General features: G+C 31.3%; 10 protein-coding genes, 1 long non-coding RNA gene and 1 other non-coding gene across 18 annotated transcripts in view; 7 read left to right on the top strand and 5 right to left on the bottom strand.

The window, feature by feature from the left end:
- The window catches only part of LOC105120641 (uncharacterized), a 4,352-nt gene extending 3,395 nt beyond the window's left edge, over positions 1–957 (bottom strand). Inside the window, exons 1-4 of one of the 3 annotated variants that reach the window (XM_011018921.1) lie at positions 850–957; positions 556–767; positions 355–443; positions 109–247 (exon numbers count right to left, since the gene is read on the bottom strand). In XM_011018921.1, coding sequence (XP_011017223.1) covers positions 109–247; positions 355–443; positions 556–697 — 370 coding nt within the window. In that variant the 5' untranslated portion in view covers positions 698–767; positions 850–957. Of the gene's footprint in view, positions 1–108; positions 248–354; positions 444–555 lie in introns of all 3 variants that reach the window. The other 2 variants (XM_011018922.1, XM_011018920.1) reach the window with 2 other exon arrangements.
- A 4,221-nt stretch (positions 958–5,178) lies between these two features.
- On the top strand, positions 5,179–9,126 carry LOC105120639 (uncharacterized). Of its 2 annotated transcripts, XR_841399.1 has the most exons (8): positions 5,179–5,472; positions 6,263–6,320; positions 6,592–6,672; positions 6,789–6,824; positions 6,981–7,220; positions 7,311–7,452; positions 7,929–8,516; positions 8,565–9,126. XR_841399.1 is itself a non-coding variant. In XM_011018919.1 (7 exons), exons 1-7 carry the CDS (start codon positions 5,300–5,302, stop codon positions 8,420–8,422), a joined length of 1,224 nt encoding a protein of 407 aa, XP_011017221.1. In that variant the 5' UTR covers positions 5,179–5,299; the 3' UTR covers positions 8,423–9,126. The 2 variants fall into 2 exon arrangements, 1 of the variants encoding a protein (XP_011017221.1); XM_011018919.1 differs by having other exon boundaries at positions 7,929–9,126.
- Positions 9,127–12,078: 2,952 nt separating this feature from the next.
- Positions 12,079–14,689, top strand: LOC105120638 (anthocyanidin reductase-like). Its single transcript, XM_011018918.1, has 5 exons — positions 12,079–12,433; positions 12,500–12,628; positions 12,709–12,873; positions 13,886–14,191; positions 14,332–14,689. Exons 1-5 carry the CDS (start codon positions 12,161–12,163, stop codon positions 14,470–14,472), a joined length of 1,014 nt encoding a protein of 337 aa, XP_011017220.1. The 5' UTR covers positions 12,079–12,160; the 3' UTR covers positions 14,473–14,689.
- On the bottom strand, positions 12,895–13,930 carry LOC105120637 (uncharacterized). Its single transcript, XR_841398.1, has 2 exons — positions 13,863–13,930; positions 12,895–13,694 (listed from the first exon to the last, which is right to left on the bottom strand). It is a non-coding gene; the product is annotated as an uncharacterized LOC105120637 (long non-coding RNA).
- A 1,860-nt stretch (positions 14,690–16,549) lies between the features above and the next one.
- Positions 16,550–22,803, top strand: LOC105120636 (dihydroflavonol-4-reductase-like). Its single transcript, XM_011018917.1, has 5 exons — positions 16,550–17,305; positions 17,406–17,534; positions 17,718–17,882; positions 22,044–22,349; positions 22,467–22,803. Exons 1-5 carry the CDS (start codon positions 17,030–17,032, stop codon positions 22,605–22,607), a joined length of 1,017 nt encoding a protein of 338 aa, XP_011017219.1. The 5' UTR covers positions 16,550–17,029; the 3' UTR covers positions 22,608–22,803.
- Positions 22,804–27,366: 4,563 nt separating this feature from the next.
- On the top strand, positions 27,367–32,281 carry LOC105120635 (probable protein phosphatase 2C 12). Of its 3 annotated transcripts, none has more exons than XM_011018916.1 (10): positions 27,367–27,615; positions 27,828–28,058; positions 28,207–28,378; positions 29,245–29,398; positions 29,477–29,540; positions 29,880–29,987; positions 30,509–30,634; positions 30,769–31,004; positions 31,232–31,434; positions 31,537–32,281. In XM_011018916.1, exons 2-10 carry the CDS (start codon positions 27,858–27,860, stop codon positions 31,560–31,562), a joined length of 1,290 nt encoding a protein of 429 aa, XP_011017218.1. In that variant the 5' UTR covers positions 27,367–27,615; positions 27,828–27,857; the 3' UTR covers positions 31,563–32,281. The 3 variants fall into 3 exon arrangements, with proteins under 3 accessions (XP_011017218.1, XP_011017217.1, XP_011017216.1); XM_011018915.1 differs by having other exon boundaries at positions 27,368–27,615; positions 27,752–28,058; XM_011018914.1 differs by having other exon boundaries at positions 27,370–27,615; positions 27,765–28,058.
- A 4,290-nt stretch (positions 32,282–36,571) lies between these two features.
- On the top strand, positions 36,572–37,992 carry LOC105120634 (BRI1 kinase inhibitor 1-like). Its single transcript, XM_011018913.1, has one exon. The coding sequence runs from the start codon at positions 36,855–36,857 to the stop codon at positions 37,803–37,805; it is 951 nt and encodes a 316-aa protein (XP_011017215.1). The 5' UTR covers positions 36,572–36,854; the 3' UTR covers positions 37,806–37,992.
- A 6,499-nt stretch (positions 37,993–44,491) lies between these two features.
- LOC105120633 (phosphatidylserine decarboxylase proenzyme 3-like) lies at positions 44,492–45,040 on the bottom strand. The gene has a single exon (XM_011018911.1). It carries the CDS (start codon positions 44,917–44,919, stop codon positions 44,638–44,640), a length of 282 nt encoding a protein of 93 aa, XP_011017213.1. The 5' UTR covers positions 44,920–45,040; the 3' UTR covers positions 44,492–44,637.
- Positions 45,041–54,624: 9,584 nt separating this feature from the next.
- Positions 54,625–58,253, top strand: LOC105120632 (protein TIC 22, chloroplastic-like). The gene is given in 9 exon segments (XM_011018910.1): positions 54,625–54,813; positions 54,816–55,078; positions 55,175–55,237; positions 55,468–55,542; positions 56,106–56,156; positions 57,256–57,315; positions 57,433–57,504; positions 57,641–57,676; positions 57,753–58,253. Coding segments are annotated over 9 exon segments (819 nt in total). The 5' UTR covers positions 54,625–54,707; the 3' UTR covers positions 57,846–58,253.
- Positions 58,254–59,748: 1,495 nt separating this feature from the next.
- TRNAR-CCU (transfer RNA arginine (anticodon CCU)) lies at positions 59,749–59,819 on the bottom strand. Its single transcript has one exon. It is a non-coding gene; the product is annotated as a tRNA-Arg (tRNA).
- Positions 59,820–61,954: 2,135 nt separating this feature from the next.
- Positions 61,955–66,898, top strand: LOC105120631 (protein WEAK CHLOROPLAST MOVEMENT UNDER BLUE LIGHT 1-like). The gene is made up of 3 exons (XM_011018909.1): positions 61,955–62,201; positions 62,837–63,586; positions 64,750–66,898. The coding sequence occupies exons 2-3, from the start codon at positions 62,873–62,875 to the stop codon at positions 66,616–66,618; spliced, it is 2,583 nt and encodes an 860-aa protein (XP_011017211.1). The 5' UTR covers positions 61,955–62,201; positions 62,837–62,872; the 3' UTR covers positions 66,619–66,898.
- Positions 66,899–68,678: 1,780 nt separating this feature from the next.
- LOC105120626 (protein CYPRO4-like) overlaps positions 68,679–69,959 on the bottom strand; it is a 4,569-nt gene continuing 3,288 nt past the window's right edge. Inside the window, exons 2-3 of one of the 2 annotated variants that reach the window (XR_841396.1) lie at positions 69,039–69,959; positions 68,679–68,937 (exon numbers count right to left, since the gene is read on the bottom strand). The exon at positions 69,039–69,959 is cut by the window's right edge and continues 29 nt beyond it. Coding sequence is in view for 1 of the 2 variants with exons in the window: in XM_011018902.1 (XP_011017204.1) it covers positions 69,707–69,959 (253 nt within the window). In the remaining variant the exon portion in view is untranslated. The other variant, XM_011018902.1, reaches the window with a different exon arrangement.

Here is a 69,959-nt window from a genome sequence, read left to right as displayed (position 1 = left end):
AGACTCGAACAAAGCAAGTGTTCAAACCTATCCTAATTCCATGAATCAATTTCAAATAGTATAGGCAGCTGCAAAACAAAACGACGTGGGATTGAAAGATGAACCTACTTCTCTGCTCACTGATATTCGCATTCGCATTCAAGCTTCTCAATCTCTCCAGAATCTCATCAGTTATTTTATTTTTAACCTCTTTTGGCAATTCAATCACCGTTTCTTCTCTGTTAAACTCTTCCTTAAGTTCCTTCACCTTTCCAAAAACAGAAAACACTGAATTAAACTACCAACATCCAATGAAGGAATCCAGAGCTCAAATCAATCACACAATAACTGAAAAACCCAAAAGGAAATGCTTACAATTTTAACAAGCTCTAAAGGTTCTTTCGCTCTTCGAATCCGAATTGATTCCTCCATTTTCCTAATCTGATCTGGTGTGTACTTTACAACTACAACATAATAATAATAATAATAATAATAATAAAGACAAACGAAAGCTCGAAAATCAACTAAACCGCTTCGATTAAAAAAAGGGACCTAAAAACTTGGAGAGTTAGTTACCTCTGTTAAAATCATTATTGGAGTAGAGATAAAGGGAAGCATATAGAGAGCGAAGAACATAAAGAGCAACAAAAATGTTGATAGAGCAAACAAAGAGAGTGGTTCTCTTGTACGAACATCCCCATTTCACTCCTCTCGCCATTTCCTCCTCCTCCTCATCCCGCCATAATATCCAATTATTCCTCTTTTATTAGATCAACCGATAGATCGCTCTGCAACCAACTCGAGTTTTTTTAATTAAAAAAATGCAGTAATGAGTTCTTTTTGTGCTTTTTTTAATAAAAAAATAAAGACCGTTTTGGAGGGCGCCGATGAGTGGTGTGGATCGGGCTTTGATTATAAGAAATTAATACAAGTGACTATTGTTTTCCTTCTTTTGCATTTTAATGACGGGTTAAGAGCTAGCTTTATAAATGAACTTTGTTTTGCTGACTCTGGAGCCTGGGCTAACGTGCGCCCTCGTGGTTAGGTTAGCGGCTACAAGATAGGAGGATGCATTTGTGTTGATCAATGCGTGCTGTCGCCGTTTAAAATTTAAATATTCTTATCGTATGATTGATTGATGGATGGATTTATGAATTTGGTGTGTTTCGAGGGATGGCAATTGGGTGGGTTTGTTCCTCCGTTGTTTCTCTCTTTTTCATCTTCTTCTTCTTCTTCTTTTAAAAATAAATTGTCAACCATTTTTTTAAACCAGAAAACTTAATCAGTATTGTGTGATACTGTGATATGACAAATAATGATCATTTTATACATTCTACATCAAGTAAGTTATTTTATATTTATTTTTTATAGTAAAATATAATTAAATTTAAGCTTAAATTTAATTATATATATAAGCTTAAACATAATTTTATATACGTGTGTGTGTGTGTTGTCACCATAAATCACTTCGTTTCTTGAAGGTAATTGCTTGGATAACTGAATAATAGCTTGGAAGGATATTGCTAGGGTTATTTTTTATTTATAAATAAAAGGTCATGTATTAATTATTTTTATTATCCATTAGACAACATCCTAAAATAACACCCAAAACACAATTAAGCATAGATGTGTTAAGAATTTTAGCTTTTGTTAATATAAATAGTGATGTGATTATTTAATTATTAAAACTATGATATTATATTAAAAAAAATACTTCTTAACTATTGTGCCAAGAGGTTGCAGGCATTTTCTTTCTGCACTGATCTTGCCACGTACCATTATCGATAACAAATGTTCTCGAAGGACAGAAAATAAAAGTATAAAAAAGAAAAAGAAAATATCAACGTGAACGTTGTCTGTCTCCAGATTTCGCACTTCAAGCATTAAACAAATAAGTCAAACCACTTGCTTTAAAATCTTGAATATCTGATTTTCATGAATTTTAAGAATAAAAAAATATTTAATATAAACTTCTTTAATTAAAAAAACCTATTTAATATAAATATTATTTGTTTTGATAATTTAAATTGGTATCAAATTGGTATCAGTAATATTTTTTTTCTTTGTTCCTTAAATCTGATGATTTTTTTCATTTCTTAACTAGAAATTAAAAACTAATAAAATAAATTTGTATAATAAAATCAAATTAAGAAATATATTTTTTATAAAATTTATTGCATGTTTGTATAATAAAATCAAATTAAGAAATATTAAGATACTCAAATTATATCATTTTAGTAATTTAAAAATTTTAAATTAAAATATATTTTTTATAAAATTTATTGCATGTTATTCATGTTTGATATCTTTTTTATTTTAATTCATTTTCTTTTAATTCTATATTTTTATAAAAAAAAACTTAAAGTATGAGGATAAAGGTATATAGTTTTACAAATTTTATTGCATGTGAATGTAATCCATGTTTGGTTTCTTTTTCATTTCAATTTCTTTTCTTTTAATTCTATATTTTTAAAAAATAAAAAATAGTTAGTTTTTAATAAAAATTAAATAATTAAAAAAATAAATTTTAGTAACCAATTTAAAAAAATATGAAATTTTAAACAATCCATAATAACAGTAAATTAATGTGAAACACATGATTTGTATAGTAACTAGATGTCATTCATACCTGATATTGCGGGCTTATAACATATTTGTACATTGTTGTAGGTTTATAAAAAAAAAAAAAAATTTGTACATTGTTGTAGGTTTATAAAAAAAATAAAATAAAAAATTATTTAGAAAAAAACTATTGTAATTCATAATATTTTTAAGAAAACAGAGCTAAATTATTAACCAGTATAATATTTAAAAAATAAAATTAACAAAATTTTTTTTAAAAAAAATCATAATAAAAAAATCACGTGGAGGAACACTATAGCAATGCACGGTCTTTTAGAAAAAAAACTTCAAAACTAAATTCTTAACTAGCTCAATATAAAAAAAAATATAATTAACAAGAACATGAGGAAAAAAATTATGCAGGGAAATATTATAGTAATTTATAGTGTTTCATGAGGAAATCTACAGTTATAATTCCAAACCAGTGTAATATTAAAAATAATAAAAATAATTTAAAAAATGATAACAAAAAAATCATATGGAGAAACACTATAGCAATTTACAGTGTTTTTTTAAAAAAACTATAAAGATAAATTCTCAGTCAGCTCAATATAAAAAAAAATAGACAAAGATAATTTTAGAAAAAAAATCACAAAAAAACATGTGGGGAGTTTTTCAAAGAAAAAAATTACAAAGTTAAATTCTTAACCAGTTTATATTAAAAAAATAAAATAAACAAAAATAATTTTTTAAAAACATCACAAAAAATGGAAAAAATGATTTATATTAAAAAAATAAAATAAACAAAAACAATTTTTTAAAAACATCACAAAAAATGAAAAAAATAAGGAGAAGAAGAAGACAATTTTGCAAAAAAAAAAAAGAAAAAAAAAACACATGGAGAAAATTAGAGTTGAATTTTCAATTGACTCAGTGTAAAAAAAATAAATTGAAAAAGATAATTTTGAAGAAGAAGACAATTTTGCAAAAAAAAAAAGAAAAAAAAAACATATGGAGAAAATTAGAGTTGAATTCTCAATTGACTCAATGTAAAAAAAAAATGAAAAAGATAATTTTGAAAAACATGTGAAAAAATATTGTAGCAAAATAAAAATCATGTGGGAAGATGTTGTAATAATCCACAGTGTTTTAAAAAAAAACTATGAAGCAAAATTCTTAACAAACTCGATATAAAAAAAATAAAATCGACAAATATCATTTTGAAAAAAGATATGTAGAGGAACATTGTAGTAATCCATGATATTTTAAAGAAAAAAACTATATAACTAAATTTTTACTCAGTTTAATATAAAAAAAATCAATAAAGATAATTTTGATAAAAAAACATATATATAAAAAAGAATAAAAAGAAGAAGAAGAAGAAGACAATATTGGGAAAAAAAGAAAACAAAGAGAAAAAACATGTTAACCCAAAAAAAGGAGAAAAAAAGAAAAAAAAGAAGAAGAAGAAGAAGAAAATATTGGGAAAAAAATAAAACAAAGAGAAAAAACATGTAAAACCCAAAAAAAGGAGAAAAAAAGAAAAAAAATATAAGGAAAAAAAAAAACACAGAGAGAAAGTTAAAGATGAATCCTTAATTAGCTCAATATAAAAAAAATAACAAAAATAATTAAAAAAAATATATAGGGAAACACTATAACAAAACAAAAACCATGTGGAGATATATTGTAACAATCTACAGTATTTTAAAGAAAAAATCACAAAGTAAAATTTTCAACCAGCTCGATATGAAAAAAATAAAATTAACAAAGACCATTTAAAAAATTCATAAAAAAACTATGCAAGAGAATATTATAGTAATTTATAATTTTTTAAACAAAAAACTATATAAATAATTTTTTAATCAATTTAATATTTAAAAAATTAACAAATATAATTTTTTTTAAAAAAGAAGAAGACAATATTGGGAAAAACATAAAAAAACATGTAAAATCCTAAAAAAGAGAAAAAAAAATATGGGAGAAAAACAAAGAAAGACACAAAAAAATAAATAAACAGACAAAATAGCATAAAAAAACATGAAAAAAGTAGAGTTGAATGTTTAACCAACTCAATATTAAAAAAAATTAAAAAAAATAATTTTAAAAAGGAAATATTATAGTAAAACAAAAATAATGTGGAAAAATATTGCAATAATCTATAGTATTTTAAAAAAAAAAACTATGAAGTAAAATTTTTAATCAATTTGATATGAAAAAAATAAAATCAACAAAAATTATTTAAAAAAAATCATAAAAAACCCATGCATGAGAAATCAAGAAAAATTATTTAAAAAAAATCATAAAAAACCCATGCACGAGAACATTATAATAATTCATAATGTTTTTTTTTAAATTATAGAATTAAATTTTCAACCAGTTTAATATTAAAAAAATTAATAAAAATAATTTTTTTAAAAAATATATAAAAAAAGAAAAAAAAAGAAAATCTTGAAGAAAAAAATGTAAAAAAAATAATAAGAAAACAAGAAAATACGAGTAAAAAAAAACACAACACATGAAAAAAAAACAAACAGAAAAAAAAAAAAACATGTAACGTGGGGAAAGTTACAGTACTTCCCCCCCCCCACCCGCCTTTTAAAGTGTTAGTTAATACTCAATGATTACATTTGCTTTTATTTCTTTAAACTGAGTCTTAGTTGTCTTTAATCCCCATAAGTTAATCAGCAAGGCACGCTAATCATCGAAGTCCATTGATAGAGAACTGAAAGCTGTTTTCGAAGGGGACAAGAGGGAAATGTGGGGGTTTGGAGGTAGATATTACTGGGGGAGAAGGGAAATGGAAAGAGAAGGGATAGTGGTAGTTTTTGCTTGGATGTCTAGTAAAAAAAGACATGTGAAAAGCTATGTTGACCTTTATGGGTCTCTTGGTTGGAATTCCCTTGTCTGTCACTCTCAATTTCTCAATATGTAAGTTCGGTTTTTTCCTCTGAATTGGCTGTTTTTCGGTTGGTTAATCATATTGGTTTCTGGGTTTGACCGGGTTTATAAGAATTCGATGTTTTGTTTTTGTTGAATTTTGGTTTCTGGGTTTGACTGGGTAGGTGCTCATTTGTTTTTAGATGATGCTGAACTGTAGTTTTTGTTGAATTTTGGTACGTTATATAGTGAAGCATGAGGTTAAAATGGAACCTTAACTAGATAGGTGGAGCTGGATCTTCTGGTTCCCTTTAATGGTCCTAATATTTCTGATAACGGATGATAGCTTTCTCTGAAAGTGCTAAATGGGATCTGGTAGTTGAGACAAATCAAGATATAAGCCTGTTTGTTTCACATGCTAGGATTGAATATATTTTTTTTCATAAGAATTGAATTCAGTGTGTATTTAACATGAGAAGATGATGGGAGTAATTTAGAAGTGCAGGCTTAGGCAACCAGGCTAAAAGAATGTTCTTATTGCGCTGATCACTTCATGGTATTATTTACTCTTGCTCTAACAGGGAATTATGTTCATTTCTTGCATTTACCTGCTGGTTTCATGACTGTGACACTAGTTACTGTGTTTTATTAGTGGGCTTGACTTCTGCATGCTCTCTGTAAAATTTTGTGTTTTCCTATATGAATGACATGTAACATCTGAGATAATATTCCTTGATCAAAAATATCTTTACGGCAGTAAAGCTTTGTATTCACACCTACACGTGCACAATCAGTTATAATTTTAAACTTTGGGGTGTAATGTCTTTAACAATCTGTTCAGGTTCTTTCCTGAGAAGGCTGAAACTTTAGCATTTGACATCCTTAATGAACTTCTTGAGGTCAGTACTATTCTACGTCAAATCCTCTGATGCATTCAGTTCATTTTGCTGGTTATATTTTATGTGGCTACAATCTGGTGCAACTTCACCTGCCACAACAGTTTTAAACGAGATCTAGTGTTTCCTTTGTACTCCACATATCTGCTTTGCTTGAAATATGACACTCTCCCTGAGGAATAAGCCGCTGATTTTGTACTGCTCTAACTTGAAACCTGCGGAGTTTAACTGTTGGTTATCTTGTAATTTGCTTGAATCATTTTTAAAATTGCAGGAGCTAAAGATAAGGTCATACCCTATAGTCTTTGTGCCCTTTTCTGGTGGTCCCAAAGCTTGCTTGTACAAGGTTCTCCAGGTAACTGCCTCATATGCCCCTGGGTAATTATCAATGATGAATTTTAACCCCTCTTTGAGTAAGAAGCAACCCCAGTTCCTTTGGATGAGTGAACACATTGTATTTTCCCATTGCAGATCATTGAGGGAAAGTGTGAAGTACAACTGAATCCGGTATGTCAGTCTTTAGCATGAGTTTGACTTCCTCTTTGTATATGTGGTGAAAGCCATATGCTCTTATATTTTCCACTGCTCAGTTTATGCATTTGACGCTCATTTCTGTTTCTGTTTTGTTTAATTCCTTCTTCTTTTTTTGTTGTCTATCTATAGGATGACAGTCAGCTGGTCAGAGACTGTATTTCAGGCCACATCTATGATTCTAGTCCAGTGGATTTTACGAGTGATCTGGGGAGACAATTTGTTGTTCACCCATCTGTTCTTAAAATGTCTCGTCCTCCAAGAATACTATCTTGGATGGCAAATGGAATTAGTAGCAGTCTTGATACTCTCTTCCTGAACAGATTTGAATCACAGCGTGCTGAGTATTGGCAGACTCTGTATTCCTCTGTTGTAAGTACATAATAGCATATTTCTATAAATTATGTTGCGCTGCTTCTTCTTTTTTTGGCATCTATTTAATTTAGTGTCACTTTATTGCAGAGCATGGGAGGGCCATATCTAATTTTGTGTTCAGAGAATGATGGTCTTGCTCCGTATCAAGTCATTTGCAATTTTGCTCATAGACTAAAAGAACTGGGTGGTGATGTAAAGCTTGTGAAAATGAATGGCTCACCTCATGTAGGTCTGTTTCTAACTACAGATATATGTTCAACCAGAACATACTACAAGCCATGTTGCTTGCAAAAACTATTTTGGTGGGTTGCTTTGAATATCAGTTGTATAATAAAACCAAATGGAGTTGTTTGATTTTTTTAATTTCTGGTTTGAGGTACCCATGCATTAGGATGCAAAATTTAGTTCAAGCATTTGTAGCTTGGTGCTTTGAGTGATGCCGCCGGTATCTTTTTCACTTGTGGTTTAATTCTTGAAAATCCCTTAGATTCCCATTACAGTCAATGTTGTGATGGCCACGCCTCTTTTTCTACTACACAATCAACATATTATTTTGAGACAGCAAATGGATATTCTTTAATTGCAACAAGTGCTGTCTTTTCACATAATTGCATAATTGCCTTTTTAGAGTTCTTAGATTGTCTCTATGCTTCTTCTCTTCTTTGTACTAACATATTGAAGTTCTCTCTGTATGAATTGTTGTAGGTCATTATCGACTTTATCCTGTTGACTACAAGGCTTCTGTGACTGAGCTCCTTTGTAAGGCAGCTGCAATTTTTTCCCAGAGAATTCAACGACTTGAAGGAGAAAAGATGGGTTTCGAAGGGACACATGATCAGATCTCTGAGCCAATTAGGGACCTGAGGAAAGCAGCTGTCAATCCTCACCATAGTTTTCATGGAGTTACTATTGCACCAAGTGATCATTTCTTTATGCCAAGCTCAGTTGAGTATTACGAGGGTAGAGATTTTGAGTCCTTGCAAGATGAACAAGAGGAAAGATTAGTTCATTTGCGAAGCTCTCCAACTATCAATCCAAATGGAGTTCTTAGTCAAATCCTTTTCGATGCGTGTGTTCCCAAGAATGTTGAAGGTTGGGATTTCAGGTCATCAGCTTCCTTGAACGGGCACCCACTTAATCCCTCGCGAAGGCATGCTCCATTTAATCCAATGAAATGTATACGCCGTTCAAGACTGTAACAGTCATCACTGACAACCTGGAGGCAAGATCATTCGTGTGAGCATGCGAGATTCAAATTTGCTGTGAAGCCTTGGCTTTGAGGTTTCCTAAGAGGCAACACTTCATCCAAAGAGAATAAACGTGAGAGCCAGGGGGTGTGAGCTTGAAAGTGTAGCATCTGTGGAATTTCCCTGTCACCTGACGAAGTGTACAGTAATTTTACTTGCTGCGCTTAAATTTAATACTAAGCTCTTTAGTTACAGCTTGGTCCACCAACTCATGCCATGTCAGCAAAAAGATTTTCTTCCTTCTCTTTTCATCCTTCTTGTAAAGGAAAAAATCCTCCAGAAAGCACAACCCACAGCCATCCCTCCCTCTCTCTTTACAAAACAGTTCATCTCCCTCTCTAAAAAAGAGACCCAGAAAAATCACAGCCCACACAGCACCACCCTCCTCCCTCTCCAAGACTGCTGGGAATTTTAAAGGAAAATCTGCAAGTCTATTGGTAGTATTTCTCCTGAAAATCCAAACCAAAACTCCAAAATCTAAGATTGCTGGAAGTTTTAAGGGAAAATCCGGAGACCAAGTTTCATGGAACAAATTTATGTCTTCAATTTGTAGTGAAGCACTTTTTCTAGTTATCTCCATCTTGTAATTTGCTTGACATTGACGCTACCTCATTCTTCGTTTTCAATGAAATTCAAGAATCCTGCGTTGGTTACAATGCTTTGCAGAAACAAGTTGTTTTCTAGTATGAAACAAATTGTACTTTCTACAGGTCGATGGAGTAGCTTAACTCTTAAATGCTCTATTGTTTCAAGTGATAAAATTCGTAATCCCCCTGATGGAAGTGAAATTCCATCTCGTTTCATTTGGAAAATTATTGGACAGAGTAGGCTTTTTTTGGAACCATGATTGATTTGTGCAATGAACTTTGATATTAGTAGAGAAGTGTTTTAATTTCTTGTTTGTCATTTGATTTTCTTTTTTCTTGAGAAAATTGATACTTGGTTTTTCTTCTTAACAAGAGAGAACAGGAGCTTCAGTCTAAATAAACATAAAATCATAAGGAGCATGGTCAAGGGATAACTATCGTAATTCCATCTTGCCTTTCATAATATTTATAATATCTAGTTCTGCTTTGGAGTATTTTAGAATTTGGAGTATTTTAGAATAGTTATGATTGTTTTTTAAATTATTTTTTATATTAAAATAATATTTTTTATATTTTTTAAAAAATATTTTTAATATCAGCATATTAAAATAATTAAAAATATATAAAAAATTAATTTTTAATAAAAATAATTAAATTTTTTAAAACATGAGCTGACCTGTTCCAAACTCTTCCTAAATAAACTCTAAACCACTTGGGAGGGGTCGCTGTTTTTTTCCATTTTGCCCCTCTCAACACGAAAATAAATACTATCTATAGGGCACTATAATCTTTTCATAAGGACACATTTGCATTTCAAACATTTAATAGGAGCACAAAGATTTTTTGCATTTTATTTGAATAACAGTTATCAAAATAACCTTTTAGGCAAAAAATAAAAAATGGTCAAGAGATTTTATGGTCATTTTCTTATATAAATAGTAAAAAAAACTTCAATGCTATTGGGATTAAATAATTATAAAAATTTCTCGCAGAGGCATTTTTGTCTTTATATCTATTTTTTATATATATAATTTTTCAATGGGCTCATGAGCGTCTCGGTCTTTCACTAATATAAAATATTAAAAAAAAATTGTTTTCACCAGTCAAATCCCCAAATTACAGTTACTAAAGAAATAACAATACCAAATGGGATAGATCAAGGCCTGCAACACCCAGATTGGATATGGGCATCGAAGAAATCAGTGGTTTGGAGATATTTACATAAAGATTGAGGTTTTTCAAGGGATTTTATGTGAGAATAGCAAGCGGAGGCAGAGAGGGCTTGGGTTTTGGAATATTTGAGGGTTTTGATTAGGTGATAAAAAAGGATGGGATTTAGGATTTTCGCAGGCCAAGAGAAGATGTAGAAAGTGAAGGGCTTTCTGGGGTTCAAGGGAAGATTGTAGAGATGGGAGAGTAATTTTAGAGTTTGCATTTTGATCTATAGAGAGGGTTTAGTTTCTTTTCCCCGCTACCTCCCACGATCTCGCTCCATGTAATGAGAATTTTTCACTTTGCCAAACAGAAAGCCTTTTAGCTACTAATAATGTTTTTTTTCAAAAAAAAAAAACCCACATTGACTAGCTATGATAGCTGAGGATTCTTTTCAGACAAGAACGATGTCGATGCTCTGTAATTATAATATTTAAAGATGACATTTTTTTTATGGATTGTCGAGATTAAAATATATATATATATATATACCTGGCGGTCATTGCCTGGTCTTGTGGTAGCTCGCAGCGATTTTCTTGTTAAAATGTTGATTTGATATGCATGAAAATAGCCGGGATACCCGCGCTAAACTGCGTGCAGGATTCCAAGATAATTTGCAATGCACAGCGTTATGAATGTATTTTTTTTGGTGTCATAAAAGTTTTCAATTGAGAGATAAAAAGATAATATTTGTGGTTTTATAAAATGAATAAAAAGTATATGAACTGATAACTTGTAATTTGAAAATATATAAAAATTATTGCAGGCAAACATTGCATCATATACATTTCTGAAACCTTATTACTAACCACAAAAGACATTTTAAATGGAAAAAACTTAAAATCAAACCATATTAATTTTTTTTAATCCTTAACCTACCCTGCTATGCATAATTGAATGAATAAATCACCTTTATTGAGCTTTTCCTTTTAAAAATAAATCCAAAGACATTAAAATTGTATTTATTGATGGTTATAATTTGATCATTCATGTAGAATCTTATGATTCCAAAAAATTATATTGTATTTTCTACTTTAAAATAAAAGACAAGAAATTAAAAAGTTATAATTGGATCTCGTTTATCATAAAGGATTTCCTATTTTTATTAATTCTTGTGAATTAGATCAAAAATAATTTTTGAATGAGGTATTTAAGTTCAATGATGAATAAAAAAAATTATTGGTTATATCTTTTATTTATTATGAAGAGAGTGAATTGTTTTCTTAAAAAATCATAAAAAAAAAATGTGTATAAATCTCCTACGAAAATGATTTGAAAGATCTAAAAAAAAAAGGGATTTGCTATGTATTTTTTTTTTCTAGTAGCATTCTCTCTGTTCCCTATACATCCTCTATTGAAACAAAAAAAATTATAAAAAGAAACAGAAAAGCACAAATAAAAGGGATCAAATTGAATATTTCCATGTTATTTAAACAACAAACACGTGAAAAGTTGAAATAATAATTTTGATCTTTGATATTTCAATTTTAGTTTCAAGAACAACATAAAATTAATTTTTGCAAAATTAGTCTTTAATTTAACGTTGGAACATTTAACAACAAATCAACACAGAGAATATGCAAATCAAAGCATATAACAATAAATAATATTATGTCAAAATGACTTATAAGAACTTAATTGAAAACAAATAAATTTTAGTGTTTAAAATGAAAAGAGATAAAAATTATAAGGAAAGAATGGAAAAAACAATGTGTAGTTTTTCCCAAATCTTTGAATTATTTTGTTGATGTTCATGTTAATGTTAATAATTACGTTTAGATGATCCTTATACTTAAATGCACAGTTTGGTCCTCAGGGGATCTTATTTCACTCCTCGTGCCTTTCCCTGAAACCGAACCAAATCAAACCCAACCCTCCCTCAGAAGAGACTATGAAGGCGTTGGTGACCGGTGCATCCGGTTACTTAGGCGGTAGGCTCTGCCACGGACTCCTTAAACGAGGCCACTCCGTCCGCGCCTTGGTCCGTCGCACCAGTGACATCTCCGAGCTTCCTCCTCCCTCCAGCTGTGGAGTCTTCGAACTCGCATACGGTGACATTACCGACTACCAAGCTCTCCTGGATGCCTTCTCTGGTTGCCAAGTCATCTTCCACGTTGCCGCTATCGTCGAACCCTGGCTTCCAGATCCTTCAAAATTCTTCTCCGTAAGCACCTCGTTGACTTCAATTTTTTTTTACTGAATTGATAAATGAAATTAATTGTTGTGTTAGGTTAATGTTGAAGGATTGAATAACGTGCTACAAGCAGCTAAAGAGACAGAAACAATTGAGAAGATCATATACACGTCGTCGTTTTTCGCACTTGGTTCCACTGATGGATATGTTGCTGATGAGAGCCAAGTAATTGAGAATTATGAAGTGTTTCGATTTTAAGATTCATTAATTTTCCCGAAATTTGATTCGAGTTTTTGTGATTACAGGTGCATTGCGAGAAACGTTTCTGTACGGAATACGAGAGATCAAAGATGACTGCTGATAAGATTGCTTCTCAAGCTGCGGCAGAGGGGGTGCCGATCGTGATGCTTTATCCTGGTGTTATTTATGGTCCAGGGAAGCTCACTACTGGTAATATAGTGGCTCAATTGGTAAGATTCTTTTCTGCTTTCCTTACGCATTGAATTTTAAATTTTTATTTGATTGTTGAAATCATAGTCGTAGCTTGTAGCTATTGAGACTGGTGAATATATATATATATATATGTCAATTGAGGTTAGATGTATTCTTTTCTTGTTTGGTTTTCCTTAGATGGTTTATGATATATGATAGATGATATTGATTTAGGTTAGAAATTGGTAATTGTATTGCCGTAATGGTATTGAAAATCACTGTTGTCTGGCTCTGTTGTTGTCCTAGTCATGTATTTTGTTTGGCCAGGAGAAACGCTTTTAACAAAGTGGGAATGGTTTGCTAGGTGATATTTGTTAATTTTGAAGTTCTTCATCCAAGTCTGTCAAAGTTGTGCTTCATTCTTTCTTTATTTTGATGATTATGCATTTTTTATTTGCATATTGGATTTGTATTTTGCACATTTGTTGGAATACATGCTCTACGTATATAGCTGGGGCATCTACTTTGATGAGATTCTGTTTCGTTTAGTCTCTCTGGTTCGTGATTTTCTTACAGGAATTTAAACCTATCACTACTATAGTAAACTAGTAATATATGCACATCACTTCTTTTTATGCCGTGGTATCTTAATGCATTTTTGGAATTCATTGGAGATACCACCTACTTCTATACTTTCTTGGTTTTTGGGGTCATTACCTTCAAGGCTGCATTGTTGGTTTTTGGTATCTAAGTGAGGATAATCATTTAATGGGAGCCTTTCCATGTCCAGCGAGAGACATTTTGTGCCATAGCGTGTGTATCTGAACAATGTATTTTCTAATTAATAACAGAATTTAATGTTTTGTAGCTTTGTAATCTCAGCTTATCGAATTCTTTGCTGGATGTTTACCAGGTTATTTAGGCTACGGGAATGATAAATTTTCCTTGTCCAGCGAGAGACATTTTGTGCCATAGCATAGCATGTGTATCTGCACAATGCATTTCCCAACGAATAAAAGAATTTAATGTTTCATAGCTTTGTAATCTCAGCTCATCGAACGCTTTGCTGGACGTTTACCAGGATATATTGGATATGGGAATGATAAATTTTCCTTTTGTCATGTTGATGACCTGGTAGATGGTCATATTGCAGCAATGGACAAAGGTAGACAAGGTGAAAGATATCTACTTACAGGAGAAAATGCATCCTTCAAGCTTGTTTTTGATATGGCTGCTATTATCTCTGAAACAAAAAAGCCAAGGTTTAGCATTCCTTTATGCATAATTGAATCTTATGGATGGTTATTGGTTCTTGTCTCTCGACTTACAGGGAACCTTCCTCTCATCAGTCCCCCGGTATGCCCCACTGCTTTAACCACTCAATTCTGACCCTATTATTCGTTTCGTGTATTGTTTTTTTTTTTTAATAATCTATCGAGTTGGCTATCGAGATAATTCTTTTGATATCTGACTCTATACTATCTCTCTACGAGCAGACTGTACATGTTCTAAGACATCAGTGGGCATATTCATGTGAAAAGGCCAAGACAGAGCTAGATTATAATCCTCGGAGCTTGGAAGATGGACTGAAAGAGGTCCTTCCATGGTTGAAGAGCCTGGGGGTGATCAAATACTGAGGAAAAATGTTTGTTGTAACATGTGTTGTTCCCGTGCACGGGTGAGATGTTAACTAGTTAGCGGGTCCGCTTAAAAAATATGATTTGCGTTTAGTTAAATTTAAATTCAATTCTTAATTATTTTGTGGTTTTTTAAAATTTAATGTATATTATAGATTTTACTGCCATATGTGTGTTTTACATTTATAGTGTAAATATGTCTTGATATTTTCTATGATACTGAGATAATAAATTTGAAATTAATACCTAATTAATACATGATTGTCGCATGTCATGTAAACTATGATACTAAAATAATAAACTCTAGATTAATACCTAATTAATATGTGATTGCCATATGCCATGTAAATATGTTTTAGCAAGTTAACATTACTGATTTAACTCATGTTAGGAAATAATTGCAAATTTTGGATGGCTGGTTTAGCGATTTATCAATAATTGAATGAACCTTGAAAACGGATAATTCATTTATTTCCATTTAAGAGTTTTATAGATTTTTTAAGACAGGTCTTGAAAAATTTTAATCGGAACCATAGAATCACCAATGCATCTTATGAATATTTGATTGAAAAAATCTAGCTTGCAATTTATTATTTATCTAATTAAAACTTTATTTAAAGAGCCCGGTATTGGAATGGGTCTTTTCATGGTTATTAAAACTAGTCCAACGCCCGGGGGTTGGGCATATTATTTCAGGTTAAAACTACATTATCTTAAAAAAAATTCAAAAAGTTAACAGGTTTTGACCAGTTATTTAGTCAAACTTGCTTAACTCTAAATTGATTTTTTTGGACCTGGCTTTGGCTAGAGTGGTCGGTCGAGTTTTGGATCATTCAACAATAGTAGAAAAATAATTAATAAAATACTATCTTCCCCTCCCTTGTTATTTTCTAAGTGATTGTTAAATCTTTTTTTTTTTTAAATGTGCATTGATATAATTTTTAGCATTAAGCTTCACTGATCCAAATTTAATTATAAATATACGAGCACAAATGATGGAATTAAGCAATAACAATGGTGGCATGCGGAAGAATTATTGTTAATTTGAATATATTAAATTGAAAATGAATTATCTAAAAAAATAAACAATTAGGTTTCTTGATGGTGCTTCCTGTTCATGTAAACAATGAAGTACTTTCTTAATTATTTTTGTTTTTATTTTTACACATATATATATTTTATCCTCAAGCTTTTTTTTTCTTTGATTGAATTTTTTTTTTATCTAATTAGATGAGATTAAGTTTGAAATTGTGATAGATAGACGAAATTAAAAAATAAAAGATTAAAATGTAAAATATAAAGAAAGCACATGACTAATTCCAAATATGCGATAATTTTTATTTTTTAAAAAGAATTTTTTAGAAAAATACGAAAAAGATAAAAAGTTATAAGTTATCATGATTTGAGTGATAAAAAAAGTTTTGTGTTAAATAATTTTATTCAACGAGAAAAATTTGATGATAATGATTTTTTACTATAAACATGCTTGAAAAAGATCATGTTGCATAACTTTATTTGATTAGATAAATAATTTATAAAGTTTTATATTGTGTTTTAAAAATATTTTTAATATAGTTATGAAATTCAACCCAACGGGTTGACTTGTAATTTTTAATATTTATGTTGATTTTTATAAACCGTTAAAAAATGTAAATTATAATTGAATGGAAAATGGTTTAAATTAATCAAAAATAAGAATAACATGAAAAAAAATATTGAGGTAAACCCGGTTAAAAAAACTATAACAGCATTGACATGAAGAAAATGATTACGATGACTTAGTTGAATGATTAATATAGTATGTACAAGAAGGCCACACACAAATTTAAATTTTGATATAAAATCACTAACCAACCAGCTTTATGCAATAAATATAATTCTTAATTTAATTGTTGAATTATATTGAAGTTTTATATTGAATCACATGATATATTTTCTTATCCTCGATTATTTCAGGCGAATCAAAGTTCGATAATTGAGGGGTAAAATAGTCATTTGACAAAAACAATCCAGCCCTCCTTCTTCCTTATATCCAGAGTGAGCTCTGGAAAATGGAAGGAAAGAGTGAGCTACGTGATTTAAATTACAGGTTATCAAAGTTGACTCGTTCCTCTAGCACGTTCGTGAGAGTCTCTCTCTCTGTTTTTTTTTAATTTCATCTTGAAGATGAAAACACATTCGAAAAACTGCTTGGTGTGGTGCTTCTTCATAGTATGAAACAAGGAGAACAATGAATTGGCTCAGGATTTCCTCGCGAGCAAATTGCCAGTGAACCGTTTGTTTAGTGGGATCCACCAATGAGATGGTAAATGATAACTGTAAGAAATTGTAGATGGATCTAGGCTTCTTATTATTTCCAGATACTAACCTCAACACGGGGAGTGATATTATATTAGAACAAAAGAAGGCCTCTTCATTATTGACAATGGAAGGAGGGCCAGCTCAATAATGTTCGCCAATCAAGTCCGATCTACAAATCAGGGCAAAAAGTCTAACAGAAACATCACTGCTACACTCGTATCCGGTCAGATTTTCTCTCCATAAGTTGTCGTTGAGAATGAAGAAGATAGTTGTGACCGGCGCATCCGGTTTCATAGGCGGGGTACTGTGCCACGCCCTCCTTAAACAGGGCCACTCCGTCCGGGCCTTAGTCCGCCGAACCAGCGACTTGTCCGGCCTTCCTTCTCCCTCTTCGGGGGAGAACTTTGAACTCGCCTATGGTGACGTTACCGACTATCGGTCACTCCTGGATGCCTTCTTCTGCTGCGACGTGATCTTCCATGCTGCCGCCGCTGTTGAGCCCTGGCTTCCAGATCCTTCTAAATTCTTCTCCGTAAGCACGTCCCGTCCACTCTGAGCTTCCGCCTCCACCTTTTCTATATGAAATCACTGAAAAGAACATTATTTCATTTTCTGTTAATCATTCTTGACAGGTGAACGTAGGAGGATTAAAGAATGTGGTGCAAGCAGCTAAAGAGACAAAAACGATAGAGAAGGTTATATACACTTCTTCAATGGTGGCCCTTGGATCAACTGATGGATATGTTGCTGATGAGAGCCAAGTGAGCAACACTTATTTCGCCCGGATGGATTGATTTGAAATTGCATAATTAAATCAAAGAAAAATTCTTTCCAAAAATCTTGGGTCCTGGATTTATGCGATCACGAATCACAAAACTTGATCCAATCATAAAATGAGCAAGACTTTTGGAGAGAACATTGATTTGGGATTATGGTTGTTACAGGTACATCACGAGAAGTATTTCTATACACAGTATGAGAGATCAAAGGTAGTAGCTGACAAGGTTGCTTCACAAGCAGCAGCAGAAGGATTGCCAATTGTGACCCTTTATCCTGGAGTTGTTTATGGTCCAGGGAAACTCACAACTGGGAACGCTGTGGCTAAAATAGTAAGATCCTCAACATTTTTTAAGTTACGGTTGATCGTATGTTTTTGATGACTCGGTAATATTTAGGAGTGAGCGTCGGCCGGTTTTTGGGGGGGGGGACCTCGACCATACTAAAATCATAAAAACTCAAAATTTTAAATTAAACCAAACTGATTTGATTTAGATATTGATTGGAGTTTCAACATGTTTTTTTTGTTAAAATTAAAAAAATTATTTTTATTGGAGTTTCAACATGTTTTTTTTTTTTGTTAAAATTAAAAAAAATATTTTAAATTAATATTTTTAAATTATTTTTTATTTAGATATTAAAAATAAATTTTAAAAAATAAAAAAATTATTTTTATATTTTTTCAAATAAAGAATATTTTAATAAATAAACACTACCACGCCTACAAATAACTTCTTAATATCAAATCAATTTTGGTTTTATTTTACTATTTTCAACTCAAACTATGGCTATCCATTTACATAAAGAAAAAGATAGAAACATGAAACGGGTTTGGTGGTGGAGATTATCTGAAAAGGAGAGACAAATGTACAAAGATAGAGACAAAATTAAGCTGATTTTTTTTCTACAAATACTTTTTAAACATTTTTATAATTTTAATTTTAATGTTTAGCCTAACATTTAGATCTACATCATTGAATTTGATTAATTTAATTTTCACCATTAAATTTGAAAACTATAAAATATAAAAGTAAAAATCATAATATATATATATATAAAAGAAGAAAGAAAAGAGAAAATAGAGACCAGGCAAAATTCAGATAAATTAGTGAAAGGATCATCATTAAATGAAGGCGCTGTCATTAATTTAAACAATTTTATTGTTGGATTTGAGAGATATTTGGATTTGAAGTTATATATCTAAAAAGTTTAAAAACTGGATTTGTAGGTTGACTAGTTATTTAAAAGTGATTTTTAATATTATATTTGTTAAAATGATTAACATCAAGTAAAAAAAAACTAAAATTTTGAATAATCTATATATTATAAATATTTAGTGTTAATTTAAATACAAATAATATATATATAAGTTAAATTAAAAATATTATTTTACCCTTAATAAATAAAAATATATAAATATTATTTAATAATATTTATTTTAATAATGTTGATTAGGGTATTTTCGTGTCTCTTTTTCTTATGAAAATAAAGCTGTTTCTTAGATGGCTGACAAGCTAATTGGAATTCAACAATAAAACTTAGAAACCGACAAGAGAGTAGTGAAAACAATGAAAAATCACGCATAATTCAAATGAATGTTGCGTCACTTTTTAGCCTAGTAGGGATTGCTCTTGATTTTATGCTCGTATATTTTATTTAATTTAATCAATTTCAAATATATTTTATCTTTTACACGCATATTAATATTTTAATTTTTAAAAATGTTTCTTAAGAATATAATTTTATTAAGAGTTTGGTTTTTTCATTTCATCGTAGTAATATGAGAAAATCAATTGCTCAAAGTAAACGACAAATGATTTTATATAATTTAATAGTTTGTAATAGTTAAAAAAATATATATGAATTAAATAAAATTAATTAACTAAAACGTGATTTATATTAAAAGGTATAAGAATAATTATTTTTTAAAGAATGAGCGTAGCTTTTTAACATTATGGTTGAGAAAAAATATGTTATTAAAAAATCAATGTAATAATTAATATATAAAAATTAAAAGGTAAACACTTTCTCACATAAAGTGAATTTAATAATGAAAAGATGGGGATTGACTAGTAAAAAATAAATATGGATCCGTAATAATAATAATATTTTATATTTTTAACTATGTTAGTCTTAACTATATATTGATATATTATTAGTTTAATTATATATTTTATTTTTAAATATATTTTAAAAATAATTTAATAACTGAGTAAATCATAATTTAATTATATTATATTATTAAAAATTAATTAACTTTTTTTTAACATGAGTAAAAATCTTTTTTTAATATGACTTTAATGACCAGATAAATTGTTATTTTAAGTTAGTTTTTTTTTTAAAAAAAATTAATGTCCATATTGTAAACTAAAGTGAGAATAATGATCACTATTTATTATTTCAAATATTGCAATTTTGATATCAATACATATTAAAAATAATAATAAAAACTTATATTTTGTTTTATCTTGTCTATTATCAATCTAATAAAATATAAAGATATTCACTGAAAAAAATATTACCATACTAAAGATAGCTTCATCTATGTTTTTATTTAATATTATCATCTCTACTTAGTTGTTTCTGTTTCCCCTACCCCCACAATGAGTAAATTTTATTATATTACCCAAAGGTTACTCTTCTTTCTACTGAGAAATCTCCATTCATACCCAATTATCATATCCAAAGGCAACCTTTGAACCATTTTTTTTTAGCATGGTAAAATAATAATAATTAATAACATAATACAAAAATATTTTAAAAAATAACACAGTTTAAAGAGTTGTAAATGACATTTGTGACTCATAAATAACAAGTATCATTTGTGACCCTCTCAAATTGTAAAATTATTGGACACAAGATTTAATTAGAAGAGATAAAAAAAAAAGAAAATGAATAGAAAAAATCTCTAAGACAACTTAAACTCTAATAACAATATCATTGGTACCATTAAAAAGATTTTGATAAGATGAATTTAAAGATACTAATAAAGATTACTAATGATGATTGAAGTGGGCTACATGAGTGGCTCATATACAAGTGAGTTTTGACATCTTTAAACGATTCATGTGGTTCATTCCATTCATTGTTAGTGAATTTATTTGATGTTATTGAATTTATTTTGTTAATTTTTTTTTTATAATATTAGTGATATTGTCATAGAGCTTTAATATAGATTATTTTTTTTCTTTATTTTTTCCTCTTCTTGTAATTTATGAAGAGATAAGAAAAAAAAAACTGAAAAAAAAAATTCCAGAGATACACTAAAGCTCTGAGCCATACCATCCTTACCGTGAAAAAATCTTGTCAACATAAATCCAACAGATAAAAGAATGCCATGAATAGTGAACAATTGTGTTATTTTATCAATTTTTTCTTTTTACCATGCCAGAGTACTAAAAAGTCCCCTTCGAACCTATGGCAAACCAATATCATACTCAGGGTGGTATAGTAAGATCAAATGATATCGGAGTGAACCTTATCTTGGTACAAGCCAAGTTCGATGGTGGTCCTTTCCAAAACTGTAGGTCATTTAGGTTCTATCATTTAAGCTGTAAACTAAATATGAACAAACCGCCGATGTATATTATACAAATTTCAACTGAGCTGACCTGACCTGACTTAAAATTTGACGAGGTTGGTTCAATTTGGTTATGCTGGTTATTCAGGTTTTTATTGATTATAATACAAAATAATAGAAATATTGGTAGGTTTAAAACAGGTTGTCACGTGTGGTGTTTAACTCAGTTCTGTTATGACTCCATTTAAAACTAGGATCATGAGTTAAATGGATCAGCCAAATCAATTTTAAAAAAATAATGTTTTAATTTATAAAAAAAATTCAAATATATTCAATTTTTTTTAAAAAAAATTAAAACATTGTTTTGAGTTATTTAACAACGACGACAATAATAATAATTCTACTTGAACTTTGATTAGATAAACCTATTAAAATTAAAACATTGTTTTGAGTTATTTAATAACAACAATAATAATAATTTTACTTGAACTTTGATTAGATAAACCTATCAAGTTGATCAAGTTAACTCCCACTTAATTTAATTTAAAATATGACTTGGTTTGATCCTAGATGAACAGGTCATCAAATTGACCCTATAGAAAGGTGTGTTTAATAGCATTGTTTTTATGTTTTTGATCGGGCTTCCTGAACATAGTCCGCGCCTTTGCAATATTTTTGCAGACAGGAGATCTGCTTGTGTACGTCACTAACCACTTCGATAACCATCCGTAGGATTCCATGATGCATCATGTTCTTATTTGATGTTATGACGTTCATTTGTAGCGGTTTTCCACCCCCTCCAATGAATATATTCATACCCATGGTGCTTCTAGTTACGAACAAGTTTTGGCATGAAATTACGTATGCTAGTTTGCTGGATTCTGCCCATAATGAAAAGTAATCTTGTAAATTTGTATATGTTTCCTTAAAATGCACAAGCAGATTGTGATGGTTCTTAGATTTGCCATTTCAGTTGATTGATCGATTCACTGGACGTTTACCGGGATATATAGGGCGTGGAAATGATAAGTTTTCCTTTTGTCACGTTGATGATGTAGTTGGAGGTCATATTGCAGCAATGGAAAAAGGTCGACTGGGTGAAAGATATCTACTCACAGGAGAAAATGCATCGTTCTCACATGTGCTTGATATAGCCGCTATCATCACTAGAACAGAAAAGCCAAGGTTTAGCATTCCTTTATGGGTAATTGAAGCTTACGGATGGCTGTCGATTCTTATTTTTCACTTTACAGGAAAACTTCCACGTTTATGTCCGCCGGTATGCCCCCATCGTGAGCACTAGTCAGTTCTGATCATATGTTTGACGACTAAACTTGTTAATCAAGAACTCTTCCCTTGATGTCTGAATCCTTTTTAATGTGTTTTACTGGAGCAGAGTGTGCATGTTCTGCGACACCAGTGGGCATTTTCTTGCGAGAAAGCCAGAAAAGAGCTGGATTACAATCCCCGAAGCTTGAAAGAAGGACTAGATGAGTTGCTACTGTGGTTGAAGAGCTTAGGGGCGATAACATACTGAGTTGGGTTGCGGCATTAAGCTGTGTGCCTATCATATTTGTTAGATTAGTTGTTGTTTAATATCAAATTCCCCGCTTCATTTTTAAATCACTTCTTCCAAGCGTAATTTAAGTTGTGACGATAAATCTACTATCTGTTCAAGATAGGATCAGTGCATTAGAAATGCAGCTCAATTACAACATCCCCTGACGATTAAATCCAGTTCCCGTGTATGTAATTACAGCTTTTATAATTCTACTAGAACAAACATAACCTAAACTTTGAAAACTCGTGTGTTAATTTAGAGATCCTCTGTTTTCAGCTTGGATACGTATTAATCTCTTGTTCCATGTCCTATCCCCCTTGTTTCCTGTGAAGTTAATGGCGAAGCCACATAAGCAGTGGTGATGCTAATCTGGCAGGCCCAGTTGGGTGGTATTCATCTGGAGTGAAGATTAGTCATGCATGTGGAAATGGAAGATAGGGAGCCAAGCTGGATAAAATACAGGATATAAACGAAACCAAAATGGCTAAAATGGAATTAGAGAAAACAAGATGCCTGCAAGCACCCCATTTTTTCTTGCGATTACTCGCATAACTACAGGTGCGAAAGTGCAAGAGAGGCTGCATTCAGTCTTTGTTACATCTTCCGTATTAAATTCGGCAGTTGTTCACAAGGTTTCCAATGACCTGGCTTAGCCCCTTGCCTCAAACGACCAGGAGACGAACATGCCTAGAAGCTGCAGGTATAGCAAACACGCCATGATCCCCATGTGTCCAGGTATTCCAAACTCAGAACTGAGGAAGATTAGATAGTGCAAATAATTGTTCCAGAGGTTCCCACTCCATGTATAGACGGCACCGCCAATTTCTTGGAGTAGAAAAAGTCTTGCAAAAAACCATAAACCATTACAAATATTTTGTTAGGTTGATGAGCTGTGATGGGTAAGAACTAAGAAGTGTGTAGTTGTTGACAGCAACCCTGCTTGGCAAGCCGGACCCTTGTCCAGCTTGCATTCTTGCTGTGCAAAAAATAAGTGGAAAATGCTTTGAAGCAGCGTGTCAACAGCTAAGACGAGGGACACAGAAAGTAAGCTTTGTACACCCTCATTAGACATTTCTTTCTCTAAAGCTGCTTGGTCAAATTGTATCGTGGGCAGCCGCTAAAGCCATCCAGTGAACACTGTGTAAGGGGTTGATCGAGCTCTATAGATATCTTGTAGTTAATCAATCATTGATTTTATTCTTTCACGCGGATGCACTAAATTAGAGATTAACTGGCGCCGAGAATTCCGGCGTCCTCCAAATGGAGGTCAAAGGCTCCCCAGCCTTGCAGGTCCACTGGCCCTGTGTCCATCCAAAGAAGAGAGAGAATCTCTTGGGAAAAGTTTGTTTTTGCTGCAAAAATCGTGTTTTATAAAATTTAAATTTTTTTTTAATTATTTTGATATATTAATGTTAAAAATAAATTTTAAAAAATAAAAAAAATATTATTTTTATATATTTTAAAACAAAAAATATTTTAAAAAATAATTGTTGTCATAGGTGACATTAAAAATGTCATTGTCAACAACTTTTGTTTTTTAAAAATAAAATAATAAGCATTCACAAAATAATTAATTAATATCCTGCTTAAAAAATCTAGGTAATAAGATTACTTTTGGTTATTATTATAAAATAGAAAGGTTGTAGATAAAAATGTATTTGATTAAAGAAATAGAGAAAAAACTTAAAAATAAATTTGTATTTGAAATAAATTTCTATACATTCAAAATAGAAAATACAAGGAAAATATGTCTTTAGATATAACATTTATTTTTTTTTATTTCTAAAATATTATTGTAAAAAACACTTAGTTCCTAGAGTGTCCAGCTAAAATATACAAGTATAAAAATTATTATTATCATAATTTTAAAACTCGATTTAATGATTGACCCGAAGCAAGGCTCGAGTTATAGGTTAAGAGTGTCAACCTGAGTTGATCCAATTTAATGTATTGATAAAAATAATAACTGTAATAGTTTAAAAATTTGATTTGAGAGTCAACTCATGGTAAAGCTCGAGACTCTGGTCAAAAGAGTTAACTTAAGTTGATCACAAAAAATTAAAAAAAAATCAACTAGTTTTTAACTTATTTTTTAACCTGAATCGATCCAAGTTTTGATCAATCGAGTTAGGTTAAGTTAATTATTTTTTTATTTTTTTAAATCTAGACTAGTTCAAGCTCAGATTCAATCCACTAGGCTAGTGTGAATTTCATGATTAAGTTTATTACAATATTATTGATTTTAACACTCAATATAATAAACTAAATTAAAAATCATAATAATATTTAATTATTTTTAAAAATATTTAAGTTTTACAATAATATATATCAAGAGTAAAGTATATATTTTTTATATATTTTTTTATATCTTATTCATCATAACTAAATGAAGTTACTATGTCTTATACGTTATAGCGAAGTATAAGTTACTATGTCTTATAATTTTATCCTCGTCTCATTTTTTATTATATTGTCTTTTTAGTCTTTCCAGTAAAATGACCCAGCACTACCTTAAATGAAATGAAATTGAAAATACATTAGGTGAAAAAACTCGTAATTATACATAAAATTATGAAATATATCTTAAAACATTTGATTTGATAAACATGTTGTCTTGGAAGGACTTTATTAGTAATTACAAAACAAGTTGTCTCACCTTAGAAAAACTCTGCATGCCAACCTGAGAAAGACCTCGTTACATGTAAAGAATATGTTTATTTTCTTATATACAATAATAGAAAATATATATCAATGCTAATATGTAAATTTAAATTTACCTCTAATTAAAAAATAAAATAAAACATTAATATAATTATGTTTTTATAATACATGGTTATTCATACATCATATAAAACTACAAATGATATAAAATAATTTTATTAAACCACCCCTCACTTATAATTAAAATCTAAAAAATAATAAAGTTATATTAAATTTTATCAAATTATTAAATTGTATCCTTACTATTGTCTCATATTATCTTTGATTTATAAAAGACACTTAACTCCATATAAGAGAAATATTTATTTATTTTTATATTCTTTTATAAATTAAAATAATTTATTTAATAAATATTAAATTTTATTTATTTATAAAAAATTTTATTAGAAATTTTAAAATACTATTAGTTAAATAATACACTTGCCAAGTACGCGTTAAAAGAACTAATTCTCCTAAATGTGGATGAACATAAACAATTTTATTTTTATTTACTTTTTTTTTCACAATAATTGATATCTTAAAATCCTTTAACTTTCTAACCTGGAATCTAAAATGATAAATCAAATTTCTTCAAGGATCATATATATATATATATATATTGTAGTTGTACGTAAACTTAATTAAAAACTAAAAGAAAGTTCAAAGGGAATTCTCAATGAAACCATTTTACTTACTGGCAAGCTAATTAATAGTAAATATACAAAGACTATAATGTTTTATTGACCATAAAACATCTCCTCATTTTTGCTCGTTGCATGTATGTATGGCTCCCCCCCTTGATTTTCTTGTCTCGCAACATTTTGCGCGTTGCTTCCTTCGACCGGCTGCACCTCCAAATATAGAAATGCATACAAGTTATGTGACTCTTGCTGAAGCCAGATATTTTTATTTTTTATATAAAACATATATATAAAGGTTTTTCTCAATGTATTTTTATAATTTTAAAAATTTAAAATTTAAATATATGTATAATCAAATAAATTAAGAATTATATATATAAATAAATAAATAAATCATCATTAGCGATATCTAAAAATAAAACTTGAAAAATAAATATAAATTAAAATATTTAATTTCAAAAAACATGATATTTACGTAGTTGTGTTTGATAAATTTTTTTATTAAATTTTTTTATTTAAACAAATGATAATAGAAATAGAGATATAAATTAAATAATTGAATAAAATAAAAAAAAAATATGCAAGGCTGCATATATTAAATAATATTATTTGAAAATATATCTTTTTATTTTTTAAATTAAAGTTCATTTATATAAAAAAAAATATATAAATGAATTAGAATATATTTTAAATTTAAATATATATCTAAAAAAATAATTATCATTTAAAAGAGATTCTCTAAATAAAACGAAGGAGAGAGACTGTAATAATTAAAATAAAAATTAAAAAATTAAAAAAAAACCATAAAAAATTATTTATTAAAAAAAAAAATAAAAAAAACAAAGGATAAGCATTATTGAACTTAGGAAGCTATACACAAAGGCTAAGCATTATTGAACTTAGGAAGCTATACCGACTCTTTTCTTTCAATCCTATATTTTGATACCTCTTTTTTTGATCTTAAGTGTTGGTAGGTCTGATAATCAAAATCTGATAAACTTGTAGCATTTTATACATGGCTGATTTTTTTTGCTCATGTTTGAGATTTTTTTTTTAAATAAATTATATAAAAAAATTTAAAAAATAAAATTTTACATAACTTATCCGTAATAATACATGAAAGAATAAACAATGAATTTCTACACAATGACCCATTTCTTTTGAGTAATACTTGATAAATCAATCCAAGTCGGCTTGATCTTATTTTTAATAAATAAATTTAATTACTTAACTTCAACATAACGAGTGATCTAGACCCTACCATATTTGTCCCAGAGTGGCCCATCCTACTCAATCAAAGCAAATTAGACGGTCCTGTTAGCGTCCCCAAGCGCAAAGATAGTGTTTCTGACTGACAAGCCGCTCAAAAAACGGCTATCTTTCTTGCGCCGAGCGGAGCAAATGGCGATTTTGGACACATCAGCATTCAGCGGAGAAAAACAGCTGCATATGCGCTCTTCTATTTCTTAAATGAAAACAATCCACCTCCTATCTTTCTCCTCCCTTTCTTTTCAACAATGGAATTTTTGCAGGTTGCTGGGATCCGCGTATCTCGATCACTGGAACACCAACAACAAAAACAAATGAATTTCTCTCTCAGCTCTTAATCTCTTTACAGCTGCTAGCTAGAACTTCTTTTTCTTGTAACTTTTCACTTCTCTTGTCCTTTCCCAATTTGTTATGCTATTTTTCATGATTTATTGTTTCTGGTCAGACATTTCCCACATTGATCTATAGAATTATTATCTCTTTATCCGATGATTAATGACTCAACCAAAGTTTCTTGTACCAGGAAATGAAGAAATAGATATTCTGGCGTTGGCGGTGTTGTTAAGAGGGAAATTTATCTGTGTAGGGGATTTTTGAAGGAGTAAACATAATAACAATGATGGCTGCTGCGAGGGAACATCATACGATGCCGCTCTCGGTGCTTTTAAAGCGAGAATTGGCGAATGAGAGGGTAGAGAAGCCGGAGATTTTATACGGACAGGCTTGTCAGAGCAAGAAAGGGGAGGATTTCACCTTGTTAAAAACTGAATGCCAGAGAATAGTGGGTGATGGGATTACTACTTATTCTGTTTTCGGGGTAATTTCTCTTTGACTTAATTTTTTTATGCCATTTTAACGGATTCATGATCAGTTGAATTGAAATCAACTAATTCTTTGACATCTGCATGTTTTACTTAATTTCAGCAGGTTTCCTTAATACAACAAACCTTTTTTTTTTTTTCCAGTTATTTGATGGACATAATGGGTCTGCAGCAGCAATATACACCAAGGAGAATCTACTAAATAACTTCATAGCCGCCATGCCTCCAGATCTTAACAGAGATGAATGGGTAGCAGCACTTCCAAGAGCTTTAGTTGCAGGGTTCGTCAAAACAGATAAAGATTTTCAACAGAGAGGTACGACATGTTTCTTTTGAAAATCGAACGTCAGTTGAAAACTCGAGGAGTATTTATGTTACATTGGAGTATAAACTCAAAGACCTTTACTCGCACCCTTTGATTGGATGATTTTCTTGAACTGCTCAGCATCTGCTTTAGCCTTTCCACTATTGTTCCGGAACACGTGTTCAACTCAATTTACACGCTTCGGTAAATTGCATCTTTGTTATTATTAATGGAGAGTTCACCTTTCGCTTGTCATGGGCACTGATTTCCATTCATTTATATGTTTTATAAGACTCAAAAATAGTGACATTGTAGTGATGGATGGAACATTAATATAAATACTAAGATTTCCACACAATCCATATTCCCGAGAAACGTCTTGATGCCTTCAGACTTATGCAGACATTTTACTTATTCATCATAACATTGTGCATCCACTGATTATAAATACATTTATTGATTACTGTAACTAATCCTTCATCAATGTATTTCAAGGCACTACTGTTTCTTTACACTGAGGGCATCGTGTGATGTTTGTTTCACACCAAATTAGCAAATGGTTGATTTAACAGGATATTTTACAAGACAACAATTTTTTATATGATTGTTAAGATTTCTGTATAACAGGATATTATTGATTTTGTTTTTCTCACTCATTGATTTGCAGGACCTAGGGTGCGTACCTGAATATGATTGATAGTCATAATCTTATTCTATCCCTGTAGTTTACTACATGAATCAATAAATATGAATCTTTTGCCTTGGCCTTACTATTCTACTTTCTTTAGCAGTACACTTTTGTTGATTGAGTTGAGTGTTGTGAGCTTTGTATGCAAATGATGTTCCATGTTCAAAATTTGGTGTTTTTTCCTTTTCAGCTCGAACATCAGGAACAACTGTCACCTTTGCAGTAATCGAAGGATTGGTCATAACTGTGGCATCTGTTGGCGATTCCCGTTGCATTCTTGAATCTGCTGAAGGTGATCTCTATTACTTGTCAGCAGATCATCGGCTTGAATGCAATGAAGAGGAGTAAGTCAGACATACAGTGTCTTGTTATACCAATAACAGATCCTGTTATTACTGAGACATTAAGTTTTAATTTTACAGGAGGGAGCGCATTACTGCAAGTGGGGGTGAGGTGGGACGACTAAATACTGGCGGTGGTGCAGAGGTACCTTTCCTTGTGTAGCTTTTTTGTTCTTTTCAAATCTCAAATTGTGTACGTTTCTCGCACTTTTCTGTTTATGTGAAATGGAATAACTCAATGATATTCTCCTTCAAGTTAATTGGTCAAAGTCAGGACAACTACCAGAACATAAAAATAAGGCATTATTTAGCTTATGAATCTTTAAAGTCTTTAGAAATAGAACTGGAACACTTTTATGGAATAAATGGCCTGTATGATATTTTGAATGGAATTCTTCCTGTGTCATATTTAATTGAACTTCTATCAAAACTTGTTTTATGTATTGAAGTAGATTGTCTAACTTGGCTGGTAGTTCTGTTTCAGATTGGCCCTTTGAGATGTTGGCCTGGTGGCTTATGTCTTTCGCGATCTATCGGGGATGTGGATGTTGGCGAGTACATTGTTCCTGTTCCTTATGTGAAGCAAATTAAGGTTTGTTCTTAAGATTTGGTCATGTGTAAATTATGCTTGATATTGTATTGGTAGTTTTAATTCTATTGCTCGCATGCCACTGGGGGCTTTAAGTACTGCTGCCAAGCTCCATGCTTGTCCTATACGTGACCTTTACACCATGCTTGTCCTATAAATTGCCTTTCTCTTTCTCATCATTTTTAACAATCTGTTTATCCATTAATTTGAAGATTTTTTTCCTGAAATAAGTAACGGCACTTACAAAATGGATTTCTTTGATAATTTGTTGTGAAATTTAGATTGATTGTAATATCAATGTCTGTCACCCTAGAGAACAAAGGTCATATGGACAGAGGTTGTTTTGGCAGCATCTTAAAAAATTATTTATGGTCTGCTTGTAGCTTCTCATGGCATGGTTTGTTTTTTCGAAGTAACATTATCTCATTGTGCGTTCTGTGCACATAGCTTGATTCATACTGAAGCACAGAGTGCTGTTATTCACTTTTTTTCATCCTTAAAAGCTTCAAATCTGTGATTTTCAGTTGTCTTCTGGGGGTGGTAGGCTTATTATCTCTAGTGATGGTGTTTGGGATGCTTTATCTGATGAAGTGGCTCTTGATTGTTGCCGTGGGATGCCAGTGGAAGCTGCAGCTGCACAAATTGTTAAGGTGGAGTGTTATTTTTTTCATGAAAACTCCAACTGAAATTGCTTCTGGTTTAAGATGCCATGGCTTCCCTACTATGCACATTATGTGATACTATAACCTGGAGTCTTGTCTTACTCTCTGCATTCCATTTGCAGGAGGCAGTGCAGGTGAAAGGACTTCGAGATGATACAACCTGCATTGTGATTGATATACTACCTCCAGATAAACCAGCTGCCCCTTTGCCCCCACCAAAAAAGCTTGGAAGAGGAGTATTCAAGTCCATGTTTCGCAAAAGGTCCCCTGAATCTTCTTCTCAAATTGATAAGGAATATCTGGAACCAGATGTGGTTGAGGAACTATTTGAGGAAGGATCTGCCATGCTTTCAGAAAGGTTTGTGCTGTGATGATCATCATTGTTGGCTAAAATTGATGGTTTGATCTCTATGTTAGGCATTGGTGACAGATTTGTACGTTGTGTGCTCCTTTCTGGTGGCTTTTTTGCCTTCCTATGTGGTTGTGTTTGATACCATCCATAATGGGTGGTTTGGCTGCCCATCTTTTGACACAGTTATTCTGGTTTTTAGTGTTTTGATGCATGCATTTTTGTGTGAAATGCAGGTTAGATACGAAATACCCGCTTTGCAAAATGTTTAAGCTGTTTATATGTGCAGTCTGTCAAGTAGAGATAAAACCTGACGAGGGTATTTCAATACATGTTGGTTCATCTGATTTTGGAAAATTACGTCCCTGGGATGGCCCTTTCCTTTGCTCAAGTTGCCAAGAGAAAAAAGAAGCAATGGAAGGGAAAAGACCACCAGGAGGTACAGACAGCAGTTCTCTATGGTTTTTTTTTTCCTTTGCTCAAGTATCGCTCTACTTTCATGCTGACTGATTTTCCATTTCATCTGGGTTCAATTTTACAGATAGGCATAGCAGTGATAGTGATTAGCCAGCCATCCTTGATTTTATTTGCTTTTGGCAAGCACTGACAATTGTTTCAGAGCTCAAGACAAATGGAAAGAACTTTCTCCACAATATTCAGCTCCCCCAACTTCTCATGGGTGTCTGTGTTTATGGTGAACTAGAAGAATTCACTTGGCTCTCTCCCAATTGTTTCTGAGCTCGAAGTTGGAAGATCAAAATTAGAGCTGTTTGCTTTTTACAAATCTGCTTCTGGCTTCAAAATAACAGTTGTGCTCGTGGTACCCTAAAGATCCATTGAAGGCTTTGATAAACTCATGTTTTTCTATCTGAATCTGTTCCTGTGCGGTTCATAGAGCTAACATCAAATGACAGTGGCCTTCTGATGTAATTTTGTTGTTATATAGAGAATTTGACCGAGTGCTGAATACAGATCCATTACAAGTCAGGTAGAAGCTTGTGTGATTGGCTTGCTGGATGAATTTGTTCATGTAACATCAAGGTGAACCTTCCTTGGTGAAGTAATTAGGAAGGTGAACTTCAGAGAAAGAAAACTTGGCTTTCAATTTTATGTTTTTTTAACAATTGTCTCTATAATGTCAATCAGAATCCACTTCTTGTAGATGCTATGCTGTATACGAGCATGAAGACCATTTAATTTTATTTGTTCGGATTCGCAACTTGATCCTCCTTGATTAAGGCACTCGAATAGTTGAATGTGTCAAATGAATCATGTACTATTATCAAGCTTCTTCGAACTCTTGTTCTGTGTTATGGCTATTCTTAAATTTTGTTTTGGTTTGATGGTGGTGCTCTACGAAGTCGCTGTGGTGTTCGGGGACCAGCTTCAGCAGGACAAAACGTTGACATTTTCTTGGCTGGAGGTTTGCGAGGTGAGTCAAATAACATGTGAACTCTGTTTTACTAATTGGGACATCTCTGTATGCTTCTCTTTGTTTCATCTGCCGATGCTTCCTTTGAGACTTTCCAAGCTGGTAGCTTATCCTGGTATATAGTTGTCATGATCCGTGAATTTCATTAAATGTACTGATCTTCCTGAGTGAAGAATCCAAGTCTGCTTGGAGATGATTCTCACTGGCTTAAGAGGCAAGAATTTTTAGGCTTGGTGGTGGTGAGGTATTCATTTTTTAAAAGGCAAAAAGCGTGTTTTTTTTTTTCAATCGAAATCTCATATTTGTTTTTTGCACTTCTCGTTTGTGGGATCATAATGTTAAAAGGCAGTGGTTTGTGTGCTTTATCACGCACGAAAATAAAACTGATCACCATGACTTTCATAAACAAATAAAAAGCAGATAAATAAATACCCCAAGGTCCAAATCTTTTTGTTGATTTAAGGGATTGCTTGGTTATTATCTTATGGTTTGTCTCTATTTTATACATAAGTTTTAGCTAATTTTTCATTCCTCGAGAAAGGAGGGACGAAGATGGAGACAAAATAACGTTGATTTTTTTTTTTCCCCCATAAACGTTCCTTTGAGCATTTTATAATTTCCTTTTTTTTTTTTTACTAATTTTCTCTCTCACGCTCATTTTAATTCTTAGAAATAATTTTTAAGAGTGCAATTATTTAAAAAGCTTGGTTTTTTAATTTCATCAAATTAATATGAAAAAATTAATTGTTCAAAATATACAGTAAGTTATTTTATATCATTTGATAATTTATAACAATTAGAAAATGAATGAATTAGAGAAGATAATTTTTTTACGACTTGGAATAAATTTAATTAACAAAAGAGTGAGAACAAAAAATATGTATTTGTGGTGAAATTATTATCTTGCATTTTCAACCATGTTAGATTTTAATTTTTGTGTTCGTGCAAATATTTTATTTGATAATTAATTAATTAAATTATTTTATTATTAAATATATTTGGAGAAATTATTTAATGGTCAAGTAAACTATAATCTATTTATATTATCCTCTTAGCAATGAATTATCTTCTTTTTTTTATAACAATTACAATATTTTTTTAACATGATTTTGATTAGCGGATAAATTACTACTTTAAGTTAGTTAAAAAAAAATTAAGGTACTAAAACTAATTATCCCTATTGCTACAAATATTGCAAGTTTAATGGTAATACATTAATTTGAAATGTAAAATAATTTTTTTTTTTACAATTTATTATGTCTTATTTCTCATCAACTAAATAGAATACACACTTATTTCATTTTATATACTACAATCAAACACAATATTTCATTTTCGTTTCCTGTTTCATCTCATTTCCTTTCCCAATTATCCCCAACCTTTTATTTCAATGCCTAAACTAAACATTTCCTAAATTTCTAAAGTCCTGTTAGGCTACTGCTTCAAGCATTCAGAAGAACTTATGACGTGTGTGTGAGTGTGGATGAGTGATCGAAAGAGGATTTTTTGTCTGGTACCATGGTTTGGCTATTGCTGCCTTTTCTTCTTTTCCATGGCTAGCTCCATCCGCTGGAAGAAAGAATAAGATATTGGGTAGCCGAGGGCTAAGCAACAAGAAAGAAAAGGGTTTTCTGCACCTAAGGATCTTATGGAGTTTTGAGTGTGAAATCTTTGTTTTATGCTTTGTCATGTTTTCTTTTTTTCTTACTCTCATTCCTCTTTTGACTTTAGTGGAAAAAAATAAAAGTATGCATAGTATTATAGGAGTGTTGTTTGTATTGTGTTTTAAATAGTATTTTATAAAAAATTATATATATATATATATATTAAAATAATTTTTTAAAAATAAAAAATATTTTAAAAAATAATCATTCCATCCCATCCATATAAGATAAGAATATGATATCGAGAGGGTTATCGGGAAGTGTTGAAAATTAGCCAGTCCAACAAAATAATGCCTCCATGATTGAGATGTTGACCTTAAATAAATGAACAAAATTCTCCTACTGGATTTAGACCACCTTGTACACGTGTGTGTGGGGTCTACCTCACTGTGAAACCTTGATTTTTGTCTTCGAAATGCATACAATTGATTCATTTTATCACCGTCCGATCTAAAAGAGATGAGTTAATCTATAAAATATTTCCTGCAATCCTTTCGTTATTCGCCCAATGAATTTTAGTTTAAATTCATTTTTTATTTAAAATTAAATTTTTATATTTTTACATTATTTTAATATACTAATATAAAAAATAAATTAAATATTATATCAACACATCTCTAAATAATTTTTTTTAAAAAAATATCCTGTAAAAATCTATAACGAATACGCGCCTTCTTTGTCAATAAATTGGACTGGGTATGAGTAAAGTATAAATAAATCCGTTAGCATGAACTGATACGGTAGAAAGTCGCGAATGTGGAGCCCGCATCGATCCCACAGTAATTAATATCTTATTGTCATTTCTTAATTTTCAACTCTTCTTTCCCATAACCGGCAAAACAGTCAATATTAATAATTCATCATGAAGGCTGTCCGATATTCTCCCATGGAAATAGAAATGGAGATGTTGCACATTATTGACACGTAACCCCCTTTTCTCTCTCTAGATTTCTCGTTATCTCATCCGAGGTTTTTCCTTGTGTTGCGACTAAATCTCTCTTTTTTTGTCCCCTTTTTTACCTACGTTAATGCCTTTGCTAAAATAATTATTTCCCATAATATTATACAAATTCGAACTCAAAATTCCATACCCTTTTACTATATATGTACTACACTGCTTGGATAGTCACCACTTTGAGAAATGTGGAGATATAGGTTGTCTTAATCATCAACTCAAGTGAGAGACAGAAGTCAGGATTGGTTTTAGACATCAATATTCAAAGATTGGCCCGAGTTGACTATAAACAGACAACATTAGAGCAAGAAATGTTACAAGTCAGGGCCAATTAAGCATAAAAGCTAAAGTAGAAATTTTGACTTGTTTAGGTTGTCTCTAAGTGGGTCATGATTTTCACCAAACTAGCAGGGTAAGAAGAAAATGGAGGAAAATCCACACAGATAATATAACGAAACATGTTATTGATTTCTCATGACAAATCAATAAACAAAGGTTAAGTAACCATTTAGGTGGTGGTCAAGTGATAAGGATTTGAGATTAAAGAGTTTATTCTCTTTGTAGTTTTAGGTTTGAGTTCTTGGTTGCTCATATGATGGTCATTGGAGGCTTACCTGGTCGTTAACTTCAGAACCTGTAGGATTAGTCATGATACGCACAAACTGACCCGGACACCCACATTAATTTAAAAAAAAACAAAGGTTAAGTTACTTCATGAGATTTGAAAAGAAGCAACACTGACTCGAAATCCCATGGATTTTGAAATCTAGTATACGCACAGCCCTTTCCTCGCAGTAACATTATGATACCACCTCTTTTTGGCTATACATGGCAATTTGCATAAAAAGTAGTAAGACTTGGTCAATTAACTTCTGGCAAAGCTACACGTTTTGGAATATCGGTTTTAAAACAGTGATAATTAGTTGATGTTACAGTTTTAAAACATGATATATAATTAATATAATATTTTAAAATTATGATAAACATAGGTTATAGTTAAAAAAACACGGTATTTATTAAATTTTGCATTTCATAATTATAATATTAATTAAATTTTATTAGTCATTTCATGAAAATTCAACAACAAAATTCAACAAAATTTCTATTCTCTGCATCTCAATCTAACTTAAAATGTTATAAGCTCGTTTAATAATTAAGATATTATAAGCTTGTTTATTATTATGATAATGATTGTATTTTTAAAATGTTTTTATGATTATATTTGTATTGAAATAATTTTTTTTGATTTTTTTTGATATAGTATATAAAAAAATAATTAATTTAAAGAAAAAAATAAAAAATTCTTATTTTTTTTAAAACGTTATTAAAACACAAAAAGAAATGAAAATTTATTTTGCCCTTGAACTGCCTCGCCACGCCCCGCCAATCCAAGAAAGGTTTTGTGGGCAATTTTGTATTTTGCATCATAGTGATTCCCAATTCCAAAATCAGCTATGGCAATAGCTGTTTGATTTTGACAAGGACCCACCAACCTTCAAGGCTTCAACACATAATGCTAAATGTTAGCTTATAGTTCCATGGCCACCACAGCTTCTCCATACGAAGAATGATGTAAAAAGAAAAGGCTAGTTATGGGTTGTAAACTCTGCACTAAAGACATTTTAAGCCCAGCTACAGATTGACAACAATCCCCCGCCCTCTCTCCACCGCTTTCTGATGCCCTCATCCTCCGTCCATCCTCTAAGGTTTGACAATATTCCTACGTTATTGGCCCAAAAATAAGAAAGTGTTAGCGCTCCACATACTGAATCCGATCTTGTTGGTCTTTCTTTATAATTCTGTGAATTATGGACACCCAAACGCAAACGAACTCCAGAGAAAAAGTTGCGGACAAGCCTCAAGAAGGAAATTTAAAACAAGACGGAAAAGAGGGCATACAAGCAAAGCAACAGGCACTGCCGACATCCCCTGCCTCCCCATCTTCATCATCCTCCTCTCCTTCTCAAGAATTTTCCTTCACAATCTCTCTCCACTCTGCCTCAGCACCAGTCCCTGACAAGGCCAAAACCCCTCCTAATTCATTTGCTATTGATTTGTCTCCAGCAGATGACATTTTCTTCCATGGGCACTTGCTCCCTCTCCATCTCCTCTCACACCTTCCTGTATCTCCTCGCTCGTCCACAAATTCCTTTGACAGCTTCACCCTCCCTATCAAGGAATTATTAGATGATCAAAGACCCAACAAAAGTAGCAATAACTGCAGCACCAGCAATGGAAATAGCATTGGCAGTAGCAACAACATCAACAACAGCAATAACTGCAGTCGCCATCTAAGCAAAAACTATAGGGAGACAAAGGGAAGAAGCAAGCCCAAGTCTTTCTCTTTATTCGGTTGGCGAAAAGGGTGTGAAGTTAAAGAAAAGGAGGAGGACAAGGGTGAGCACAAGAAAAGGCTGAGGTTCGACGCAAGTCAGGTACTGAAGAGGTACGCCAGAATGCTTAGGCCACTAATGTTCTTCAAAGGAAGGAGAGAAAATCTCCAATCCCACAGGCAACCTTATTCATTTTTAGGTAATTTAAGTTGGGGAAATAAACAGGAGTTGCGAGGGATGAGAGGAGAATGCTCAGCACCGGCATCGATGAGGACATCTCCAACAAACAGTGGCCTTCTTCTTGCAACTGCATCTCTTCCTACCTCTACTAGTGATAGTACAATGGAAGAGTTTCATGCTGCTATTCAAGCAGCAATTGCTCATTGCAAGAACTCCATTGCTGCAGAAGAAAAGATGAAATGCTAAATGGTAGACTGGACTTCCGATTTTCTCCTGTTGAATTTCTATTTCTTATACCTGTGCATAAATTAAAGTACTGAGAGAGAGAGAGAGAGAGAGAGAGTGTTATGAAATGAGTTTGACAATCTCAAGATGGTATCAAAAGATCACAGCATTTAAGAATAAAGTTTCATGCTTTCCTGTCTTTCAGCTAGCTATTAAGTATTGCCATTAATTGTTTGATGAGGTCCTCAAATTTCCAACAAGAAGAACTGAACTTATTCATTATGCATGCTCCTGCTATAAAAGATATGCATATTCATGCCATCTATTGGTTTCCTTTTCACATTATTATTTTTTCCGCTCATCATATCATTTCATTACCGACTGATTCATCATATAGTTTTAATATTCAGTTCAGCCTGTATTTTAAAATTCAATTAACCTGGAGTTAGAATCGGATTAAATTTATAAAAAATTAAGAGTAATTAAAAATTCAGTTAATTTGATTGGCTTATAACTTTATAAAATCCGATTAAAAATCTAGTTTTAATTTATTAATTATTTTTTTATTAAAATAATATTATTTTAATTTATAAAAAAATTAAAATTTATTTAGATGAAACTCGTAACTTTAATTATGAATCTGGTTGATCACAAGATTGAATTTAAAAGTATTAATTTATCATATTCTAATTTGTTTTGTAATTAGAATGATGTACATGGCTTACATCATTGATCAATCCACATAGTAATATTCATCCTCCGAACATAATTTAATGCAACTCAACGAAGTTTTGATTTCTAATATTTGGTGTAGGCTATGTAGCAATTTATGTACGTAGACTACACCCTCCACTAGGCTATTTATATCACATTCATGTTTAATGTCTCATTACAGTATCCAAGCTATTGATCTGCTGGCAGATATCAAGCTTTAAAGGCGCGACAAGATAAAAGCGTATGACTTTACTAAATTCTTTTTAAATTATGTTATTCTGACAAAAAAAATTAATTTACTTTGCTAATTTAAAAAAAAATCCAAAATTTTGTCATAATTCTGGGAGGTGTTGTTACACGAGATGGTGTCAGGAGGTCAGATGCTGTGGCTGAGTCCACAGCCTCATAATTCATGAAAATGCATGTATCAAGTACAACAATCGATACCTTAACAATAAATGACGTGGGAAGGTACTTTTGGCCAAGACTGACATGTCACATACGAGTCCAATTTAGACACCATAAACTATGACGTTGATGATACGTGGCAATGATGTATGCAGTTCAAAGAGCTGTTGACTTTGCTAAAAGGAAGAGCATCCTTCTCATTATTAAGCCACATGTCCCAAATAATCATATGGAAGTGCTATCTGGCCTTTTAATCATCGTGCCAAGGGCTAAATTAAGCTACGAAAATTAGCTGGAAAGTAACTACAGGAGCACATTGAACCAACGATAAAATCTTAATGGGAGTGTGTACTTTGTTGTTTTTATTTTAACTGCGAGTGATTGGGTAGTTCATATATATTTTAATTAATATTTTAAAATTAATCACCACATAAAATTTTAATATTTTTAAAATTTATAACATTTAAACTGATAATTTTTTTTATAATAAATCTAGAACTTAACTAATTAAATTATATCATCTTAAAATTATGTGTACTATATATTTTTATTAACATGAATATTATGGTCAATTTGTGTATATTTTAACATTTTATAAATAATAAAATTAATAATAATATAAATTTTTAGTGTTTTAAAATTTATAAAAATTAAACTAATAAGTTTTAAAAAATAAATTTAAAATCTAATCTTATAGTTTTTAAAATTATATATAACCAGTTTTATGCGCATAAATGGATGTATTCAAGAATTTAACTAGTGAAAGGCGAACCATAGATCATGACCATAAAAATTTGAGCACCGCATATTTTTCTTTTTAACCCCACCACGGAAATCCCCACGAAAAGGGCAATGACTGCTGGGCTCGAGGAGAAAGCCAAGGAACAACTAAGGTAGCCACATGATTGATTTTACTCGAAAGTGTTACAGCTTGCAATAGACAATCAGCTCTTTTCTTAAAATACCAGTCCAGAAAAAGAGGAGATAGCAACGAGCACCGTATCACAGAAGCCTTCGGAAGTCTCAAGATTAAAAAAACTCTCTTAAGATTTTCAAATCGAAAACTTAAACCTTGTAAACTATAATTGGTATTTGTAAGTTTGTTTCAGTGACTTTTCAATTTTTTTATTTTATTTATTATAAAAAAAATTGCTTAATAAAAAATATTTTCTAATAAAAAAATTAGTTTGATTTTAAAAAAATATTTTTCTTTTATTTTAAGTGGAAAATATTTTATAAAAGTTATAAAAAATTTAAAAATATCATATTATTTACTAATTATATCAAAATTAATTTCAAACTTTTGATTGTTATTTATTTTATTTTGAATTTTTTTTAATTTTATCTCTTAGAATTTGATTTAATTTAATATTTATATCAATTTTGATCTTTATTTTTTTATTGTTATTTGCTTTTTTCTTATCATTTTCATAATTTAAATTTTTTATTTATCAGATTTGGTCTTCATTCTTTTGATTGTTATTGATTTTATTTAAAAATATTTTATGAAATTGTAATTTTTTTAATTTCACCATCTTTTAATTTTTTCATCTGTTAGATTTAATATCTATTATTTTAATTATTATTTATTTTATTTAAGATAATTTATGAAATTAGATTATTTTTTTTAATTTGTAAGATTAGTTCCTTATTATTTTAATAAACTTGAAAAAAATATTAACAATTTATTTTTCAACTTATTTTTCATGAAATAGTCAAACATTAGAAAGTTTTTTCTAACTTATTTTTCATGATATTATCAAATATAAAAAAATAATTCACTTTCTAGGAATTTATTTTTCAAAAAAAATCATTTTTCAAAAAAAATTATTTTCCAACAAATAAATGCGACCTCAAAATTCAAAGATGTTCCATTCCTACAACTTGATTTTCCACTTATTTACTATCAATTTCTTTTTTAATAATACTTTTGAATTAATCAAGCTTAAATATTGAATCAAATCAAGTAAATAACCCATATCTCAAATCTTCTTACTTTTTTAAAATTACTAGCATTGCTTGAACATCCCTTTTTATATTAGTAGAAAAATAACCCGGCTCGCAGTATAGCATGAACTATCTATCTAGTAAAAAAAAACTAAGTTGTGAGGTATTTTAACTGTGTATTGAAACATTGATTTTTTTCTAAATTTTAAATTTAATCATCAATATTTTTTAGCTCAAATTAATACCCAATTGCTTCTCTTTTTTTTTTTGGAAAAAAAATTTGAACTAAAAGATAAATAACCAAAATGAAGGGAAAAATAGAGGAAATAGGTGGCAACTTTGAATTTCATCTAAAAAATTTATTTCAGTCCTTTTTTTTTCAGTTAATAGGTAATCGATTCTATTGATTGTTGAAAATTCAATTTTATCACAACACTTTATTTTCTTATTTTTCTGTCCTTGGTCAAATTGTTAATTTAGCCAATTTTGAAGAAATTTGGAAATGTTGATCTTGATTGTTAGATGTAGTTATGTTGAGAATTATGTTCAAATACTAAGTATAAAATGACTGAAATTCATTGATGAAAAATTAATCCATCTAAATGTTGAAACTCATTAATGAAAAATTAAGTTATTTGAATATTAAAATTAAAATTTGTTGATGACAAACTAGGTTATTTAGATATTGACATAATAAAGATATTAAGATGAATTATGAAAATGAATAACAAAATGTTAGAGCGATAAAATGATAATGTAAATGAATATGTGTGTTTAGACGTTGGATTGAATTGTGAAAAAAATGAAAGATTCTATGTTAAAACTCGACATGATAATGTAAATGAATATGTGTGTTTAAACGTTGGATTGAATTGTGAAAAAAATGGAAGATTCTATGTTAAAACTCTAAATTGGTAAGGTAAATATTAATTATTGGGTTTTGATGTATAGACATGAAATTGTAAATTGGAAATATAAAAGTCTAAGTGAGAACTTAACTTGATGGCATGAATATTAACTTAGAGATTGAAATATTCGTTGATATTTAAAATATAATTGGATATTAATTGGAATGTTGAAATGAATAGAAACCTTTATGGTTGAATTTGTGATTCGTAGTGTTAATATTTATAAATAAATTAACTATGTGTATGTGATAATTTAACGAGGTATTGAATTTATATTATTAGGGTGTGTAGAAATTACAACCAAAAAAGAATATGACGTGATAAAAAATGTGCTTTAGGAGTTTCAGGTAAGAGTCGCCCTTGCTTTTTTTATTGTTTGAATTTTTGTAATGGTAGAATATAATAGAAATTATATGCATTTTGTATTACCGTGTAGTATGAATACTGACTACAAGCATGAGAAATATTATTATTATTAAAATATTGCCTAGTAAATACGTGGGTGAACAATCAATACAAGAGATAGACAGAGACATAATCCACCATCTCTTTAGATTTGGATGGATTGACTAGTTTTAAATGTTTTTAGAGATTAGTATTATCATCTCATTCACTATTATAATACAAAATTATATCTAGACATATTTCTAGTGTCCCATGGAGTTCCTTAAATTTTTTATTCTAGGTTGTTTTTGTGTTTTGTGTGCAGTTTCAGCTGATGAATTTATTATCTGACTGCTGTTTTCTTGTTTCTTTCTAAATTTGAGTTGTGGATGTTAAACCGTTGACGAGTTTTGTGGGTTTTAAATATTTTCTTTAATTCTTTTTAAGGTCTGCTCTTTTATATATATATATATATATATATAGCGTATCATGGTATCATGCTGAAAATACATTAGAAATTTCAATTTTTATCAATCAAGCTATTAAACTGCAACTGATTCTTGATTTTCTAATCCGGGTTCTATCACAATTATTTTTCAAGTTTCAAGTTTTGAATTAAGATAATATTTGGAAGTGTGATACTAATTATTTTTTAAAATATTTTTTATTAAGAAAAGTATTAAAATAATTTTTTATTTAAAAAATTATTTTTAATATTAATACATCAAAATGATATAGGAATACAATATTAATACATCAAAATGATATAGGAATAAAAAAAAAATTAAAATAAATAAATAAAATTTAATTTTTTTAAAAAAATTAAAATAAAAAAACAAATCGGATGGTTTCATTCCTTGGTATGTCCGGTTTGGTAAATTTCAAGGGGTTTTAAAGGCGATAGAGAAAGTGGTCAACGTTAGAATGGATGGAGTTGAAGCATATTTCCCCATGTATCTTGATAGCAGTGGGGAAGCAATTTCTTCTCATATATATAGGGAGAAGGTGTTAGATTGAATGAAACATTGTGTCTCGTAAAATTCTACGTAAAAGTAAAGCTGTCTTCTTAACCTAGAGAAATGTTTCTGTTAAATAAAAAACATTTTAATTTTAAATAAAATGAATGTTAAAATTAATTGAAGAAAATTGTCTATATAAAAGGATAATTCTAACAAGGTTTTTAATGTTCAGAACAATGCTTACCTTTTCAAAGTCTTAACTAAAAAAAGAATGGATCTCACTTTTAATTAGAACTCAAATGGGTCCATTAATAACTCAGAACTACTTTCTTCCCCCCCCCCCCCCCAAAATAAAAAAAAAAAAAAAGGAAGAAAGACTTATTGGACTCTAATTGAAACTTCTGTTAAAATCTCACCTCTGAAATCCTCAGAAAATGACACCCCCAACAACCCCTCCTCCCCCCCCCCCCCCCATGATAATACAGAATTGGCTACAATTTGTGGGGGTGGTTAATTTTATTGTTTTTTCTTTTAACAATTTGAAAACTTTGATTAATAAAAGGATGGAAAACTCGTCGATAGAGCTATTACATTGGAGTCTCAATATAAACCCAACACAAGGACTCTTAAATTAAACATGTAAACCACTACAATGGAGGGAAGATAAAAATGCAATAGCGTGGATCGGAATCCACCAACAAAAAAGGATGGGCCGGAGTATCTCATATTGAACAGAGAATTGACTACGCAGGCCATAATCGTTCCACTCTAAGATCCAAAATAGCTGTGGAACGCGGAGAAGTGGCTTGAATACCAAGCAAAATGAATCGAAGGTGCAACACTGTTTGCAACCTGGTGGCTGGATGTGATGGAGCTCATCTTAACCGAAGCTAAGATTTAAAAATTTTGACAAAAATATATGAGAGGAAGATTCTTCCATTTACCAAGACAGAAGTCTCACTTCGAAAAGGAAGAAATTAGTCATTAAGAATATATCTAAGGAAAAGATAGACAAAATTAAAATAAATGAGCCAGAAAGACAGAGTGAGGGCTTGCTGCTGCGTGTAGTTATAGACCTAGCCAGCGGCAGCCAGCCTGCGATTTAGTAATTCAGAAGAGGAGAACGGATGCAAGAGAGGATAGTTAATCCGATCATAGCCTGTGTGATTCTTTCTAGGATAATTTCATTAGGGAGAAAAAAAAGCATCAGAGTTCGAAATAGCCGTCACTAATCAACACCATGTCTTGTACCTGAACTCCTCGGTAGAGCGCACTCTATATATATATATCACTTTTTTGAAAACAGATTATCATAATAAATGCTTCGATGCTCCTCCCAAGATTTAGGGCGATGGTAAGACCTTGCTTCCATATGCTGTATCCAATATTCTCCTTAATCTGAAGCAATAGCATTGATAAAGAAAGCTTACATATATTATTAGAATTTTCTTCGTGATTATTATTACATACCAGTCAGGCACAATGACACAGAGTGACAACATATGGGGAGGCCTATGAAATCATGTTACACGATTATATAATTATGATACCCAAGTGCTTTTGAGCAAAAGCAGCCAGGATATCGATTTCACTGTCATCAATAACACCGTTGCCATTGGCGTCTGCTGCCTTTACCCCCCTCTTTCCCTTCCAACCAGCAAACCATCCTCCATTACCTCGGACAGCGTCAGAGAGTTCATCCTTGCTTATCTTGCCATCTTTATCAGCATCAAGTGTTTTGATCCAAATCCTGAACTGTGCCATGGTCATTTCACGTTTGCCATCGACATTAACAACACGAGTCTTGATTGCCATTTTAGAGATAATGGCAACTGATGTAGAAGTAGTGTGCTTATCTTTTAGAGATTACAAACGTTTGTTGCATACAGGCCTATGAAGGCTTCTCATTTTTATACCACTTGATCTCCCTCCCTCCACACGTTTTTTTTTTTTTGGCATATATATGGATGCATATTCGATCTAAAAATTTAAATTATTAATTAAATTTTTAAAATATAATTTATATTATTTTTTAATATATTCTTTCAAATAATAAACTTGAAATTTGCATATATTTACATTAACTTATGTTCAAATTTTTATTAAATAAATAAAAATAATGAGATTTAAACTTGTAATTACTTAATTATCAAGATTATAATATCATGTAAAAAAACTAATTTAAATTAAAATTTTAAACTTTTCAAGTGTTGGAGGAAAAATTTAAAGATATTATATACATTATTATTTAAAATGCATATCTTAATGATGCTTTCTTACGGAATAAGAATATCTTATTAAAGTGATCTGAACGTGAATTTGAAGAGCCTTGTAAAGAAACAAAAATCGAGCATTTTTTCATGACCTGCCGAGAATAATACTGTTGATTAATTAATTTTATGCGGTAATTTAGATTAAAAGAAGAAGAAGAAGAGATTGTTTAGTCCATTGTAAACTCGACATACTTTCAAGTTGGCGAGATAAATATCTCCTTCAATTCCCTACTTTCTTCTTAATCACTTTGAGTTTATAAACTGATATTCTTTCCAATCCTTAATTTTATACTTCAAGAACAAGAGGTGTTTATCCTGTTGGGAATAATTGTCGGAAGTGATTCATAACTCGTTAGACATCTTACTTTATTGAGTGGCTTGATTGCATAATTAAATATTTGGCGTAATAGTATACGGTCACCATTTCCCTGTCTGTCGCAGAACACGCATGTGCAGTGCTCATCTCTTCAACTTGTTCTGATTCAAAAACAATAACAGGCGACTTCGAGTAACAGGTTGTTTTTTTAAATCAATGGTGGGAGATATGTTGCATGGCTGTTATTCATATTCGTTTTTGAGTAAAGGAGACCTTAGTTGAATAAATTCTGTGCCTGGGTATCGTCACTTTCAGAACCGTTGGAACTATTTTCAAAAGCGCTACAGTTTTGGGGGACTCGTAAATTACACATTCCTCCCATGTCTCTTCCTCAACATGTGGATGGAGTCGAATATTTTTATAACATGTTGGACGCCTTTTCCTTCCATATTTCAGTTCACTACTCTCTACTATCCAAAATCTTCCGAGAATCACCGAAAAGAGGAGAAGAAGTAATCGGAATCTAAGCCTTCATGATGAAGAATCCTGTTCTTTGCATGGACTGGCCGGTCACAGGCACAAAATGATAGGAAGGGCATCACAATCTGGTCCTAGTATCTGGGACTACACCTGTGGATTGAGGTGCCGAGGAAAAGAGGACCATTATATATGTAAAGAAACTTGAGATTCTGATAGCATGAATTAAAAATCTTTAACTATATAGGATGCCATCTTGCCTTTAGAAGTAATTGAAACACGAGCCATAAGTATAAATGAAAATTTACCGTTCTATATCAAATAATTCGTTAGAAATTTTAGATAAATCAGTTACGAAGATAAAGGATAAAAAAACTAAAAGATATATTTAATAAGTTTATTTAAAAAAATATTTTGACAAAAGATAAATTTTAAAAAGTTATATCTTTAACAAATAATAATTATATTTTATTCAATTTAATTTACATACAAAAAGGTATGATATATTTATTTCACAGGCTAATTAATTTTGATAGTTAGATCAATAAAGCCTTATAATAAAATTCAGAAAGTACTATGCAAAAATTACTTTAATTTTCTAATTAATTTATGATTATTCAATTTAATTTACATACAAAAAGGTATAATATATCTATTTTATAGGCTAATTAATTTTGATAGATAGATCAATAAAGCCTTATAATAAAGTTCAGAAAGTACTATGTAAAAATTACTTTAATTTTTTAATTAATTTATGATTATTTTTTTATTTTATTTTTTTCTAGCATGGTTTATGATTTTTTACCTATTATAAATAAAATTATTTAACTTAAATTTAATTATTTTTTAACATACTTTGATTTCAGAATAATCTATTATATGTGTGAGAGGAAATTCTCTTAATTTGGTTTTTTATTAAAGTACCTAACTTATCAAATAATTAACCAAGTTTTGTGACATTTTTTATACTTAGTGTTCGCATATCTTTATAGGCATTATGTGGGGTTTTGATTTCTATAATCTTAGTATCTTGGTACAAGTTATTATTATGTCAAACTCAATTACAAATATAAATTTAGCTTTGTTGGAAAGGATCGATTTAATTATGAGTTTCTGAATTTTTATATCCATAGGATTTGCATTAGTCAGTAATAAAGTAAGACTCTAAATTCATGTTATATCCTTTTATTTTTCAGTTTCAATGTTATTTTATTGTTGTTATTGTCTAGAATCTAGTTGCAATAAAAGTTTTTTAAAAAAAATAGAAGAAGGAAAGATCATTTGAGACCTAGTTGTCTGCAATTAAAGAAATTAAAAGAAAAAAAAGATCAAAGAAATCACATGAGGGGAAAATTAAGGTTTAAGCTGCAAATTAGATTTTTTTTATCAAATATTAGATTCAGCAGCTCAAATATGAAAATTCTTGATTCTTGAGATATCTGAGTATTATATCTTGATTTTGGGATTATTTAAACATATTTTGTTAAGTTATCTTTGAAAATTAAAAAAAAATCATAAGTAGCTTTGCATCAAAAAAAAAAATTATTGTTAACTTTGGGTTTGCCACATAAAAATCAATCCAAAAATAGTGTTTTTGTGTAATTCCTAGACTAAAATTTTAGATTTTTTTGAAAATATTATAATGAATTTAAGTAGGTATTGAATTGGATAGAATGATTGTAGACCTCTAGTTTAAATAGTGGTAAATCTTGATAGAAAAAAATAAAATAAAATAAAACAAGATTATATATATATTAGCAAATTTAGTGAATTTCCGGTGTAAGTTGTATTGGTAACCGAAAAGTTTGTTTAAAATACCCAAAAAAAAACTATGCCTAATGAAATAACAAAAAATAAACACAAAGATTTCATCTCCCTCTATATATAATGAGGCCGACTGCCATGGGGGAAGGATTAAGTTGTAATCCTCTCATTAATTTTCCTGCATCTCCACTCAGATCTTCTCTAAAATAAGGGTTTCGAGGGGATATTGTAAGGGTGATTCGTAAGAGATAAACACTTTGTTACAAGATTTGGAAGGGTTTAGGGAGAGGGAAAGTTGGGAGTTAGTGAGAGAAACAAGGAATCTTGGTAAAGGAAGACGAACTTGAGAAGAACTTTGTAAACACTCTATCATCTTTATTCATTACATATTACACATAAGCTTTAAGGAAATGCTCCTTTTATATCTTTCCTAGCTTGTTTTATAGGAGTTCACGGATCTTTAACCAAGCTTTTCTTTACCAGCTCCCAAAGCTCATCAATATGCTATGGAAAAGCCTAGATATCTTTTGAAGTTTGCTCTTGATTTAGTCAAACAATGTATAAGAATATAACTCTCACTCTATTGGTTATACATACCAGGAAAGAAATCAAGTCAAATAATCCAACAGAGACAAGGACATGTGTAATCGATAATCTCTTAACAAATTCAGCCTTTAACGATGCCTTGGTCATCTCGGTTCTCAAATGTATTTTTTTAATTTATTTCTCTTCAGTTTCTGTGTTGGAAGTAGAGATAGAGTAAGTGATTGTTTTATTATTATTATTTGTTTTTTAAATTGTTTTTTTCTGTATTAAATTAATTTTTTATATGTTTTTGAATGATTTTAATATGCTATATTAAAAAAAAATATTTTAATATATTTTTAGTTGAAAATTATTTAGCTTTGGTTTTACGCAAGACTGTTGAAATTGATAATATAAAAAGAGGCAGCAGTGAAACTATGGACGAGTAATAGTAATTTTTAACACGGCGACCATTTTTTCTTCTCTGTACGTTGATGATGAACTTTTGGTGGGCTATAATTTTTTTTTCATTTTTTACGAGGCAATTTTTTCCAACCTCCAATAATTTTAACTTCTGGTGGGCAATATCGGATTTTTATTTCAGCATTAGTTTGTAAAATGTTATCCACTAGATTGATCTCTATGATCTATTTATTGGAAAATTAGTTTAATTTGTTTTTATATTTTATATCTGGTTTGAATATGTTTTAATAAGTTTAATCACGATAAATTATTATTTTTCATTCTATACGTATGTCAAATATTGTCACCCAAACTAACAGAAATACCCTCAAATAAAAAACTTCAACCTAACCTAATTTTACTAAGATAAAATAAAGGTTAAGAAAATGAAATTTAACACAATATATAAATTAAATTGTCGTTTCTTTTTAAAAAATATTTTTTTAATAAATTAGGTGGGTATGAGTTCCCTAGGTATTTGAATAATTTTGTATGAAAAAAATTGTGTATTGAAACTGAAATGCAAGATGGTTTTAAACCTGGAAATTTACTCATTAAACATTCATGCTTAGAAACACAATATGACAACAATAACATAGATTCGACGAGGCATATATATTCATATCCTGATATATTATCACACAAGTAACTTTCCATTGGAATTTGACCATTACAAAGAAGGAGGCCATCCCTTCTTAATTTCCAGTAACCTGGAATTAAGATGATGCAGGCAAACCATACGAACGATGGCATGCAGTACAGTGGTATAACCTTCATTTTAGGTGCTTTGAATTTTGAGGTTCTAATGATGAACAGTATACCCAAGTTTATAAGCATAGTTGACAAGATCATCCAGCTCAACCATGTCGATTAGGCCATCTTTGTTAGCATCGGCATGGCTGAGCCCACGGGCAGCTCTGTAATAAGAGGAAAATGCCCCCAGCTCGTCAAAGGCTCGCCTTAGCTCTTTCCTGCTGAGATGATTGTCGTGATTGTTGTCATGTCTCAAGAAAAAACTCTTTAACTGCTCTTTGGTTAGGGAATGCTTAACTCCCTTGGGTACGGGGGCTAATTTTTGATCGCTGACTGCAAAGCCCATGTTCTAGAAAGGGATCGGGTAGCGGATTAATTTTGGTTGGTGTTTATAAGATATTGTTTCCCTGCTGCTTTTCAGAAGCGTAGAAGGAAGATTTATATACATCTCCTCACGGCCTCCGTTCGCATCTATAATTTATTCCAACTTATCTCCTTTCATCTTTAGTGGATTATATCCATAGATTCGGTCGGTTTACTGTCACAGTCACATCATATTATTAGCATTTATTCCTGTGGTCAATCAACTGCTCACAATTTTATTTATATAAATATATTTTATTTATTAATAAAAATTCATTTATTTTTAATATTTAGTAAATATTTGATTATTAAATCTAAAATAAAACCCCATTTGTTTGCTGGAAAGTAATTTTTTTTAAAAATAAATTCTAAAAAAGTAAAATATTCTTTGATGTTTTAAAAAAATAAATTTTAAAAAAGTAAAATATTCTTTGATTTAAGTAACAATCAAAAGAATGAGGATCAAACTTGATAAATAAAAAAATGATAAGGAAAAAGCAAATAACAATTATAAAAATGAGAACCAAAGTTAATATAAAAATTAAATTTTAAGAGATGAAATTGAATAATAAATATTCAAAACAAAATATATATAACAATTAAAAGTTTGAGGACCAAATTTGATATAATTAATAATTAATATGATATTTTTAAATTTTTCACAACTTTTAAAAAGTGTTTTACGCCCCATATTTTTCAGGAAAACACTTTCCTGAAAACTAATTTAAATTTTTCTTTAACTGGAAACTATTTTTTGTTGACCAACTTTGCTAATAGCAAACAAATACAGGAAAGTTTGGAAAGTGGTTTCTCAAAAACCATTTTTAAGGAAACATACATAGCCTAAATATAAAATTTTTAAGGTTAAAGTGCTTCGTAAAAAATATAAAAATTATTATAATTATGAAATTCTTATTATATCAAAACATTATTCTTAAAATATTCATCATGAATACTTTACTAAAACTTATAATTAATTAGAGTTGTTTAGATATTTTATATTTTTTCTTATATGAAAAAATAGTTGTTTTCACAAACTGAGATATGATGGATATTTATAACCAATATGTAGGTGTTTGCCAAATAACATGTACACCAAATTAATCTACATAAAAATTTTATACGAAGAGATCACTCGTGTTTATAAAAAAACTTATTTGTTGGTTGTGTAAGTGATCCTTAAACTTAAGATCACAAAGTTATCTTAAATAGAGAGTGCTATATTTTAATCTTGTTACATGTTGTCTTAATCAAAAGGTAACAAATAGGCATATATTGAGTATAACATGAACTATATGAAGATATTTAAGTAATTAAGAAATGATTTATCACCCTAAGTGAATTAGAAAAATTGTTTCATCTATTTTTAAATAGTATTAATTATAAATCTTTACACAAAATAGAATAAAATTTTAAAAGAGTTTTAAATCTTATTCAAAGAATCAATGATTACGGTGTTGAGAACAAACATAATTTAATAAAGTAAACATATTTTATGTCATAATATCAAAATCAAGACATTATTCATGAATGAATAATAATTACACTAAAAAAGTAGTTAGTAAAAGGTTAAGTCAAACTATTATAACTTTTATAATATTTAGAGAGTCATGACAGATTGTTAAATATTATACTTAATTTTTAAATATAAATCAATCAATTATTGAATTGATAATAAATTAATTTATTAATCATTTTTTATTTAGAATTATGATTTTTATTTGGGCCAATTTATTAGGAAATCTAATGGGTCACACAAATAAGAACTATTGATCAGAATTATAATAAGATGATTAATCAAATGTGACTTGATTATAAATAATTTTTAAAAATTGAGAACTAAAATATAATTTATACATGGAATTATAATTTTAGACCTAGAAAAATCAAGTAGGGACTTGATTGAATAAATTTATAAAATTATCCTCAAATAATATATGTGATACTATTTAGGGTGGAAATTGATATTTTATCATTTATAGAATTTAAGTTTTTCTATAAATAGAATGTTATGCCTCTTATTTTTGTACAAGAATTAGTAGGCAATACAAAAACTATCTATGTTACAGAAACCTTAAAAACACCAAAGAAAAGATTTAGCACTCAAAGGTATAGAAATCTCTCTCTCATAAAAGGGTTTAAAAATTTCTCACTAGTTGTTTATATGAATTATCATTAGAGGCTGAACATTTGGACAACTTGTAGTTTGTGACAACATAGTCTTGAAATAATTATTTAAAGCAAAAAAGATCATATGATCTTCAGGTAATATTCGTATAAATCATACACAATCCTAGATCTGTTTAAGTGGATCTTGAGACTCCCAATTATTTTTTTAAAATTAACCATTTTCATTGTGCATATGTATTTTGGAAAACCTAACACAAATGTCACTGCAAAACAAATTGGCAAATATAAACAAAAAAACCAACCAAATGTTTCATTGGTAAATTGTAGTGAATTTTACCAACATTATATTCCCTCGCTATATCCATCAATAAATACTGACAAAAATATTTTCTCGATATATACCGAGAGAAGTACAATGAAAAAAAATTAAAACAACATAAAAAATATAATGATATGTCATTTCTATTGACATAATTACTGACAGTATTAATATCGTCAGCAAAATTCATTCGCAAACTTGTTGGTAAATTATTCACTTTTTCCTAACACTATTTATTATGTCAATTATAAAAGTATCATCGACAAATTAATTTCTTTAATGTTTTCTATAAAGCTATAGAATTGTTCACTTCTCAAATGTACTGTTAATTATTGTTCTTTACAAATAAAAATATTAATCAATTGAAAAGCTATCGATGATATTTGAGTGGTTTTCTAAAAAAATTTATTAAATAAAAAATATAAATTAAATATTATAAATAGAATCACTAAAAAAATAATTTAAAATATTAATATTTAATAATTCATAATTAAAATTACAGGTAAAATGCTTTCGTTCTTTATCTTCTCTTCTCTTATGCGACAATGTCTACATTTTTCTTCGAAATCTTTCATTTGAAAGTTCATCATACCTATTGTTGCACTGGCTTTGTAATTTTAGCATGTGAGTCAAAGAGCTTCAATTCGGTAAAAACATGAGATTGAATAAAAAGTGATTAATGTGACTTTTTGCACATTTTCTCACTGGAATTTTCATGAGAAGTGTAGTTTTTTTTTTTAAAAAAGGAATTGAAAGAAACAATAATAATGGCATTTAAAAAATTGTGGTCAAGTAACTTCAATCATGTAACAGTTTTGAGTAATGTGTAGCTTAAGGTTGAAAGAAATATATTTGGAGTTATGATAATGACTTTTTTTAAAGATAGGGTAGGATTTAGGTAGCTTGGGTGGTGAAAATGGCATCATGGGTGCATATTGGGGAGGTGGCAGATGTGGTCCAGCTGACGGGCCCTGATGCAGTGCGGTTAATAGTCATGTTGGGTAAAGCTGCAAGGCACGGATGACTGGAATATTTTTAAAAAAAATTATCTTGTAATATTAAATTATTAAAAATTAAATTTTATAATTTATTTTTAATAAAATTATTTTGATTTAATGATTTTGATTAGGCGTTCATGGAGTTAACACAAATTAAATCAACTTTATTTTTTATATTATTTTTTAATTATTTTTTTTAAATTTAACTCTTTAATATTAAATTTATTAAAAATTATGATTTATAATTTATTTTAATTTTTTTCTAGAAAATTATTATAATCTTGTAATTCTAATTATAAATTAAACATATTAATCTAAATTAACCTAAATTGAATAAATATAATGTTTTTAAATATTTTATAAAAAAAATTAAGTTAAATTATTTTTTTAATGGTTGTATAGTTTATTTTTAAATGTGATAAGTTTTACTAGAAAATACTATAGCAATTTAAAAAAATCAATAAAACCCGTAGTATAGCTCTGGCTAATCATCTAAGCTCTTCCCCCAACAACAATGTCATTTAGTTAACGTCATAAGTTAAATGAAAACCAAGATTGCTTAATGGATCTAGGTCTCTTCCTCAATTATTCTTTTCAAAAGCTCACCACTCACATCCGTCTCTCTCGTATCTCTCACTGCTGTATGCTTTTCTAATCATGTCCTCAAATATCACGCACACTATGATTAGTAGAAATTGAAATTTAACAAAAACTCGCATTCTAGGTGATGTTGAGCTTGTATTGTTCCCGAGTTGCCTTTCCAATTTCTAGCCTATGTTATTGTAGATTTCTTATTCTTTATTTGATAGCATATTTTGATGAAGAATTGAATGTAACATATAGATATAATTTCAAAGCTGTTAAATATTTGATAGCATAACGATGGAGTGTTTTTACAACATAATAAATAAATATACTTAATTGTCTGTAAATTGAAAATCATAAGTCCTTCAACTTACTTAGAAAAGGCTGAAGGGTAAAATTTGTTATTCGAAATTGTATTGGACTTCCTTGTGGCAAAAAGGACAAAGGCCGGGTTCGGCTTCTAAATAAGTTATGGGCCGTATCATATGGGGTGAGGCCCAAAAATATTACCATTTCGTACAGTGTGACTCGCTCACTCCCTAGGCCGCAATCTACAATAACATTCCGCGATTCTCGGGAGTCTCGAAAATCAAATACTCTTCGATTCACTGCTGTCTATTCATTTTCGGGGGGGAAAAATGGAACCCTCTGGACCCTCAAACCCTCTCTTATCTCTCTCAACGTTCATCCACCATCACTGCCTCCGTCTCGGTGCCGAATTCTCCACTCGTATCAGCGATACACTCGATTCCTAGGCGGCAACCTCCCTCCACCTAGGCGGCTCCGCCTGGCGCCATCGCCGCCTTTCGCTTCCGTATCGCAGCCGAAACAGACAGCTACAACCGCCAATCTCAGCTCGGACCACGTCGCGAAAACTCTGGCAGGCACGGCCGTGTACACAGTGAGCAATTCCAACAACGAGTTCGTGCTCATCTCGGATCCTAATGGAGCTAAGTCCATTGGTTTGCTTTGCTTTCGGCAAGAAGACGCTGAAGCATTTCTTTCTCAGGTACATTACTTCAATTCAGCTACACGTTATATTCATATGCTTATGTTGTCTATGTTCTGTGGTGAGAGTTTCCCCACCCTTGATTTTGAAGTTCAGGTTAGGCTTCGGAGAAGGGAGTTGCGAAGCCAAGCTAAGGTTGTGCCTATCACACTCGACCAGGTAATAATGTCTGCCTTTAATCAATGGATCTTGATTTGTGTATTATTTTTAACTCTTGTAAAACTGGGGAAAATTGACTAATTTATTCAAATTCAATTCCTTCCTGCAGTTAGTTAAGTAGAAGCTATTGCATGGTCTTGGTCATTGAGTTTGTTCAGTCTTACTCTAGAGTGCTAAATCAGATAATTTGGTTGATACTGTATTTCTATTTTTCTTTCTATATCTTGTAGGTGTACATGCTGAAGGTTGAAGGAATTGCATTTCGTTTTTTACCTGATCCGGTTCAAATAAAGAATGCACTAGAGGTCAGTTCTGCTGAGTCATTAGACATATTGCTTGTTGACATGGAATAAAAAACAATAACAGAAGGGAAAGTTAAAATGGCTTTTAGCCATGTAATGCTGCAAAGGCTATTTTCTTCTTCTTTTGGAATGACAACATTGACGGGGTATCTCTATTTGTACAGAATGAATAATCATTTCATATGAACTTTCAATTTTTGGTGTCATAATATAACATTGTTGAAGTTGCATGTTCAAGTGATTTTTGAGTTCATTATCCTTTGATAAATCTTGTAAGTTCTGATGGGTCTTGGATGATAATGTTAATGTCCTTTTGTGTTCTTAATCTTATGGGTTTCTTAAGTCAAAGAGAAGAGGAAGTGTTGTTTGTCATTTAGAATAAGTATGGATGGTGTTTACTTTTCATGTGGGTTTTGGGCTTTTAGGAGGGGGAAGCTTTAATCAGTAGGGTAGCTATTCAAATTTTCAATCACATTGTTTTAACATGGAAAGCTGCATATTGATATGATTGTACAAGCTGAACTGCGTTAGACTAATATTCAATAATAGTCTTTCATGTTTATTAGCTCAAAGCTGTTGATATCAGGAGTGGCTTTGATGGAGTTCCTGTTTTCCAGGTATGCTATGTGATTGGTTGTGCGTATAGGCTATCTTTGTTTCTCTGAAATTAGAAGCGTTTCTATGCTGGCCTGTTGATGTGATCAATTTGTCAAATGCCTATTACTTTCAATGCATCAGATGGTTGGCTAATATGTTCACATGTTTGCAAATGGATACAATACTAGGTTTGACTTAACCTTTGCTCTGTGAAATTAGTTAGAAGGGATGGCTATGGGGGACCATGGAGACGGAGGATGCACCCTCCGTCTCCATGGAGGCTTCCTGACTTCCATACTGTGATATTTTTGTGGCCAATTTCCATTAATTACATACTACATAGGCCATGAAAAAAAACAAACAATGTGCATTTAAGAAACACAAGTTAATCAAGGTAATTTTAGGGGAAAAAAAACTAAACAAATTTATCATGTGTTTGCATTGAAAAATCTGTACCCAAATAAGTTGGGCATTTTACCCATCTCCACCTCCGCCTCCGCCTTCATAGAGGCAAAAGTACCTCCATACCCACCTCCATTTGGGTAAATGCTGGGAAGACCTCCATGGAGACAGGTACAATTAGTTCAGTAATCCTTGGCATTTAAGTGGAAGACAAGAAGTGTCGGGACCTCTTTTAGGGAACAGTAGTTTGATTTTATTGAGTATTTGATTGGTTCCATTTGCTCGATTGTCTGTTTCTACATTGATTATGGAATCTTTTGGAGATGTCAGAAAAGTTACCTCTTGGATAACTATCAAATAGATAAATAATTTTGTAACTTGTATCTTACGTGAATTGACTTTCTACACTATGTTATATTACTGCCAACATAATCATGAAGATCATTCTTTCCCTGATGTTTCTGTATTTAACCTTCCGTGTAATTCATTTAGTGAAATATATGCAAACAATGTCAAATATGTTAGTCATCTGGTTCCAACATTTACTATAGATTGTTATTTATTTGGGAAGTAAAGATAAATCATCAAATGGTGCCCAAGCAAAAAATGTTGTAGCATATCATCTGCCTTGATTTGAGTACAGGGACCACAACTAAGAGAATAAACTTGCAAAGGAATATTGTGCCAACTGTTTTCTCATGAACTCTGTGTCTTCAGTCAGACCTTCTGGTGGTGAAGAAGAAAAACAAGAGATATTGCCCAATATATTTTCAAAAGGTATGTTTGATCTCTCGAACTCCCTGGGGATGTCATTATAGGATTTTGAGCATACAACTTTTGTAAAATTGAGGTGCAAGTACATGGATGACCGGCTATCTGCCTCTTGCTATGCAGGAAGATATACAAAAAGAATTGTCGAAGGTCTCAAAGGCATCAAGGGGTCCCAGTCTTTCTCAACATATTATGGTATGACTAATTTTTTACCTTGTGCTTTTCTTTTTGTAGACATAAAATTTTCTAAAGCATATATTCATACCAAAGAAGTATTGTAGCTGATATTCACTTGGCACATTTACCGCGGTCTGTTTTGTTGTTTGAACAGGTGGGAAGTTTAGAGGATGTTCTTAAAAAAATGGAGGTATGCATTTAAATTTTGCATGAAGTATGACGGCTAGAAATAGAAATTCAATGTTGTTCTCTTTGATCTGATACAGATTAGTGAGAAAAAATCTGGCTGGGAAGATCTGATTTTCATTCCACCTGGTAAAAGCCATTCTCAACACATTCATGAGATAACTAAGGTATGATGCATTGCATTCATTGTTCTGGCTGACTGTACGAAGGTATGAGCTAGCAGCAGGGATTTTGCGTCTTCCATCTCATGATTATATTCATGAAGCAGGTTGGCGATTATGACTATTCATTTCTTTTCCCTCACTGTCCGTTTTATTTTTGCATGAGACAAGTAGATATGAAGTTTCACCATGTAAAATTGTTTTTCATAGATTTGGTCTAGAGTAGCTTGAGATGAAAGAAGGGATACATTTCACTTTGATAAAAGAAAAAAATGAACGAATGGACAAACTGACGTTCAATTCAGTAAAAGAGGTGAGTAAAATGTTAACACTGGATTCTCAACTTGGAGGAACTCACCGAGGTGCCTGTATAGTTCAATGTTTTTGATAATTGAAAATTATCAGTAGACTATTATTTAATTATTATTTTTTAATGAGATGGCGATGGTTCCAGATACCTCTTCAGTTGTTTCATTTTGATTACTCTATGGTCTCATAGATGTTTCGATTTGTGGAATTTCATTAGCAAACCTGCAGGATCTTGATGCCTCTTTGTGCCATTTTATTATACTTTCAAGAACTCTCAAGTGAGTTATAAAAGAGGCACAAATGAGACAGTAGGCGGTATTTCCAGATTGACACTGTATTTTGGTGACAAGGTGTTAGTTGTTGTATACATGGAAAATCATATGGTGCTTAAGCTGCAACAACTGTAGTATAAGAGAGAGATGGTCTAATAATCTAAAATGGCTGCCATGGTGAAATTGTGAGCGAATTTATTCCAACCCTCCTGTTAAATTCGTTTGTTAAAATTGAATTTAACCATACTATTTTTTAATAATTTTTGATCGTTTTCAATAATAATTTTGAATAAATCTAATTTTGCTGTGGACCTAATTGTTTTTGGTCCGCGCTTCCAGATGGTCTAATTGTCTAAAATGGCTGACATGGCGAAATCGTGATGGTTAAACATGATATGAAAACATTCTAATGAGTTGTGGAATGCTGGTATCTGACGTAACCCTTTTCTCCCATAATCATTTGGATTTGAACAGACGGACGACATCTTAATAAAGAAATAAAATAGATATCGGACAAGAAACAAGCGACGTTATATTGCATATAGGCAGTAGACAGGCCTATCAAAGAGTTATGGGTGGTAGCCTACCTGTAATTTGTGCATATCACAGCAATCTCTCTCGACTGGAGGACTATATTTTCAGGGGGGGGATGCTGCAGTAGGTTTACGATTATATTCTCAACGGGAGAAAACCCGGAAATTAACATGGCATAGAGAGTCAATATTAAGACCGGCTGTTTTTAGGAGAAAATCCGGTGAAAATTATGTTTCTAAAAAGTTTAAAAAATAATTTGTAAAAAATAATTTTTTTTTAATATGTTTTGAATTATTTTGATGTGCTGATCTTAAAAATAATTTTTAAAAATAAAAAAATATTTTAATATATTTTTATATTTCAATATAAAAAATACTTTAAAAAATAATAATAATTATATTTTCAAACCCGTTTGAAAAGTAAAATGTTAAGATTCACATGATAGTAGACTCCATTAGGTGTAACATGATTTTTAAAACAAAAGGTAGGCAAAGTGCAATGGACAAGGGAAGGATTGGATTTGGAGGACCAAAGCTGTCTTTTGGAGCAAATGCAGGCCGCTGTTGGAGGTGTTTGAAACAGGGAGGTGATTGGTGGTTCTATGAGTCGGAGATGGCAAATTTCGAACAGAAAGTCTCATTGCCTCCTGGGTCTTGCGAACTCGCTTCGCCTTTTTGGACACAGGGTGTGGTTGGTTCCAAAAATAATCATAGTATCAAGTGATCTTCTTTTCACTTCGTACAAGAAAAATTATATAAATTTAAAGGTTAAAAAATTATATAAATTTAAAGGTTACAAAACGCGTCAGGTAGGGGTCGAACCTACGACTCTGCTTAGGAAACAGACGCTCTATCCACTGAGCTACAGACGCCATTGATTTACAATTACTAATTATATTATGAAGAACATAGAAAAGTGTGACCTTATATTCTTGTCCTAGACATTTACATCTCTAAACCCAAACGTAACGCTCTCGCTGAACGTTAAAAAAAGATTAAGAGACCTAAATAAAAAAAAGAACTAACTAAAAAGAGAAAAAATTTTTTTAATTATTATTGTAATTCATAAAATTAGATGTTGAATAATATTATTGTTATATCTTTTAATTATTATTTTATTATGGTCAAATATTTTTTTAGCAAAAAAAATTAAACATGTAGGCTTTCCAACATGTTTTTGAACATAAAAAAATTCTAAATTTTAAATTAAAAAAAATTATATATGTATCCAATTAAATAAATAAATAATTATTCATGTCAATAAATACAAAAAAATTATTAATAACAACTAAAGACTAAAGTAGAAATTTGAGAAATAGAAGTAGATCAATATATTTGATTTTATAAAACAGGTCATATATCCAATTATGTTTAATAAAAAAAATTTAAAAATAAATTTTTTATTTAATTGAACAATTATTAATATCAATAAAACATAAAATAAGAAAATTGTTAACATTAACTATACACTAAACTGAAAAAATTAAAAAAATTAAATATAAATTAAAATATTTAATTTTGTTATATAGATCATGTAATTGTGTTTCATAATTTTATTTTTTATAATAAAATTTTTATTTAATTAAATGATAAAAAAAAAGCTCATTTTTTATTTAATTAAATGATAATAAAAAAAGCTCACGCATGAAAGAAAATTGAATAAAATCTAAGAAAAAAATATATTTTATAAAGTTATATATTAAAAAAATGTTATAATTTTATGTGAATCAAATAAAAAATAAATGATAATTAAGTAAAAATAAAATTGAAAAGCTGAAAAATAAATATGGCTGTAAGTATTTATTCTAAAACATGGATCAGATTATATTTAATAATATTATTTTGTGAAATCAATGTTTTATTTAATAAAATGATAATAAAAAACACATAAAAAAACATTTGAATAAAATTAAAAATAAAATAAAATACAAGCATAGCTACCAAGAAAGAACATCTCCTATCATAAAAAAAATAATGAAATCTTATTTGTAAATTAGGTTAAAATTAAATCATATTCTATTTATAAAAAAATAAGAAAAAATGGTTAAAAAATATTAAAATTAATAAATAAAATAAATAAAAAATGAAATTATAAGAAAAACAAAAAGAACATAGATATGTATACTTGGCATGGGTGGCTGAGGCGCCTGGTGTTCAAAAAAGCGCAGGCACTTACTATTGGGTGGAGGACAAGTTCTTTTGCATTAAAAAAAAAAAAAAAACACGTTGTTTATTTTAGACGTGGACGCGTCACTTGCTTCTCCAGAAAAAATTAACTGTTGTAATGCTCGAAAAAATCTGGGAAGGTGGTTTTGTACCTATAAAAAACCCATTTTTTCAACTCATTTTTTTATCCAAGGCTGCCATAAATCTCTGGACATTTTCATCACCTTGACCACGAGCAACCCAAAATCAATATGTGAGACAGCTAGCCGTCCTGTCCACACAATATCAACCAAAAAAAAAAAAAAAACGACCCAAAATCAATATGTGAGACAGCTAGCCTTCCTGTCCACACAATATCAACAAACAAAAAAAAATGATACGGGTATTTCGGTCTTTTGACAACAACAGGAGCGTCCCTGTCTCCCAATAAAGCGATCCAGACTGTTATTGCGATTATTAACGGTATAGAAAATCAAGTACACAAATAAATAGGAGGGGAAAATTGCGGCCAGTTGCTGAACCAAAAACTGAGTTGAGTTGCGTTGTTATAAGCTGTGTTTAGTTTTGTACATGTTTTTAAAACTTTTTAATTTTTCTGTTTTAAATTAAATTTTTTAATATCTTTTAATTATTTTGATATGCTGTATAGAATAAATTATAAAAAAAAATATTATTTATTTGTAAATAAAAATACTTTAAAAAATAACTTTTATCAAATATTCAAACACTCTATTAGTTAAAAACAACTTGTGATTTCTATTTCTTAAGAAAAAACTATTTTCTCAGATTCTCTCTCACTATAGGAGAAGAAAAAAAATGTTCAAATAAAAATCCACCACGAGCTCCATAAATAAATAAGACTAAAAAAAAAAGACTAAAAAAAGAAAAAAACAATCTAATCTTGACTTGACTTGAGGGGGAGACAGATGGATCTGGTCTGGGAGACGAAGGAGGCTCCAGTTCACGCACGTGTATCCTCTCCGTTTTTTTCTCTTTTATTTCTATTTTTGGTTCCATTTCTATTTTTCGCTTACGTGAGAGTCAAACTCCTTTCAATTATTACTCGACCCACGGATGGTTATGACCAGGTATGTTTTTTCTTCCTCTCTTTTCTTTTTCTTGTCTCCTTTTTTTATTTTTATTTTTTTTTATATTGAACCGGTTAGACCTTCCAAATCCAAAATCAGCTTGAAATTTTATTATTCGATTGCTATCTCGGTTTCTCATTTTTATTTAGTCTCTTTTCCTATGTGGACTTCATTGAGTAAGTTTTTGTTCTTGGAAATCATTTTATGAAGCTCGGTTTGATGATTTTCACATTAAATTTCTCGAGTCAAACTGAGCTTTCAATGATATTGCATAATCTTAACCAATAGTTTAGTTAGTTTTAAGGTTGCTGTTACAGTTCTATTGATTATTTTACTCTCTTTAGAGCAGTTTTCAGCAACCAAATGAAGAATTCGCTGAATTATTGGTCTAAATTGTTTGCTTGAAAGTCGGAGATTAATTAAATCCTTGCTTGAGGATATTAGCCTGATTTCTGGCTAGAAGATTATATCTCTGCTAGGAGAAAAAATAAATCATAGAGCTTTTTGCATTTTGAATTTGGTCTTGCATATTGTTTTCAATTCTAAAATGGTTATGTATTTTTGCTGCTGAATTTGGTGGAGGTATTTGGTGCTGGTGTTTGGCTAATTAATTTTTTCTTCTTTTTTCATTTCAGATACCGTGCTGGCTCTGATTGCTAATTTTTTCTCTGATGGAGGATGTGAAAATTACTGAAGCTATATCTCCTCTGGAACCTTCTTCATCATCCCAAGATAATGGTCCTTCTCATGGTGAAGCTTCATCAAGCCATGCGACAAATGCAAATGTAGAATTTGATCAAGTTGCCATGAAAGACGATTCAGTTGATAAAGCAGAGATAAACCACCAAGGTGCATTGAAGGATGATTCCAAATCAGAAGCAACACAAAATGTGCTGAATGTACAGGATGAATCTCCAGAGAAAACTGCAGGCGTCAAAATTTCCTCGAATGGTCCACAAGATCAAGAGAAAACCGAAGATATACAGAATTCCTCAGATGGACAGGAATCTCAAAGAAAAACTGAACCCGTACCTAATTCTTCTGGTGTACGGCAACCTCAAGATCCTATGAGCAGTCCTCATGTCCATGTTGATGATGGTATACCTGCTACTTCCTCTCATATTGAACGAGCACAATTCGAGGAGCATGCTTTGCCCCATGTAAAGGTTAGAGTGCAGCAAGATGAGCTTGCTTCTCCTCATGCAAAGGTTGCCAGTCCTGATTTCGGGACACCGAACTCTTCTGATTCTCCTCGACTTTTTAAGCAGAGTGACATGATCAGAGGTCTAATTGATACGGCAGCACCTTTTGAATCTGTTAAAGAAGCTGTTTCCAAGTTCGGAGGAATTGTTGATTGGAAAGCCCATAGAATCCAGACTGTAGAGGTACAATTAATCTGCCATTGTCATTGATGTGACACACCCTGTTGCATTTTCTTGATGATAATTACTTTTCAGCACTATTCGATCAAGCACTAGCCAATTCTTTTGATAAAGAGAAGGGCAACAATATTTCTTGTTTCCCTATCTTTTTGTGGATTTCGCAGCAAAGAAAATCTCCGTGTCTGTGTTTAATAGAAATCTACATTGCAAATGGCATATCGGAAACAAGAATGTGTTGTTGAATTGGTGTGTGTTGAAGCCTAGGGGAATTCCGGTTGCACCAGTGGTTTAGGAAAGGTTGGATATCTATTTGATGGTTTATTTTATTTTTTTTAGATTAAAGTGGGTGTCCGGGTCAGCTTATGCGCACCACGACTAATCCCACGGGCCCTGAAGTTAACGACCATGTAAGTCTCTAGTGGTCATTATATGAGCAACCAAGGACTCGAACCTGAGATCATGGAGGGAGCAAATTCTTTAGTCCTAAATTTTTACCACTTGACCACCACCTAGATGGTTTTGATGGTTTATTTATTTATTTTTATAAGAGGTTGTCATTTGAGGAGGGTTAAGATGAATGTACCCTTGAGTCTGTGATGAAAGCTTTACTGTGATGTAGGAAGCCACTTCGCATCATTTTGATACAGCAATAGAAGAGAGTAGAGGATTTGGGTTTAGACGTTCAATGTTGTTAGTTTTCGACTAAAAACATAAGCATATTCTCATGTATGATCGATCACTTACGCTGCTTTTGGTGATGCTCCACAAGGAAAATCCAAAATGTTTTCTTATCAAAGCAGTGAATGCATCATCACTTCAGCAAAGACTTCCCTTTTGCTTCCAAAAAATGATGTTAAGAGTTGCTGCTGCAAACTGCTTCTTTGCTCATTTTATTTTCAAAAATATTTTCATATTTGACTGTTTCTTGGACATGAAAGTGGAAATGAAGATATTTATGAAGAAGGGAATCTTATCTAACCGTGCATTTTTTTGCTCGTGTAAAAATTGGAAGCTGCTCTTCTTGGATTAAGTGCTGGCCTAGTGACTTGAGTTCTTTTTTATTTGCTTCCAATCATTGCATCCGTTTGATGACTGTGCTCCGCCAGAAAACATTTTTTCCATCTGGATAATTATTAACTTGTAGGCCTTTTCCTCTAACTTTGTAGAGACGCAAACTTGTAGACCAAGAACTAGAGACGGTACAGGTGGAGATGCCCGAGTACAAGAAACGGTCAGAGGCTGCTGAAGAGGAAAAAATAAAAGTTCTTAAGGAGCTGGACAGCGCTAAGAGACTTATTGAAGAGCTAAAGCTCAATCTGGAGAGGGCACAGACTGAAGAGCATCAGGCAAAACAAGATTCTGAGCTTGCCAAGCTCAGGGTGGAAGAAATGGAAAAGGGGATTGCTGATGAAGCTAGTGTTGCAGCCAAGGCACAACTTGAGGTTGCTAAAGCCAGGTATTCAGCTGCGGTGTCAGAACTAAAGACTGTCAATGATGAGTTGGAAGCACTGCACAAGGAATATGCTTCTTTGATCAGTGAGAAAGATGAAGCTGTTAAAAAAGCTGAAGATGCTGTTTCTGCATCCAAGGAAGTTGAGAAGACTGTAGAGGAACTCACAATCGAGCTGATTGCCACCAAGGAATCCTTGGAGTCTGCGCATGCTGCTCATATGGAAGCAGAGGAGCAAAGAATAGGAGCAACCATGGCCAAGGAGCAAGATTCTCTTCATTGGGAGAAGGAGTTAAAGCAAGCAGAAGAGGAGCTCCAACGACTTAACCAACAAATTCTTTCAGCAAAGGATCTCAAATCAAAACTAAACACTGCTTCAGCTTTGCTAGTTGATTTGAAAGCTGAACTAGCAGCTTATATGGAATCTAAAACAAAGGAGGGAACTGAAGGAAAACCAAAAGCTGAGCAACAAGAACCAGAGAAAACAACTCACACCGACATACAAGCAGCAGTTGCTTCAGCAAAGAAGGAACTGGAAGAAGTAAAGCTCAACATTGAGAAAGCAGCTGCAGAAGTAAATTGCTTGAAGGTGGCTGCCATATCGTTACAAACAGAGCTGGAAAAAGAAAAATCATTGTTTTCTGCAATTAAGCAGAGAGAAGGAATGGCCTCAGTAACAGTTGCTGCTCTTCAGGCTGAGCTGAACAGGACTAGGTCAGAAATCGCCCTGGTTCAGATGGAAGAGAAAGAAACCAGGGAAAAGACAGTTGAGATTCCCAAGCAACTGCAACTAGCAGCGGAAGCAGCAGATGAGGCCAAGTCACTCGCTCAAAAGGCTCATGAAGAGCTACGCAAAGCGAAGGAAGAAGCAGAACAAGCAAAAGCTGGTGCAAGTACGATGGAGAGTAGATTGCTTGCAGCTCAAAAGGAAATAGAAGCTGCCAGAGCCTCTGAAAAATTGGCTTTAGCAGCGATCAAAGCTTTGGAAGAGAGTGAATCAGCTCAAAGCACCGATAATGTGGATTTACCTACCAGTGTAACACTCTCTCTAGAAGAGTACTATGAGCTCAGCAAGCGTTCCCATGAAGCAGAGGAGCAGGCCAGCCTGAGGGTAGCAACTGCTATTTCGCAGATCGAAGTAGCCAAGGAATCAGAGTCAAGAACCGCCGAGAAGTTGGAACGAGTGAATCAAGAGTTGACTGCGAGAAAGGAAGCTCTGAAAATTGCGTTGGATAAGGCTGAGCAGGCGAAGGAAGGGAAGTTGGGTGTAGAACAGGAGCTGAGAAAGTGGAGGGCTGAGAATGAGCAACGACGTAGGGCTAGTAATTCTGGTCTGGGAGCTGCAAACCTCAATAAAAGCCCAAGGGAAAGCTTCGAGGTCAGGAAAGAATCAAAGAGTGTTGATCGTGTACTGGATGCCGCCGTGGATTATGTTTCAAATCCAAAATCAAATGTACCTGGAAGTAACGCTGGAACCGATTCCTCTCCAGAAGTAAAGACTCCAAGGAAGAAGAAGAAATCGCTGTTCCCGCGATTTTTATTGTTTTTAGCGAGGAAAAAGTCACATCCTTCCAAGACAGGATAACTTCTTGCTGAAAACAGATGCACTGTCCTTCTTGTCATGATTTACCTCTCTTCACTGGGTATTTTTTTTCACATTGATCGGAAAAGATGAGAGTTCTTAGTTCAATGTAAATGTTATGTGATTGATTGTGCATTACAAGTTCATTGGTTTATATTTTTGTCTCACCGATTCATGATATTCATGTAGGCTTTTGGACTTTCGACCATCGAATCGAATCATTGTAAAGGTGTGAGATTGGTTTAATCAAAGAATTTTGTCAACTTGTACGTTTGGTGATAAACAAGATTGGATTTTTCCCCCGTGGGTATGAAATTGCACTATCGCTGCCGGATCTAAGCAGCAGCATCTTTCAATTTCTTATTAATATGTTAAGAACAAAACCAGGTCTTCTCCTTCACGACAATAGCTCAGTGGGTAAAGCAAGGACGGTGGTGCGTTGACGCAATGCTTAGGTTGCTGTTCGAATCCCCGCAGGTCGGAAATGTTCTGGTTTTTCTTTTCCTTATCTGTATTAATCGACGACACCATTCGCCAAATTCAGTACCTGTACTTTCGGTAGGGGGGAAAAAAACACAAAATTGAGTTCCTAGATTTTAAATTTTTGTATTTGAGTTCTTGCACATCTAAATGGTAAGATACACTGTGCATATTGACAATAATTGTGTGGATAAAATTAATGAACTGTAATTTAACTAATATTAATACCCTCCTTTAAAAAAAAAATAATTCAAGCTTAAATCTTTTATTATAATAAAAAAAATATACAATCACGTGGATAAAAGTCAAATCAAAATACATGGTGATAATCAAATAATTTGGTATTAATGAATATTATAGTTAGCTTCTTTTAGATTGAATCTTTATGGTATTAACAAAAGGCTATCAATTAATTTATATTTGTTTCTATTTCCAAACAAAAATAGGTTTTTTAGTCATATGGAGTATATGCATTGAGATACTTTTATTATATGTGTGTGTGTGTGTGTGTTATTTTTTATTGGCTCAAGTTCATTTGATAAATTAATTTAACTGTTATTTGTACCGTTTGTTTTGAAATAATAAACTCTTACCAGCAGTTAAAGTAATACTTTTGCGGGTGCAGGAAAAATAATCAAAAGTTTTTATAATCAAGGGTTCCTGTTTTCATTATAAAGCTTCGTATCTTTCGGACTAGCTAGCAGGCCGAACATGAGCTCTCATAAAGCCCAATAACTAATGACCGGGCTTCCTAACCTTTTCAATAGAAGGATGCTTGTACTCTGTCTCGGTGGATAGCGAGGGCCTCACATTTCAGAAAGTTGTCGTTTTATGGAGGATCTGCCACCGTTTCACCTGAGGGTGTGATCAGCAAAACACAGAGATTACTCTAAATTATTATGATTTAGAGTTACATCAAATCAAATGAATATGAAAATTACCTTTCTAAATAGGAATTTATAATAAGTTTATGTAAATCAATCAAAGAGGGTTAAAGAAACGGAGCACATGGTGCGTGAATTTAAAAAATTAATATACGTACTTAAATATATTTCCAAACAATAGTATTTTAAGTTTAATGGCATTATTATTTTCTTTAAATTTAAAAAAATATTTTCATCAATTTATTTATATTAATTATAATGAAAACAAGTTTATATTTATAATTCTATCTTGGTTTATAAAATTAAAAAAATTCATTTTAATAATCTTGAGATACAAAACCCTACTTAATATTTTATCTTGTTATTTCCTACATAAAACAACGTTACAATATAATTTCATAACCACACAGGTACCCTTAGACTCACCCTAATTAATTTTAACATTTCTTAGACTAATGATTTCATAATATATACTTAGGGTCACTCTTAACAACTTCATGTCAGTGCCATAATAATTCAATAATTCCTAATTCAATTAAATATATGAAAATAATATAATTATATACATTACAATAATATATTACAAATTCCTTAAAGAGTACCAAAATAACATTTTGGAGTTTTTACATCAAACTTAAAAAAAAAAAAAAAAAGATTACAACATCTCATATATAATATTTATACTTATAAAAAAACTAGTAAATAACATGAAAAAATTCTAATATTATAGGTAATATAATTTATACATTTGATTGTTTATATTTACAATCACTTAATGACTTATTTCAGCACTAGTTTTAACCCCGAGACGGGTTTTGTGAAACTCGCATCTGTGAAAAGAATTCCCGCAACTCCGGCCGTGGCAAAGCGAGCGAGCACGGACCAACTCTGCCTTCACATACCATTTTCCGGATCCTCTCCAAGGCCAAGTGGGTCAAACCCAAAATCTCCTGCCAAACTAAACTTAGAGAAACAGAGCAAGATAAGCAAAACATAAACAACAAACAGAAATTTTCAAGTTCAGGTCGAGAATTAGACAGAGCACAGTGAGCGGCTCACGTTCCATCAAGATATGGTGGAGGATCAAGCCCAGGAAGCCATGTGGGTCGCTGTTGGGCAAGGAGTGCTTCCTGGTTTGGCGGGCAAAACACATCTTCTGCACCATATGATGACTTATTTATGTTCTTAGACAAGGAGCATAACGAAGAAGAAAAACATGGCTGAATAAGGAAAGCTCTACCCGTTGCAACAGCCATTTTCTCCTCTCCCTCTCCCTATACAAGCGAGTGGTTAGCGAAGGCATCCATCATAGCTACGTATACAACTACCATCCAAAATAAGAACTCATCCATACGAAGACAACATGGTCCCACAAACTCCCACTAAATTTATGATGGCCAGTCAAACAGCCAGGGAGGATGCCGGGCAGCCTAACTTCACAACAACAAGCAGGAGGGGGAAAAGGAACAAGAAATCACGACAGCACTCCAACCCGCTGAAGACAGGAATTTCGGATTCAATGAGAAGCAATACAACAAGATAGGAAACATCAAAATACTAGCAATTTGACGTAAAACTCCAAATACAGTGTAATTAGATATCATTCTTCCTGGAAGATAAATCCAAACATACCTAGTTAATCAAAAATTAAAAAATACAATTCAGAAATTTTAGAAAAGCATTTCCGACACCGAGAGAGTGATCAACTGGGGAGCAATATTCAGCAATCAGCGCCTGCTGGATATGCTGAATGAGCTGACTTTCATGGGGGTTGCAATCACCAGTGGAGCCTCAGGAGAATCACTGACTGCAAACTTGTCATGCATGAAACGGCTATCAACAATGGAGTCATCCTTAAGGACTACCTTGTAGCAGTAACAGCTCTTCAAGCCCTCTTGATTACGATAGCACTCATGGGAACCGTTCTTTACCTGCTGGAAGTTCCATATCGCACTAAACTTGCCAGCTGTTGCAACCAAA

The sequence above is a fragment of the Populus euphratica genome, unplaced genomic scaffold, assembly GCF_000495115.2.
Source record: "Populus euphratica unplaced genomic scaffold, PopEup_1.0 scaffold6.1, whole genome shotgun sequence".
In the NCBI taxonomy this organism is placed as follows: Eukaryota; Viridiplantae; Streptophyta; class Magnoliopsida; order Malpighiales; family Salicaceae; genus Populus; species Populus euphratica.
The sequence above is the reverse complement of the archived record's forward strand: the minus strand, read 5'-3'. Positions and strand labels throughout refer to the sequence as shown.

Excerpts from the sequence above, each read along its gene's own strand:
- LOC105120631 (XM_011018909.1), top strand. The coding sequence starts at position 62,873 with ATGGAGGATGTGAAAATTACTGAAGCTATATCTCCTCTGGAACCTTCT. Across the intron at positions 63,587-64,749 it reads ATAGAATCCAGACTGTAGAG|AGACGCAAACTTGTAGACCA; the intron begins GTACAATTAATC and ends CTAACTTTGTAG.
- LOC105120634 (XM_011018913.1), top strand. The coding sequence starts at position 36,855 with ATGGACACCCAAACGCAAACGAACTCCAGAGAAAAAGTTGCGGACAAG.
- LOC105120639 (XM_011018919.1), top strand. The coding sequence starts at position 5,300 with ATGTGGGGGTTTGGAGGTAGATATTACTGGGGGAGAAGGGAAATGGAA. Across the intron at positions 5,473-6,262 it reads CACTCTCAATTTCTCAATAT|GTTCTTTCCTGAGAAGGCTG; the intron begins GTAAGTTCGGTT and ends CAATCTGTTCAG. Across the intron at positions 6,825-6,980 it reads GTGAAGTACAACTGAATCCG|GATGACAGTCAGCTGGTCAG; the intron begins GTATGTCAGTCT and ends GTCTATCTATAG.
- LOC105120638 (XM_011018918.1), top strand. The coding sequence starts at position 12,161 with ATGAAGGCGTTGGTGACCGGTGCATCCGGTTACTTAGGCGGTAGGCTC. Across the intron at positions 12,874-13,885 it reads GTAATATAGTGGCTCAATTG|CTCATCGAACGCTTTGCTGG; the intron begins GTAAGATTCTTT and ends TTGTAATCTCAG. Across the intron at positions 14,192-14,331 it reads TTCCTCTCATCAGTCCCCCG|ACTGTACATGTTCTAAGACA; the intron begins GTATGCCCCACT and ends CTCTACGAGCAG.
- LOC105120636 (XM_011018917.1), top strand. The coding sequence starts at position 17,030 with ATGAAGAAGATAGTTGTGACCGGCGCATCCGGTTTCATAGGCGGGGTA. Across the intron at positions 17,883-22,043 it reads GGAACGCTGTGGCTAAAATA|TTGATTGATCGATTCACTGG; the intron begins GTAAGATCCTCA and ends TTGCCATTTCAG. Across the intron at positions 22,350-22,466 it reads TTCCACGTTTATGTCCGCCG|AGTGTGCATGTTCTGCGACA; the intron begins GTATGCCCCCAT and ends TTACTGGAGCAG.
- LOC105120633 (XM_011018911.1), bottom strand. The coding sequence starts at position 44,919 with ATGGCAATCAAGACTCGTGTTGTTAATGTCGATGGCAAACGTGAAATG.
- LOC105120635 (XM_011018916.1), top strand. The coding sequence starts at position 27,858 with ATGATGGCTGCTGCGAGGGAACATCATACGATGCCGCTCTCGGTGCTT. Across the intron at positions 29,988-30,508 it reads CTTATGTGAAGCAAATTAAG|TTGTCTTCTGGGGGTGGTAG; the intron begins GTTTGTTCTTAA and ends TGTGATTTTCAG. Across the intron at positions 31,435-31,536 it reads AGGGAAAAGACCACCAGGAG|ATAGGCATAGCAGTGATAGT; the intron begins GTACAGACAGCA and ends TCAATTTTACAG.